This window comes from Triticum aestivum, chromosome 5A (genome assembly GCF_018294505.1).
Source record: "Triticum aestivum cultivar Chinese Spring chromosome 5A, IWGSC CS RefSeq v2.1, whole genome shotgun sequence".
NCBI lineage: Eukaryota > Viridiplantae > Streptophyta > Magnoliopsida > Poales > Poaceae > Triticum > Triticum aestivum.
In genome coordinates, this window is record NC_057806.1 from 342064841 (window position 1) to 342136756 (window position 71916).

General features: G+C 47.6%; 2 protein-coding genes and 1 long non-coding RNA gene across 3 annotated transcripts; 2 read left to right on the forward strand and 1 right to left on the reverse strand.

Moving 5' to 3' along the window:
* The first annotated feature begins 22561 nt into the window (after nt 1-22561).
* LOC123103284 (aspartate--tRNA ligase 2, cytoplasmic) lies at nt 22562-33053 on the forward strand. The gene is made up of 10 exons (XM_044524814.1): nt 22562-23186; nt 23409-23519; nt 23615-23728; nt 29322-29612; nt 29696-29806; nt 29892-29945; nt 30552-30631; nt 30704-30819; nt 32428-32542; nt 32693-33053. Exons 1-10 carry the CDS (start codon nt 22665-22667, stop codon nt 32817-32819), a joined length of 1641 nt encoding a protein of 546 aa, XP_044380749.1. The 5' UTR covers nt 22562-22664; the 3' UTR covers nt 32820-33053.
* A 1069-nt stretch (nt 33054-34122) lies between these two features.
* Nucleotides 34123-55390, forward strand: LOC123103283 (sodium/proton antiporter 1). The gene is made up of 10 exons (XM_044524812.1): nt 34123-34412; nt 47095-47268; nt 47422-47550; nt 48190-48366; nt 49359-49465; nt 51730-51850; nt 52774-52835; nt 52922-53224; nt 53977-54271; nt 54788-55390. Exons 1-10 carry the CDS (start codon nt 34161-34163, stop codon nt 54905-54907), a joined length of 1740 nt encoding a protein of 579 aa, XP_044380747.1. The 5' UTR covers nt 34123-34160; the 3' UTR covers nt 54908-55390.
* Nucleotides 55391-56981: 1591 nt separating this feature from the next.
* LOC123106896 (uncharacterized) lies at nt 56982-59462 on the reverse strand. Its single transcript, XR_006451538.1, has 3 exons — nt 59092-59462; nt 58910-59002; nt 56982-58823 (listed from the first exon to the last, which is right to left on the reverse strand). It is a non-coding gene; the product is annotated as an uncharacterized lncRNA (long non-coding RNA).
* Nucleotides 59463-71916: the final 12454 nt, after the last annotated feature.

Consider the following 71916-nt stretch of genomic DNA (forward strand, 5'->3'; position numbering starts at 1 on the left):
AAGGAGTTTCCCTCGAAAGAAGTGAGTGGGAGGAAAGTAGAACTTGATGAGGTAACTGTACCTGCTCCCTTATTGGAAAGTAGTACATCACAGAAATCGGTTTCTGTGACACCTACACCAACTAGTGAGGAAGTTAATGATGATGATCATGAAACGTCAGATCAAGTTGCTACTGATCTTCGTAGATCAACTAGAGTAAGATCCGCACCAGAGTGGTAGGGTAATCCTGTTCTGGAAGTCATGCTACTAGATCATGATGAACCTACGAACTATGAAGAAGCGATGGTGAGCCCAAATTCCGCAAAATGGCTTGAAGACATGAAATCTAAGATGGGATCCATGTATGAGAACAAAGTGTGGACTTTGGTTGACTTGCCCATTGATCGACAAGCAATTGAGAATAAATGGATCTTTAAGAAGAAGACTGACGCTGACGGTAATGTTACTGTCTACAAAGCTTGACTTGTTGCAAAGGTTTTCGACAAGTTCAAGGGATTGACGACGATGAGACCTTCTCACCTGTAGCGATGCTTAAGTCTGTCCGAATCATGTTAGCAATTGCCGCATTTTATGATTATGAAATATGGCAGATGGATGTCAAAACTGCATTCTTGAATGGATTTCTGGAAGAAGAGTTGTATATGATGCAACCGGAAGGTTTTGTCGATCCAAAGGGAGCTAACAAAGTGTGAAAGCTCCAGCGATCCATTTATGGACTGGTGCAAGCCTCTCGGAGTTGGAATAAACACTTTGATAGTGTGATCAAAGCATTTGGTTTTATACAGACTTTTGGAGAAGCCTGTATTTACAAGAAAGTGAGTGGGAGCTCTGTAGCATTTCTGATATTATATGTGGATGACATATTGCTTATTGGAAATGATATAGAATTTTTGGATAGCATAAAGGGATACTTGAATAAGAGTTTTTCAATGAAAGACCTCGGTGAAGCTGCTTACGTATTGGGTATCAAGATCTATAGAGATAGATCAAGACGCTTAATTGGACTTTCACAAAGCACATACATTGACAAAGTTTTGAAGAAGTTCAAAATGGATCAAGCAAAGAAAGGGTTCTTGCCTGTGTTACAAGGTATGAAGTTGAGTAAGACTCAATGCCCGACCACTACAGAAGATAGAGAGAAAATGAAAGATGTTCCCTATGCTTCAGCCATAGGCTCTATCATGTATGCAATGCTATGTACCAGACCTAATGTGTGCCTTGCTATAAGTCTAGCAGGGAGGTACCAAAGTAATCCAGGAGTGGATCACTGGACAGCGGTCAAGAACATCCTGAAGTACCTGAAAAGGACTAAGGATATGTTTCTCGTTTATGGAGGTGACAAAGAACTCATCGTAAATGGTTACGTTGATGCAAGCTTTGACACTGATCCGAACGATTCTAAATCACAAACCGGAACGTGTTTACATTGAACGGTGGAGCTGTCAGTTGGTGCAGTTCTAAACAAAGCGTCGTGGCGGGATCTACATGTGAAGCGGAGTACATATCTGCTTCGGAAGCGGCAAATGAAGGAGTCTAGATGAAGGAGTTCATATCTGATCTAGGTGTCATACTTAGTGCATCGGGTTCAATGAAAATCTTTTGTGACAATACTGGAACAATTGCCTTAGCAAAGGAATCCAGATTTCACAAGAGAACCAAGCACATCAAGAGACGCTTCAATTCCATCCGGGATCTAGTCCAGGTGGGAGACATAGAAATTTGCAAGATACATATGGATCTGAATGTTGCAGACCCGTTGGCTAAGCCTCTTCCACGAGCAAAACATGATCAGCACCAAGGCTCCATGGGTGGTAGAATCATTACTGTGTAATCCAGATTATTGACTCCAGTGCAAGTGGGAGACTGAAGGAAATATGCCCTAGAGGCAATAATAAAGTTATTATTCATTTCCTTACATCATGATAAATGTTTATTATTCATGCTAGAATTGTATTAACCGGAAACATAATACATGTGTGAATACATAGACAAACAGAGTGTCACTAGTATGCCTCTACTTGACTAGCACGTTGATCAAAGATGGTTAAGTTTCCTAGCCATTAACATGGGTTGTCATTTGATTAACGGGATCACATCATTAGGAGAATGATGTGATTGACATGACCCATTCCGTTAGCTTAGCACACGATCGTTTAGTATGTTGCTATTGCTTTCTTCATGACTTATACATGTTCCTATGACTATGGGATTATGCAACTCCCTTTTACCAGAGGAACACTTTGTGTGCTACCAAACGTCACAACGTAACTGGGTGACTATAAAGGTGCTCTATAGGTGTCTCTGAAGGTACTTATTGGGTTGGCGTATTTCAAGATTAGGATTTGTCACTCCGATTGTCGGAGAGGTATCTCTGGGCCCTCTCGGTAATGCACATCACTTAAGCCTTGCAAGCATTGCAACTAATGAGTTAGTTGCGGGATGATGTATTATGGAACGAGTAAAGAGACTTGCCGGTAATGAGATTGAACTAGGTATTGAGATACCGACGATCGAATCTCGGGCAAGTAACTTACCGATGACAAAGGGAACAACGTATGTTGTTATGCGGTCTGACCGATAAAGATCTTCATAGAATATGTAGGAGCCAATATGGGCATCCAGGTTCTGCTATTGGTTATTGACCGGAGACGTGTCTCGGTCATGTCTACATAGTTCTCGAACCCGTAGGGTCCGCACGCTTAACGTTACGATGACAGTTATATTATGAGTTTATATGTTTTGATGTACCGAGGGTTGTTCGGAGTCCCGGATGTGATCATGGACATGATGAGGAGTCTCAAAATGGCCGAGACATGAAGATTGATATATTGGAAGCCTATGTTTGGATATCGGAAGTGTTCCGGGTAAAATCGGGATTTTACCGGAGTACCGGGAGGTTACCGGACCCCCCCCCCCCGAGAATCAAATGGGCCTTAGTGGGCCTAGGTGGAAGAGAGGAGAGGAGGCAAGGGCTGGCCGCGCGCCCCTCCCCCCTAGTCCGAATAGGACAAGGAGAGGGGGCGGCGCCCCCCCTTCCTTCCTTCTCCTCCACTCCTTCCCCCTCAAGTCCTAATCCAACTAGGAAAGGGGGAGTCCTACTCCCAGTGGGAGTAGAACTCCTCCTGGCACGCCCTCTCCCTTGGCCGGCCACACCCCCCCTTGCTCCTTTATATATGGGGGCAGGGGGCACCCTAGAGACACAACAATTGATCAAGTTGATCTTTTAGTCGTGTGCGGTGCCCCCCTCCACCATAGTCCACCTCGATAATACTGTAACGGTGCTTAGGCGAAGCTCTGCGTCGGTAGAACATCAACATCGTCACCACGTCGTCGTGCTGACGAAACTCTCCCTCAACACTCGGCTGGATCGGAGTTCGAGGGACGCCATCGTGCTGAACGTGTGCTGAACTCGGAGGTGTCGTACGTTCGGTACTTGATCGGTCGGATCGTGAAGACGTACGACTACATCAACCGCGTTGTGCTAACGCTTCCGCTTTCGGTCTACGAGGGTACATGGACAACACTCTCCCCTCTCGTTGCTATGCATCACCATGATCTTGCGTGTGCGTAGGAAAATTTCGAAATTACTACGTTCCCCAACATGATCATCTCATACAATAAATATAGCATCATGTCTTGACCATATCACATCACAACATGCCCTCCAAAAACAAGTTAGACGTCCTCTACTTTGTTGTTGCAAGTTTTACGTGGCTGCTACGGGCTGAGCAAGAACCATTCTTACCTATGCATCAAAACCACAACGATAGTTCGTCAAGTTAGTGTTGTTTTAACCTTCTCAAGGACCGGGCGTAGCCACACTCGGTTCAACTAAAGTTGGAGAAACTGACACCCGCCAACCACCTATGTGCAAAGCACGTTGGTAGAACTAGTCTCGCGTAAGCGTACGCGTAATGTCGGTCCGGGCCGCTTCATCCAACAATACCGCCGAACCAAAGTATGACATGCTGGTAAGCAGTATGAATTATCACCCACAACTCACTTGTGTTCAACTCGTGCATATAACATCTATGCATAAAACCAGGCTCGGATACCACTGTTGGGGAATGTAGTAATTTCAAAAAAATTCTCCTACACACACAGGATTATGGTGATGCATAGCAACGAGAGGGGAGAGTGTTGTCCACGTACCCTCATAGACCGTTAAGCGGAAGTGTTATGACAACGCGGTTGATGTAGTCGTACGTCTTCAGGATCGACCGATCCTCAGTATCGAACGTACGACACCTCCGCGTTCAGCACACGTTCAGCTCGGTGACGTCCCATGAACTCACGATCCAGTAGAGCTCGGGGAAGAGTTTTGTCAGCACGACGGCGTGGTGACGATGTTGATGAAGTTACCGCAGCAGGGCTTCACCTAAACACCGCTACAGTATGACCGAGGTGGATTATGGTTGAGGGAGTCCTGGATTAGGGGGTGTTCGGGTAACCGGACTATACCTTCAGCCGGACTCCTGGACTATGAAGATACAAGATTGAAGACTTCATCCCGTGTCCGGATGGGACTTTCCTTGGCGTGGAAGGCAAGCTTGGCGACGTGGATATTCAAGATCTCCTACCATTGTAACCGACTCTGTGTAACCCTAACCCTATTCGGTGTCTATATAAATCGGAGGGTGGTAGTCTGTAGGCAATCAACTCCATACACAACAATCATACCATAGGCTAGCTTCTAGGGTTTAGCCTCCTTGATCTCGTGGTAGATCTACTCTTGTACTACCCATATCATCAATATTAATCAAGCAGGAGTAGGGTATTACCTCCATCGAGACGGCCCGAACCTGGGTAAAACAAAGTGTTCCTTGCCTCCTGTTACCATCCGGCCTAGACGCACAGTTCGGGACCCCCTACCCGAGATCCGCCGGTTTTGACACCGACATTGGTGCTTTCATTGAGAGTTCCTCTGTGCCGTCACAATCAGGAAGGATGCCTCCTCCCGTCTTTAAAGACGGCGCCGTTGCTAAGGGAGCCTTGGCTGTCGGCCAAACCCTCCGGCTAGGTGGTTTCCTCATGACCGCCTGTTCGGCTGTTGCACCGACGGTGACCTCTCGGGTCATCAAAAGCAACCTACACGTCAGCTCGGAGCTCGTCGAGCAGCTAGATCCAATGGAGCTCTCTTTCGTAAACGAGCTCTTGGATCGCATCGCCGCCCTGGGGGTCGCTGCGGATTACGACCAGGTTGGGCTTAAACCCGATCTAAGAGAAATTAAGTCTCCCCAAGTCACCCACCATGTTGTCGTCGTAGAGGCGCAGTGCGGCGACCCTTCATCTATTTTAAGGACTAGCTACGTCCGAATTCCCGACTCCTCCAAGCCGGATACCCGCGGAGAGGAGGATGTAACTCAAGACCTAAGCTTAAGATCAGGCAACGGGCTAGATTCGTTGGACAACATCCAAGAATCCGAACTTCAGAGTTCAGAAACTCTTCGGCCTCCAAATCTTGGATTGGGTGAGGTTTCAGATTCAACGACACCCGCCCACCCGAACATAAGCGATCTCTCCAAATCAGGCAGAGGCCCAAGGAAACAGTACATCATTACTGAGCCAGATTCCTCCTGGTTATGAACAGGATAAAGGATTGCCGCGAGGGAGACGCAATCTCAATTTTCTGTAGTAATTGCACGGACGAGGGAATCCTTAACGCCGTAAGTCGTCGTGATATTACACGCTTCGCTGACTTGGCATCCATAGTACAAAAATACTGTGCGATGGAAAGCGCCTCGAAAACTGAAATAAAATTTTGGGATAATCCGGCCTTGAATAGTAATCCCGTCCGAACTAAGAGGGTGCATCATCATAAGACACCCGGGATAAACACCAAAAAGCCAAAACCCTCTACAGGGCATGGAACCGTACTAGAAAGGTGGCTTGATGGACCCTGTAGAATTCACAGTACAGAGGACGCCACACCAACTCACAGCCTTAGAGCATGTTGAATACTCCGGCAGGTGGCCAAAATTGGCGAGGACCTCTTAATCTTGGAGGCCGCAGAAAGCCAGCCCGAGGACACCAGTACCGTTCTCACAGTCTTCGAGACTTTCGCATCAAACAATATGCGAAAAAGAACACTCCGCAGCCTCGCCGAAGTCTATCAAGTTGCAACAATAAATCCATGGAGCGACACTGCTATTACCTTCAATGCAAGTGATGAACCTAGATTCCGAACAGCCCGAGCACCAGCCGCATTGGTCCTCAGTCCCATAGTGGACGGCTTTCGCCTCACCAAGGTGCTCATGGATGGAGGCAGCGGACTGAACCTCATTTATGAGGAAACCCTTCAAAAAATGGAAATAAACTGGAACCGCATCGAGCGAAGCAGCACAACCTTTAGAGGAATAATCCCCAGTCGGGAAGCGCACTGCACAGGAAAAATCACACTAGATGTGGTGTTCGGCATGCCGGATAATTACAGGTCCGGAGAAGTCACGTTTCAGGTGGCCCCATTTAAGAGCGGACATCACGCTTTACTAGGGTGGGAAGCATTCACAATCTTCCAAGCAATACCCCATTACGGGTACATGAAGCTTAAGATGCCCGAGCCGAATGGAATTATCACTCTAGCTAGTGATCCGGACATAGCACTCTGCGCCGAAAACAAGACGGTCGCATTAGCCCTTGAGGCGCTATCCGAAGCCTTAGCGGCCGAGGAACTGACTGTGCTGCGCTCCACGGTTAACAGGGATGATGTGATACTCGATAAGAGATCCAAATCCACATCCTTCAAGCCAGCCGACGAAATAGTCAAATTCCAGGTCCATCCAACGGACCCCAACAAAACAGCTTCAATCGGGGCACGACTGAACCCTGATGCAGACGCCGCAGTGCGAGAGTTCCTACGAGAGAACTGGGACATCTTCGCCTGGCACCCTTCAGACATGCCAGGGATCCCACGCAGGCTGGCCGAACACAGCTTAAATATCCTAAAAGGATTTAAACCTGTCAAACAAGCCCTTCGGCGTTTTTTCGAACCTAAGAGACATGCTATGGGAGAGGAGCTAGCCAAGCTATTTGAGGACGGATTCATCAGAGACATAAAACATCCGGACTGGCTAGCAAACCTGGTGATGGTACCAAAGAAGGACAAATCCTGGCGCCTGTGTGTCGATTTTAAAGACCTTAACAAGGCTTGCCCAAAGGATCCCTTCCCCCTCCCCCGCATCGATCAAATTATCGATGCCACCGCAGGACACGATTTGTTGTGTTTCCTCGACGCATACTCCGGTTACCATCAAATCAAGATGGCAGAATCAGACCAAGCTGCAACAGCATTCATCACACCATACGGGCCATTCTGCTTCAACACAATGCCCTTCGGGCTAAAAAACGCTGGCGCAACATATCAGCGCATGATCCAGACATGTCTGGCAAACCAGATCGGCAAAATAGTGGAGGCGTATGTGGATGATGTGGTCATCAAATCAAGACATGTCGAATCCCTAGTAAACGACCTAAGGCTTACATTCGATAACCTCTGACAATATGACATCAAGCTCAACCCAGATAAATGCGTCTTCGGCGTTCCAGCCAGAAAGCTCTTGGGTTTCATTGTATCCGGTAGAGGAATTGAAGCAAACCCAGCCAAGATTCGAGCTTTGTCACAACTGGATGTCCCAAAGGACCTTAAACAAATACAAAAATTAACCGGGTGCGTGGCGGCTTTAAGCCGCTTCATCTCCCGCTTGGGAGAAAAGGCACTACCCCTTTATTGCCTCCTTCGGCGCACTGAACACTTCGAGTGGACGGATGCCGCCACGGTCGGACTTGATGAAATAAAAGCCATATTGGCAACAAACCCAGTCCTGGCCGCGCCAATCACCGGCGAACCAATGTTATTGTACATTGCAGTAACACACCAAGTTGTCAGCGCAGTGCTCGTTGTCGAGCGGGAAATGGACGGACACAAATCCCGCTTCAAAGGCCGGTCTACTACGTGTCCACTGTCCTCACTCCATGCAAATCACGGTACCCGCATTATCAAAAGATTGCATACGCGGTATTCATGGCATCCCGGAAGCTACGACACTAATTCAAGAGTGTTCCATAACAGTAGCCTCGGAAGTGCCACTAAACGATATTATCAACAACCGCGATGCAACGGGCCGGATTGCAAAATGGGCCATCGAGCTCCTCCCGTTCGACATAACCTATAAGCCACGGCGAGCTATTAAATCGCAAGTTTTGGCCGACTTCGTCGCAGAATGGACGGAGGCCGAGCTCCCTAAAGAGTACGGCACATATTCAAACTGGATTATGCATTTCGATGGCTCCAAAATGTTGGCCGGACTGGGGGCTGGCGTCGTCCTGACGTCCCCCACAGGAGACACAGTCCAATATGTGCTCCAGATCATGTACACGGATTCCAACAATGCAGCCGAATATGAGGCCCTCCTACATGGTCTCCGGATAGCAGTATCCATGGGTATCCAGCGCCTAGAGGTACGCGGGGATTCAAACCTCGCGATATCCCAAATAAATGGAGACTTCGACGCCAAGGACCCAAAAATGGCAGCTTACCGCAACGCCGTCCTAAAAATGTCAACTCGGTTCGAAGGGCTGGAGTTTCAGCATATAGCCCGAGAAAACAATCAAGCAGCGGACGTCCTGGCACGCATCGGAGCAAGATGCGATGCAGTCCCCCCTAACATATTTTTGGAAAGATTGTTCAAGCCATCCGTAGCATGGGAGGGGGAACCCGCAAATAACAGCCCGGACCCAGCCGCACCACTCGACGCCGAACAATCTGACACAATTGGAGGCTCTGCCAATGAAATTACACCTTCAGCCCACGTAATAATGGCGGTTATCGCCCCGTGGACAGAACCATTCCTAGCCTACCTTACTAGGCAGGAACTCCCAGAGGACCAAAACGAGGCCCGCTGCATAGTGCGGCGATCTAAAGCCTATAGAGTCCATGAGGGAGAGCTCTATAAGAAAAGCACTACCGGAGTCCTTCAAAGGTGCATCTCCGAAGAGGAAGGGCGGAACCTTCTGGCTGAAATTCATGCCGGACTCGGTGGTCACCACGCCGCTACTCGGTCCCTTGTTAGCAAGGCTTTCCATACAGGCTTTTATTGGCCGACGGCCCGGGCAGACGCTCAGGACCTAGTCCAACGATGCGCTGGTTGCCAATTTTTTGCCAACCAAAGCCATATGCCACCCACCGCACTCCAAACTATACCCATCACCTGGCCTTTTGCGGTCTGGGGGCTTGACATGGTCGGACCCCTTAAAGGTGGGACCGATAGGAAAAAATACTTACTGGTCATGGTGGATAAATTCACCAAATGGATAGAAGCCAAGCCTGTTAAAACGGCCGAATCCGGACCTGTGATAGACTTCATATCCGGGGTTGTACACCGTTATGGCGTCCCCCACAGCATCATAACCGATAACGCTACAAACTTTACCACCGACGAGGTAAAACTCTGGTGCAAAAACATGGGCATCAAGCTCGATTATGCTTCCGTCTATCACCCACAAACCAACCGCCAGGTTGAACGTGCAAATGGTCTTATCATGAGCGGCATCAAACCCAGACTGGTGCGGTCCCTCAAGGAATCTAACACGCACTAGGTAGAGGAGCTCGACTCCGTGCTATGGGGGCTACGGACCACGCCAAATCGCACCACCGGATACACACCATTTTTTATGGTGTACGGCGCAGAGGCAGTTCTGCCCTGCGACATAATTCATGACTCACCTAGAGTGCGCATGTATGAAGAAAGAGAAGCCGAGCATGATCGGCAGGACAACTTGGATGCCCTGGAGGAGGAGTGTGACGTGGCAAAAGCCCGTTCCGCATTTTATCAACAGCAGGCCCGAAGATATCAAAGCAGAGAAGTACGGGCCAAAAATTACAATGTTGGCGAACTAGTTCTACGCCTGCCGAATAAGAAAAAGGACAAACTCAAGCCCAAGTGGGAAGGTCCATTCATAATCGACCAAGTCCTGACTGGCGGGGCGTACCGCCTGCGAGATGCGTCGGATAACCGACTCGAGCCGAACCCGTGGAACGCCACCTGTCTCCAAAGATTCTTTGCCTAGCGCCGGACTCTGTGTTCGTCTCCTTCCTTTGTCCATTTTTTGCATTTTTCTGTCTTACATTTCTCTCCTTCCCCTCTTTTCTTTTATAGCCCTTAAAGGCTCATCTAGTGACACGCCACTCACGCTCATTAAACCTGGGGGGCTTCTTTAACAGAAGCTTATTTATACGGGCTTCACGCCCAACACATGCGTCAAACTTCCACATGTACCTTTTTCTTCACCATTATATGCATCGATATGACTTAAGTTTTGGCCAAGCTGGGTTGCTTGGCTCCTGTGCTTACCCCTACGTTCCCGATTGTTCGGCTAGGCGGTAAAGGGAGCACCTCTGTGATTGTTACTGCCGGGTCAGCCGGATGTGTACCTCAGACTGGGTGAAGCCGAAAGCTAGCGTTCTTAAGGGAATATTCGGTCGGTGAGATAAAAGATGATCTTTTTACTCATTTTATGCGCCCCCGGATGCTTTTTTCTGCGTCTTTTACGCAGTCCGGACATGCACTTTAGGGCATGCCTCCCAGCGAAAGGAACCCCTAACGGAACTATTCTCTCTGGAAGATGTTTCTTACTAACCATGTAATATAACATAACTAGTTGGGCACTTGTCTGATAAAGCACTAATGACCCCTACGCCTGGTCTCCACGCATACCAAGGTTCTTATATAACCGCTATGGTATTCGGACACACTCCGGACCGTCAGGTCCCGAGGTTGAAGCGAAAAGGTCAGCAACGACAAACGATCTACAATCCGGCTAGAAGGCATTACACATGTCAATTCAAAATTACATAGTCATTCTGACTAATTGTATTCCTCTTCTATACCATCTAACAGGCTGTCTAATTTACAGTCCTGCTGGGAATACTTCGCGGCTAACTCTACTTGGCCGTATACTAAGCTTATAGGGATCTCCTTCCCGTCAGGCCCCACTGGTCCGACCTCAGCCATGTGGTTTGGGTCAGACTTCATAAAACGGGTCTTCACCATGGCCCAGGCCTCCCTAGCGCCTTGTCGGCAGGCCGATATCTTCCACAACCGGAAGCGCCGCCGAGCTCCCTTCAGCTTCTCCGCAAGCTCTCCAAGGCCCTCGGGCATGGAGTGGGCAGGCCATAAGGCTTGGGCAACGCCTCTCATCGCCTGCCGAATTCGCTCGTGCAGTTGCATGAGTTCGGGAAGAAGGTCACCCATAGAACCGGGCATCTCCTCTGCAGGACGACCTGTGAGCATACCTACAGATATTACTCTGTTAGTCGACTTCATCGCCAAACTCTTTTTTCAAAGTTTGTTCAAGCACTTACTAAAAATGCCGCGTCGAAGCCGCTGATTCTCCTTCGTGGAGTCCGACAGCTGGCCACGAACATCTTTAAGTTCGACGTCCAGCTTGGTGTTGGCATCCTAAAGATCATTCTTCTCTCGCCTCACCTTTGTCAACATACTCTCACCGGCCTTTACCCGGCGTAAGAGTTGTTGCTTGTCCGGATCTAGTCCGGCGCCATCTGCAATATGACTTGTCAGATTTGCACCCACACCGCACAATACTAATCTTTCGAAGTGTATCTTACCTGAGGGGGTCTCTTTGGGCTCCCCTGCTGTGGCTAGTGCGGCCTCTAGTTGGGCCTTGCACTTTTCCATCTCCTGGGACAGTACGGTATTCTTCTCTGTAAGAAGCTGCATATTAAATGATCCTTAAATCAGTTGTTCTAACTGTTTCAAGTCTCGGGGGCTATTGGTATATATATATATATTTGACCAAAATTTTCTTACCCGTATGTCTTTTACATACTGCTCCGTGGCTCTGGCTAAACCATTTTGAGCGGCACGGAGGTATGCATCTCCCGAATTAAAGGCATCTAAAGCCTCTTGGGAGAAACAAGCGTCGCGTAGAACTGTCCGGCGACGCGTGTGGTTCATGGCACTCTCCACTTCAGAAGTTGTGGCAGACAGCCTGTCCGCATCCTCTGTCGGAGGAGCGTCCGCTGCGCGCCTTGTGCTCGCCTTCGCTTCCTGGCCAGACGTTGGAGCCTGGCTGGTGGAGGCGCGATTGGCAACCTCTCCGGATGTAGTCCGACGAGGTCTCTTCGTTCTGAAGATAGCACGAACATTAATATGCCCTGACAGAATAACACCAGGGAAACAGAGGGTGCGCTATACCTTTGCTTCGGCATCTTAGTCTGGACTACATTCCTTTTTGCCCCACGGGGCCCTGCGGCCCCTCGTTGGCTAGCCACCGCAGGTTCGGCCTCCTGCCTCGGAAATCTCCCCTGCAAAACACGGTTGTCGTCAGAGACACCGGAATACGTGAGAGTGGAATCTCTCTCAAGGGAATGAGACTCCGGTTTCTGTCACCTGGGAGGCCGGGATTAACCCTGGGTAATCAGCCGTGATGGCTACCAAGGTATTGTCCTTGCTTAGCTGATGGAAGACCCCGTCGATAAGCTCCACCGATATGTCCGGGTCCTCTTCGGAGTCCGGATCGAGGGACCGTTCTGGGTCCTCGGGCTGTGGAGGGCGGCTGTTTATATCCTTTACCTCCTGTCGCAGTTCCTGCAATGAAGTCGTTAGACTACATATCTAACCGTGGGAGTATAAAACAAACGGGCAAGCGCAATTATTCACTTACCCAACTTGGAGGATCGTACATAGTAAATCCGGCCTGCGGATTGACGCGGAGGAATTCCTCCTTTTCTCCCTTGTACAAAGAGGATAAGATCTTTCTAGGGCGGCAGCTGAGGCTGGCCCCTTACGACCGTAACGTGTGGCGTCATCCTCCCTGTTGAAATCCCACATGGGGTGGCCTCTATATTGAAGTGGCTGCACCCCCCGCATAATGCATGCGACCATGACTCCAATCATGGTTAGTCCGGAATGAGCCAACAGTCTTATCCGTCCCATCAGGTAAAGGGCGTCTCTGACGCTTTCTCTTTGAGAGCTCCGCGGACACCAGCTCAAGCGTTTCTTCAATGGAGCACTGTTGAACTCAGGGAGACCGACCCAGATAGGGTCCGATAGCAGGACGTCATCTATATAAAACCATTCCGAAGGCCAGTCCTCGGACGCCTTCTTTGGGGTTCCGGATAGGTATCCAGTCCCGGCGATGCGCCATACTTCGGCTCCGCCCACTTGGTATATGGACCCCTTTTGAGAACGGGGCACCAGGCAGAATAACCTCTTCCACAACGCGAAATGAGCCTCAACGCCTAAAAATAGCTCGCAAAGGGCGACGAAACCCGCAATATGCAATACGGAGGCGGGCGTGAGATTGTGCAGCTGGAGGCCGTAGAACTCCAGAAGCCCGCGGAGAAATGGATGAATTGGAAATCCCAGTCCCCTTATTAGATAGGGGACGAGGCACACCCGCTCTCCTTTAGAAGGATTGGGGGTGCTCTCCGCTTGTTTTCCGCCATTGTAGGTGGCGAGACCGGCTCAGATCGGGACCATGAATGCCTGAGGGAGAAATCCCTTGGCCTGAAGTGACGCTAACTTGCTGTGCGGGATGGTGCAACTCTCCCAGTCCCCGGGTTTGGGACCGGAGGGGCGAGGGGAGGAGCTGCGATGGCTGGCCATGTTGGAATGGACCTTTGCTGGAAGCGCTCTGATGATAACTCGCGGAGAGGAGAAGATGTGGTTTGGACCTAAATCCCCATCCCATTAAATAGGTGGCTCGTTTATACGGCTAGGGGCGTGGATGTAAAAACGCCATGGCTTTTCGCATTCGTTTGACACATGGAAGACGGTCATTATTGGGCGTGGAAGCCGAGGAACACTACATTACAAAAATCGGACATTATTCCTATAGGTACACAAGATTTGGAGAAGAACCCGCCTTGCAATGCCGAACAATCTGCGCGCCGGACTCGTCATCATTGAAGCCTGGTTCGGGGGCTACTGAGGGAGTCCTGGATTAGGGGGTGTTCGGGTAGCCGGACTATACCTTCAGCCGGACTCCTGGACTATGAAGATACAAGATTGAAGACTTCGTCCCGTGTCCGGATGGGACTTTCCTTGGCGTGGAAGGAAAGCTTGGCGACGCAGATATTCAAGATCTCCTACCATTGTAACCGACTCTCTGTAACCCTAACCCTATCCGGTGTCTATATAAACCGGAGGGTGGTAGTCCGTAGGCAATCAACTCCATACACAACAATCATACCATAGTCTAGCTTCTAGGGTTTAGCCTCCTTGATCTCGTGGTAGATCTACTCTTGTACTACCCATATCATCAATATTAATCAAGCAGGAGTAGGGTATTACCTCCATCGAGAGGGCCCGAACCTGGGTAAAACAAAGTGTTCCCTGCCTCCTGTTACCATCCGGCCTAGACGCACAGTTCGGGACCCCCTACCCGAGATCCGCCGGTTTTGACACCGACAATGGTGGAGGGGGGCACCGCACACGGCTGGGAGAGATCTTTGTGATCAACTTGTATCTAGAGGTGCCCCCTGCCCCTGTATATAAAGGAGCAAGGGGGAGGCCGACCGGCCCTTGTTGGCGCGCCTAGGAGGAGGAATCCTCCTCCTAGTAGGAGTAGGATTCCTCCCTTTCCTACTCCTACTAGGAAGGGGAAAGGCAGGGAGAGAAAAGATAAGGAAAGGGGGGCGCCGCCCACCTTCTCCTAGTCCAATTCATACAGGGGGAAGGGGGCGCGCTCCCTGCACTAGGCCGGCCCCTCTCTCTTTCCCTTATGGCCCAACAAGGCCCATTAGCCCCGGGGGGTTCCGGTAACCCCTCCGGTACTCCGGTAAAATCCTGATTTCACCCGGAACTATTCCAATGTCCAAATGTAGGCTTCCAATATATCAATATTTATGTATCGACCATTTTGAGACACCTCGTTGTGTCCGTGATCAAATCCGGGACGCCAAACTACCTTCGGTACATCAAAACATATAAACTCATAAAACCAATCGTCACAGAACTTTAAGCGTGCGGACCCTATGGGTTCGAGAACTATGTAGACATGACCGAGACACGTCTCCGGTCAATAACCAATAGCGGAACCTGGATGCTCATATTGGTTCCTACATATTCTACGGAGATCTTTATCGGTCAAACCGCACAACACTATACGTTGTTCTCTTTGTCATCGGTATGTTACTTGCCCGAGATTCGATCGTCGGTATCCCAATACCTAGTTCAATCTCGTTACCGGCAAGTCTCTTTACTCGTTCCATAATACATCAACCCATAACTAACTCATTAGTTATCATGCTTGCAAGTCTTATAGTGATGTGTATTACCGAGAGGCCCCAGAGATACCTCTCCGACAATCGGAGTGACAAATCCTAATCTTGATCTATGCCAACTCAACAAGTACCATCGGAGACACCTGTAGAGCACCTTTATAATCACCCAGTTACGTTGTGACGTTTGGTAGCACACAAAGTGTTCCTCCGGTATTCGGGAGTTGCATAATCTCATAGTCATAAGAACATGTATAAGTCATGAAGAAAGCAATAGCAGTAAACAAACGATCAAGTGCTAAGCTAACGAAATGGGTCAAGTCAATCACATCATTCTCCTAATGATGTGATCCCATTAATCAAATAACAACTCATGTCTATGGTTAGGAAACTTAACCATCTTTGATCAATGAGCTAGTCAAGTAGAGGCATACTAGTGACACTATGTTTGTCTATGTATTCACACATGTATTATGTTTCCGGTTAATGCAATTCTACAATGAGTAATAAACATTTATCATGAAATAAGGAAATAAATAATAACTTTATTATTGCCTCTAGGGAATATTTCCTTCATCATCCTCCCTTACGTCCACATCTACATGCCTCCTCCCATACGAACGGAGTGACACATCAAGACCTCGCCGCTAGAACATGGAAACCCCTCGACTTCTACCCACTGGATTCCAGGCAGACATGTTAGCGAGCCCTAACTTCCACCGAAATTTGTCCAACTACTTCTCTGTGAGCCGAGTCTCCGCCAAGAATAACACATCGTGATCCTCCACTCTCCCCAACTCGACGAGAGATCGAACTGTCGGGCCATTCCCAAGTCCCATGCAGTTCCAACTAATGATTTTCATTGTGTCCCGGACGATATCTCTTCAGTAGCATTGTTGACTTCCCCTTTCTCGCTAATGATTGCTGCCACTGCCTCCTCCATCAACCTTCCCTTCTTTGCGTCCTCCTCCATCCCTATATCTTGCTCCTCGTGGATCCTTTTCTGACCCACTATTTTCTCCGTACTTAGCCCTGACTCCCTCTTTTTATCCTCTCTCTTGAGCTTCCGGTGAAACTTCCCAATCTTCTTGGGATTTTGGTTTTCACCCGCCCCCTGATGTCTCCCACCTCTGTTACCACCTGCGACTGCACCACTTGGTCCTTCTTCCTTGAGTCTGCTGCAACCCCGAGGGGCGATTCATGTGACTTCTCCCCAGTATCCACCTTCTGCCCATGCAAGACCACTCTTTTCCATAGTCTGTCTTGTCCTTTGTAACTAGTTCCTGTGAAGCTGACGCATTCATATCCAACCTCCTCGGATTACCCCCACGCGCTGGTTTGTTGCTTAACTGTTTTACATGGCTCGTCATCTCCTCCTCACCTTCAACTCTGCCTCCTTTACCACCAGTCTCCCGACCACCATCCTTTCTCCAAGATAAGCTATCACTACCACTCCCACTTCCTCATCTTCCACTCGAACGGCTATACCCATAGTTCTGGTTCCCTCCCACACTACCACCTTTTGCCTTCCAGTTGCGGTCATCTTCATTGACAAACCTCCTTCTCCCAATATATGTTCTCAGCCAAGGACCAAACTGAGGGTTCTCTCCTTCGTTCATTCTGATGGAACATTCCTTCGCGACATGTCCAATAAAACAACATGTGTAGCAAAAGTTAGGAAGGTATTCGTACTCAAACCGACACCAGAGCCCCTCTTCCTACTCTTCCTCCTTCCCATCTATACTCATTTTCTTCTTTCTCTTCTGTGGTTCCTTGTCATTCTCATCATCTAGGGGGAATCCCCTCATAATTGGTTTACCTATGTTCATCCTGATCTTCACTCGCAGGAACTTTCCAATCACTTTCCCATCCATGCCAGCATCCACCTCAACAAACCGCCCAATGATGTTCCCTATCCCCTCCGCTGTATCCTCATTCGTCATACCAAGGGGAAGACTGAAGATTCTCACCCATAAAGGAATTTCATTGAAATCGTAGTCCTCGATCCTTTTGCTTGGATCATAGTCCTCCACCATAACAAGATCTTTGTCAAACATCCATAGCCCGTCCTCCAAAGGCTTCCGCTTCTCGGACTCCTGCTCGAAGGTGAACACAAACTTATTGTCCCCGGCCTCCTTGCAGTCGACCCCTTTTATTGGGCACTAGATCCGCCCCAAGGAGAGGCAGATCGCATCCAGATGAGCTAGCTTCTCGTACACCACCGTCCCAACCGCCTGGAGATCAGTTGCCTTCCCTACCAAATGGATCTTGACTCCTTTCCTCTCCTCCCCCGACAACTTCAGGCTCCTCAGCCCCGCTACTCCCTCCATCTTCCTCCTACAGACCAAGAGCCACCGTCGCACGTCGCCTAAGGTTTTGGTGTATTACGACCGTGCGCCCTAGGAAGCACACCGAAGGTTTTGGGGGGGATGGGTTTACGACAAGACCTGCGTGGGGGCGAGATGAGAGCGATCTGAAGAGCACATGGTGGTTACGATCGATCATGGACGAGAACGAGGGTGCGCAAAACGCCCAAACCCTAGTCGCCCCCGAGATCGTCGGAGTGGAACATGAACCATCACCAGGAGGGACAGACTCAATATGTGCCCATCTATACAAGGAAATTGATTCCATGGCAAAAGGTGCGGCGACCTAGAGCCCATCTTAAATAAGGGCCCAATATATCTATATACATAAACTATAAGAATATAGATTGCAGAACAAAAAAGTCAACACGGACAAGGGCATATGCCCCCTTCCTTAACGCATTTCACCTCATTGTATTTATTCAATATTTATTTATAATTGAGTACATTATAATCAATATTTGCAGCATATAATCACATATAGATGGTGTGTTGAGACTTTATTTGTCAAGTAAAATTATGTTTTTATGTTAATTCCTTTTTATTTTTCATGATATATGATATATATTGTTGAAACTATATATGTTACTAATGTTAAAGTTCATTGTTCTAAATAGCACCAGGGCCTCCATAATGCTAGGGCTGGCTCCGCCTCTTCTCTACTACTTGTATCCACGGTGGTCTAGCTATCTCAACATCTATAATCTTTTGCTGCTAACTATCTGTGTGCATCGACTTCTCCGGGTGCTCTCTCTGTACTCTGGTTTGTTAAAACTCTGAGGAAAATGTGGAACACTTACAGAAAGGCAGTGGCTGTCTGGAAGTCGCTGGCGGAGATCATGAACGCGCCCGCGGTGGCCGCGAGGAGGGCCTGCATGAGGCACGTCACGAGAGAACAACACGCCCCCTGCTTTGGATGCATTAGGAGCAGGCGGGTCACTAAATAAATATATTTGCAGCCGCCGCCGCATCCGGAGCAAGGTGCGGGCCTTGTCCCTGTGCTGCCTTCACCTCCATCGGAGCCGGTGTCGGGTGCACCACCGGATGGCTTGGTCACGGGAAGATGGCGTCGCCCTGCTCCATGCAACACACGCGACGACGACGGAGGGCCAGAAGCAGTGGGAGCGGAGGGGGCAAGCTGGTCGACGGAAGGAGCTGCCCCTGTATCAGCGAGGGAGCGGATGCGAGACTCAAATCACTCGAAATCCAGGGAGGGATGGCACACTCCCATTTTAGAATTCCTATTGATATTGAAGAAAACACCATGTGCGATATTAAAAGAGGTACCATGCTTGCCGAATTGATTGAACATACCTCTTTAGTTATATGGGACGAGGCGCTGATGACACATAGCAAATGTTTTGAGAGAGTTGATAGGTTGCTGCGAGACATCCTTGCTGCCTCCGACCCATCAGCAGCAGACAAACCGTTTGGTGGCTTGGTGTTTGTTCTTGGCGGCGACCTTAGCACTAGTAGAAAATGGAGCTTTAAAACCGGTTCGTAAGGGCCTTTAGTGCCGGTTCCATAACCGGCACTAATTGGTGGGCACTAAAGGCCCCCCCTTTAGTACTGGTTCGGCACGAACCGGCGCTAAAGTGCCACCACGTGGCGTGAGCTCGCGCCCTGGTATGGGGGACCTTTAGTACCGGTTGGTGTTACCAACCGGTACTAAAAGTTTTTTTTTTTTGAAAATTTTGGAAAAAAAATTTGATTATTTTTTTTCGATTTTTAATTTTTCTGAATTATTTGGTGATTTAGTCTCTAATCACCTCTCTTAACTGCTCAAGTGTGGATCACTCATTTCAAATCATCTAACTTCCCGACCGGTCACCCATCCCTCTCACTACTCCAGCCCAAGCACGCATAACTTTCGGGTTCTATTCTCCTTCGTTTCCAAGTCCGCACTTGTTGTTTTCCTGACAATAGTAAGATGTCAATCCTATTAACCCTCAGGAGTTTAGCTTGAGCATGAAGTCACACATTTCACTGTTTGAGTTTGAAACTATTATTCTAAAAAACAGTAATTATTTAGTAACACTAATATTTCTTGAATAAGTTTGACCATAGTTTGACCACAGTTTGACCATAGTTTGACCAGATTTGACCAAAATTCAAAAAATTGAAATAATTATTTAGTAACACTAATATTCTTGAATAATTATGTAGTAACATTAATACTTCTTGAATAAGTAGTTTGGCCAGATTTAACAATTTTTTTTAAAAAAACTTAAATTTGATCATATCTTTTTTTCCTTTTGAAATTTGAGGGTTCTAAAAAGTTGCAAATAGGCTGTAGGCTGTTTCCATCGGATGCGGATTTTCGTGCCGAATTTTTTGATATATTATACGTTTTTTTTCCGACATCGTATGCAAAAGTTATAGCCATTTTACATTTTCCCTACACTTTTTGCAAAACATGTCCAAATTTAAGTTTTCAAATTTTCCTAACGTGTAGATGTAGCAATATAACTACCTCTCGAAGAATTTTATTTGAAGAAGTTTTTATCATTTTCTTTTGATTTTTTTAAAACTGAAATGGCGATACACGCGGGGAGGGGGGGAGGGGGGGGTAGAGTCTGAAAATTGCCCTATAGTGCCGGTTTGTGTCTTCAACCGGGACTATAGGTTAAGACTCTGTAGTGCCGGTTGGTGACACAAACCGTCACTAAAGGTGCTCGTGGGGCCCTGGCCGGACGCCAGCCTGCCACCACCCCTTTAGTACCGGTTCGTGGCACGAACCGGTACTAAAGGTTCATTACGAACCGGCACTAATGCATAGCCATTCGAACCGGCACTATTGATCACATTAGTGCCGTTTTTTTACAAACCGGCACTAATGTGCTTCACGTTTGACCCTTTTTCTACTAGTGTAGGAAGATATTACCAGTTATTGAGGAAGGTACAAGACCACACATAGTGAATGCCACTGTCACAAAATCTCCCTTGTGGGTAAGATACTCACTTTGGCCCTGTTTGGATCTAGGGGTTAGAGTTAGTTTGGGTTAGTTTGGACTTAACTAACCCAAAAATATCCAAACAGGAGGGTTAGTTTGGGTTAGATGCATCTAACCCATTCAAAAAATCTAACCCACCTAAGAGGTGCTTATTTGGGTTAGTTCTTCTCAAGATCACTAAAAACACACATTTTTCTCTCGCTCTTCCCGCGGCAGATCCCTCCCCACTTCCTCGAAGCTTCTCGTCCTCTCCCTCCCTCCCTTTCGCACCGTCCGTGAAGGCGCCTCGCCGTATCCGCGCTCCATCTAACCCTGCCATCCAAACACCTCTTTGGCTAGAGTTAGTTTAGGGTTGGTTCAGGGTTAGAATCTAACTCTATCCTCTAACTGAGTTAGAGTATCCAAACAGGGTTTATCTACTAGTAATATGCAACTATCCTGTGGGGGGTTAGATGAAACTTCCCGTGCTGAACTGACAGATTTCAGCCAGTGGGTGCTTGATTTAGGAAATGGAGCTCTACCTGCAGGTTTTATCTATGTTGTGCCTACAAGTGTGCTGGTAACCTCATCACTTCAATAAGAGGTTACCAGATCACATGTGTTCTGTCTAACTAAACACCACACACTTTATCGATGTCTAGAGAAGACCTGTAACCGAACACCATGCGTGCATTTGTTCTCAACCAAGTCAGAGAGGACATAAGCAAACTACATGCAGAACATGGTTTTTAGCTTGCATTTGCTTAGCCAGCCGAGTTGAGAAAAAAAGAAGACCAAAAGGGCGAGAAACACCATTGAAATATCCAAACCTCATGGGATCGAATCCAACTTGTCCGGGACACAAGACTATGTCCCTACCACTAAACTACATTCAGCTATCTAGGCCCAATTAAATCACACATGGAAGAGGGAGTACATGCTATCAAACGCACCCGCTCTAGCAAAAAATCTTGTTAAACAATTGAAGGTCGCAAAGCCTGGACGGTTTTAGAGTATGGTTAATACTATAGCCAGCAATTAGGTATAAGTAGTTGGCATGTCATTTATAGCCAACATAATAGTTAGTTTAAATATGTACGTACTATTTTATTAATGACAGACCCATCTTACGATCTCACAAAGTGTCTTGGCGTCGTGCTATAGCTGGTTCTTATTCTACAACTCGGTTTTATTCTCTCTCCTTCAACTGAACAAAGTTATAGAAGTAGCATTCATTATAGTCTGCTTATATCATCTTATTATACCTGTTGAGGGCATGTACAATGCATAGCCTTAGGATGATGCCTCGCATGTCATGTAGGATCGGATATGAGTAAAATATGCTTGGATAGGAAAATGGAATCCTCTCCAGGAGGCGGGTGCTTGAAGAGAAAAAATATGGTCCGGAGTCAAAAGCTGAAAAAGTTAGAGTGAAAAGTAGAGATGCATGTGTACTAAAGTCTTTATTTTCTATTTCTTAATAAGACCCGCTAGTGATAGCTCGCATTGAAAAGAAAAAAATAAATGTAAATATTTCAAGCTACTTTTTGTCGTGGGGCATCTGTATCCATATGTCACCATTGTACATGCCCTGAATATACTGTCCCAATCCAGCTGCCGCACCAACAAAGAAAAAAGTCCAGCTGCCGCTGCAAATCCACGGGGGGCTTCGTTACACGGCGCGAGACGCCGTCGTCGTCGCGGTCAAAACCGTGGTGCTACCCTGGAAGACCAATGAACGGCGCGGTTAGCATGAAGCACGATTCCATGAGCAAGACAAGTGCATTGCTTCCCCGTCAAACTTGGGCACATCCCGCCCACAGCATATTACCCTCCACCGCAAAGCCAAACTGAATCTACAAATACCGGGCAAAAGGACACCTTCTACCATTTCCAGGCAAGAAGTGGCTTTGACCTGAATTCTTTGCGTTCCTTTCCGGGGCCGCCAAGCCAACACATCAGACGGGCTGGGCCGGTAGGCTTACACACCGACCTTTAAGTTAAGCCCAGTCCATCGAGGGCGTCCCGTCGTCAAGTTCACCCCCTCCACCACCATCCCCATCCCACCAGACCACGCTAAACCCTATTACCGCCTCCCCTCGCCGCCAGCCCGCCACCGCCGCGATGTCGTCGGAGCCCGCGCCTGCACCCGCCTCCGCCTCCACGGAGGAGCTCGAGGCCGACCTCTCTGCCGCGACCATCAGCAAGAAGCAGCTGAAGAAGGACGCGCGGAAGGCCGAGAAGGCCGGGAAGGCGTCGCAGCGCCAGCAGCAGCAGCAGCCGCATGCGGAGGAGGCCGACCCCTTCGCGGCCAACTACGGCGACGTCCCCGTCGAGGAGATCCAGTCCAAGGCCATCTCCGGCAGGTCCTGGACCGACATCGGCGACCTCGACGAGGCCGCCGCGGGCCGCTCCGTGCTCATCCGCGGCTCCGCGCAGACGCTGCGCCCCGTCAGCAAGAAGATGGCCTTCGTCGTGCTGCGCCAGAGCATGAGCACCGTGCAGTGCGTGCTCGTCGCCAGCGCCGACGCCGGCGTCAGCACGCAGATGGTGCGCTTCGCCACCTCCCTCAGCAAGGAGAGCATCGTCGACGTCGAGGGCGTCGTCACCCTCCCCAAGGAGCCCCTCAAGGCCACCACGCAGCAGGTCAGTCGTCTTATCTGGCCCAGTTTGCTTGTTTCTCGTCATCGGTAGCAACCATCATCCGCATAGTTAGATGGTTGTTTTGTAACCTTCCTTATTTGATTCGAATTGTTGTCGCCTAATTCGGAATATCAAGTGCACGCTCGTTACAATTTCGTTTTGTTTGTGTGTTATATATGGTGTGCCTAGCTGATGAATTGTTTGTCTGTTCCTTTGGACTGGCAGGTCGAGATCCAGGTTAGGAAGGTTTACTGCATCAATAGGGCGATCCCCACACTTCCGATCAACCTTGAGGACGCAGCCCGTAGTGAAGCAGAATTCGAGAAGGCTGAACAAGTACGTCCGTTGCAAATTCTTCCATTCGCCTTCTTCCTCTTTGCATGAGGCGCCCAGTTTTTGCTCTACGATTCTTATCCTTGCCATGGTTACAGAATGGAGAGAAGCTGGTACGTGTTCTCCAGGACACACGGTTGAACTATCGAGCTATCGATCTGCGGACACCTGCGAATCAAGCAATCTTCCGCATCCAATGCCATGTTGAGAATGTGAGTACTATTTGTCCTTGTTTGTACTGACCGACTGTTACATTTCATGCAGCAAGGCATACTGCCGTAACAAATAGCATGTTCTGTTATGTCTAGCACCACGTGCGTTGTTATTATTAAATAGAAGCAGGCCCTGTCGCCGTTCATTCTTTCATCTTAGTATCTCCATCTACCAGCAAAAGGCACCTTGCACAAAACTATATTTAACATGCAGCATTAGATATTGTTCATCAAAACTATGCTTATGTTCGTGACATTCATGTGGCATCTCATGCAGATAGATTTTATTATGTACTCCCTCCGTTCCTAAATATAAGTCTTTTTAGAGATTTCAATATGGACTACATATGGATGTATATAGACGGTAGTTTAGGGTGTAGATTCACTCATTTTGCTTTGTTAGTAGTCCATATTGGAATCTCTAAAAGGACTTCTATATTTAGGAACGGAGGAAGTATTTCTGTAGCATGTAATGTTTATTGTCAAGGACCTCGGTGCCCAAGACAGCAGGACCTCGACTACGTAGCTCGTAGTCTCGGTAGATAGGAGCGCTAGGGTTTTTGCCTAACTGCTCAATGGTGCGGGAGATGAGATTAGGAGCAGAGGGAGAGATAGGAGATAATGATTTATTGCTTGCGTCAAAGGGTGCAGATTACAGGATATATAAAGGCCTTATGGGCTTCTAACAAACTAGGAAACTAACTACTCCTGGACTCTAGGAACCAACGTAGGATCAGGACTCCTTGCCCCGATCATGCCTGGCCAGCTGTGGCCGTCGGCTGCTACTCCTGGGCGCGTGACCCGCGCCTGTACGCAGCGCCCCACATGACATCTCTCCCCCCCTCGACGAACAGCTCGTCCTCGAGCTGAAAAGTGGGGTAGCGCTCGACGAAACTGTCAAGATCCTCCCATGTTGCCGACGAAGCAGCCTCGCCCTTCCAATGGACAAGGAGCTGGCGAACGCTGCGTGCGAGGCGTGAACGAGTCACGCGTTCTGGTTCCGGAACAGCCGCACTGTTGTGGATTGGAGGCAAACCCGGCGGTGCAGTTGGAGGCGTGCCGAAGAACTTCTTGAGGAGGCCCACGTGGAACACATCATGGAGGCGCGAGCGCACGGGTAGCTCAAGGCGGTAGGCGACGTCGTTGACGACCTCGGAAATGCGGTACGACCCGTAGAAGCGTGGCTTGAGCTTGCCCCTGGTCGGCAAGTTGAGAGAAGATGCGGCGTGCTGGTGAAGACGAAGCCACACCCAATCGCCCACTACATGCCTGACGTCGCGATGGCGTCTGTCGTAGTAGGACTTGTAGACCGCCTGCGCCTGCTGTAGTCGATAGCGGACATCAGCGAGTAGCTCGTCTCGCTCCGCCATGCTCTTTGCCACGGCCGCCACCCGCGTCTCGCCTGGCTCGTAAGAGCGAATAGTGGGAGGGTCGCGTCCATACACGAGCTTGAACGGAGTTTCTTGGGTCGCCGTCTGGTAGGCGGTGTTGTAGATGTACTCGGCCCAGGGAAGCCACCGTAGCCACTGTCGCGGACGATCCCCTGTGAGGCAACGCAGGTACATAACAATGATCTTGTTAGCAGCCTCCGTTTGGCCATCCGACTGAGGATGAAATGCTGACGTCATGTGCAGCTTCGTCCCGGTGAGGCGCATGAGCTCCCGCCAAAATGCCGAGGTGAAGACGGGGTCGCTGTCCGAAACCATGGACTGCGGAATGCCATGGAGGCGCACGATCTCGGCGAAGAACACCTGTGCCACCGACTCTGCCGTGTACGGGTGGGCCATCGCCACGAAGTGGCAGTACTTGCTGAAGCGATCCACCACGGTGAGTATGACAGACTTCCCGCCCACGCGAGGGAGCGCTTCCACGAAGTCGATGCCGACGTCAGTCCACACGCCCGTGGGCACTGGCAGCGGCAGCAGCAGACCGGCGGGGTGCAAGTGCTCGGACTTGTACCTCTGGCAAGTACCGCAGGTGCGGACGTACTCTTGCACCGTCTTGCGAAGGTTAGGTGCGTGGAAGTCGCGGCGGAGACAATGCAGGGCGCGCAGGACGCCTTCGTGCCCGTCGTCGTGCACTGCGGTGAGGAGCTCCTGGAGTAGCGGGGACGACGGCGGAATGTAGAGGCGGCCGTTAAAAGTGACGAGGCCGTCAGAGAGCGACCACGGCTGCTTCCGCGTACCCGCCGTGATATCCTCACGTAGTGCGACGAGCGCCGGGTCGGTTGACGTAGCTTGCCGGAGGCGATCAATGAAGTCGAAGCGAGGACCCGATATCGCCATGACCGACGTCTCCTCCGTGTCGCGGCGGGAAAGGGCGTCCGCCACCGTGTTTGTACTACCGGCCTTGTACTCCATGGTGAAGTCGAACCCCAGTAGTTTGCCGACCCAATGATGCTGCGGAATGGTTGCCAAACGCTGGTCAAGTAGGAATTTAAGACTAGTGATCAGTTTTTACCACAAATTGGCGCCCCCAGAGGTATGGTCTCCAATGACGAATAGCGAGCACCAGGCCGATGAGTTCCCGTTCATATGCTGCCAGGGAACGGTGACGTGGCGTGACCGGCCGGCTAAAGAAAGCCACCGGGTGCTGGTCCTGAAGAAGGACGGCCCCGAAGCCGTATGTAGAGGCGTCACACTCGACGATGAACGGCCGCGTGAAGTCCGGCAACGTGAGGACGGGAGCCGTGGTGACCGCCGTCTTGAGGGCGGTAAAAGCTGCTGCCGCCTCCGGCGACCAGGAGAAACCATCCTTGCGAAGGAGGGCTGTCAGTGGCGCGGCAACCACGCCAAACTCCTTGACAAACTTGCGGTAGTACCCCGCAAGGCCGAGGAACCCTCGGACCGCGCGCGTCGAGCGTGGCTGCGGCCAATCGGCCACGACCTGCACCTTTTCCGGATCCATGGCCACTCCTGCAGCGGAGATGGTGTGACCCAGGTAGGAGATCGACTCGACGGCGAACGCGCATTTGGATCGCTTGACGAAGAGCCGGTGTTGGTGCAGGACGGTGAAGACGGTGCGCACATGTCGGAGATGGTCCGCCCACATCTCGCTGAAAATGAGGATGTCGTCAAAGAAGACGAGAACGAAGCGGCGCAGGTACGGCCGCAGCAGATCGTTCATGAGTGCCTGGAACATCGCCGGCGTGTTGCAGAGGCCGAACGGCATCACCAGGAACTCGTAGAGGCCGTCGTGGGTACGGAAGGCGGTCTTTGGGATGTCCTCCGCACGCATCCGCACCTGGTGGTAGCCGGAGTGCAAGTCAAGCTTGGTGAAGAAACGAGCGCGCCGGAGCTCGTCGAGGAGTTCGTCCACCACCGGGATCGGAAACGCATCCTTGACGGTGATGGCGTTCAGGGCGCGGTAGTCGATGCAGAAGCGCCAGGACCCGTCGGGCTTGCGGACCAGCAATACCGGCGATGAGAATGCGGAACAACTCGCTCGGATGATGCCCTGGGCGAGCATGGCGGCGCACTGACGCTCCAGCTTGTCCTTGTGCGCGGCCGGGTAGCGATACGGGCGGACGGCCACCGGGGCGGAACCGGGCAGCAGGGTGATGCCGTGGTCGCGGCTGCGGGGTGGTGGCACGCCAGAGGGTTCGGTGAAGATGCCGTCGAACTCGGTGATGATGGCGTCGAGGAAATCGCGGCCATTGCATGATTTCAGGGCTGGCCCGTCCGGTCCTGCAATGCCGCGCCAGCAGACCCGATGGCCCCTCCGCCAGAACGTCATGGAGAGGGCGCGGAAATCCCACAGGATCGGTCCAAGCATCGCCAGCCACTGCGTGCCTAGGACGACGTCGTAGCCCGCGAGCGGCAAGGCGAGGAAATCCTCCGAGAACGCCTCTTGGTCAATGCGGAAGGACACGGCGCGGTATGCGCCCTGGCACGGAACGCGCTCGCCGTTGGCCACCGTGACACGCATCTTCTCGGTGGTGGGGGATGGCAGTGTAGCCCGAGTGGCCGCCTCATCGGCGATGAAGTTGTGGGTGGAGCTTGAGTCGATCAGGGCGAGGAGGGAGACACCCCCGAGGGTGATATGCATCTGCATGGTCTCGCTCGTGCGCACGCCGGAGATCGCGTGGAGCGAGATCCGAGGGTCGGCCGGCGAGGCATCAGCGGTGGCGGAGGCCGTGTCGTCGTCGTCGTCGTCCGGCGCCAGGTCGAGGAGAAAGATGCGCTGGCACACGCGGTTGTAGCCCCTGCCAAACTTCTCATTACAATTGAAGCATAGGCCCAGGCGACGGCGTTCCTCCATCTTTGCCTGTGACAGGTGTTTGATTTGGTGCCCGTCCGGCAGACTGGGGGCCTGCTGGGGTGCGGCTGGTGGAGCCGGTGCGGGGGGCGCGAGGCGTGGTACGGGCGCCGGCAGGATGCCCTTCTGCTGAAAACGCACCGGTGGCGCGGAGGCGAGCGCGCACTGGTCGCGCAGCTCCAATTTGCGGGCGAGGCTCATGGCGACGGCAAGGGACTGCGGGTTGTGGATTTCCACGTCGAGGCTGAGGGGTGGCTGGAGTCCCGCAGTGAAGATCTGAACCTTTTGTGTCTCTGATAAGATGCCTGCCCGGGGGAGGAGCGCCTCAAACCGCTCCTGGAAGTCGACGACGGACATTGTGCGCTTGCACGCCATTAGTTCGCCCAGCGGGTTAGCGCGCAGAGGTGGCCCGAAGCGGAGATTGAGCAGCTCGGTGAAGCGGCGCCACGGAGGCGTGCCCTCGCCGCGCTGAACCTGCATATACCATAGTTGGGCAGTACCCTCGAGATTGTATGACGCCATCCACACTTTCTCCTCCTCGGCGATCCGTTGTTGATGGAAGAAGGACTCGCATATGTTGATGAATGCGAGAGGATCTGACTTGCCGTCGAACTTGGGGAAGTCCATCTTCTGAAACCGGGGCGGTCGATCATTGTGGTGCTGCCCATCGTGGGCGCCGTCAGCGCTCGACGAGGAGGCGGACTTGTCCTTCTGGAGTGCGTCGACGGACGTCTGCAGGGACGCCACCGTTGCAGTCAAGGCCTCGATCATCTTGGCCAGATCAGCGGTGGTTGGTTCTGCCATGCCGGAAGTGACCGAGGCGGCGGCGGATGGTGGCGATGGAGGTGTGCTTGGCGCGGACGCAGGGGTGGCGGCGGGCTGTGGATGGAGCGTGGACGAGGAAGAGGATCGCCTGGAACCTGATACCAAGTTGTCAAGGACCTCGGTGCCCAAGACAGCAGGACCTCGACTACGTAGCTCGTAGTCTCGGTAGATAGGAGCGCTAGGGTTTTTGCCTAACTGCTCAATGGTGCGGGAGATGAGATTAGGAGCAGAGGGAGAGATAGGAGATAATGATTTATTGCTTGCGTCAAAGGGTGCAGATTACAGGATATATAAAGGCCTTATGGGCTTCTAACAAACTAGGAAACTAACTACTCCTGGACTCTAGGAACCAACGTAGGATCAGGACTCCTTGCCCCGATCATGCCTGGCCAGCTGTGGCCGTCAGCTGCTGCTCCTGGGCGCGTGACCCGCGCCTGTACGCAGCGCCCCACATGACATTTATCTTCTTCTTTTGGTTCATACATGTAACTATTGCTGGATACCCATGCAGAAATTCAGAGAATTTTTGTTCTTGGAGAATTTTATCGGGATTCACAGTCCAAAGTTGATTGGTGGATCAAGTGAAGGTGGTGCATCTGTATTCAAGCTGGAGTACAATGGCCAGCCTGCTTGTTTAGCACAATCTCCCCAATTATACAAGCAGATGAGCATCTGTGGTGGCTTTGGCCGCGTGTTTGAGGTTGGTCCCGTCTTTAGAGCAGAAAAGTCAAACACTCACAGGCATCTGTGTGAGTTTATTGGGTTGGATGCTGAGATGGAGATCAAGGAGCACTACTTTGAGGTAAGGAAGATTTGGAGGAAATAAGTCTTTATTTAGTTCATTTGTTGAAGTGATGGTGACCAGGTACTGGTTTTTGTACACAGGTTTGTGATATCATAGATGGCTTATTTGTAGCAATATTCAAACACTTGAATGAAAATTGTCAGAAGGAACTTGAGACAATAAATAGGCAGTATCCATTTGAACCTCTGAAGGTAAAACATTACTCCTTATTGTCTTGTGTTGTTATACGTATGCTTTTGCTTAAGTTACTGTCTCAACTTCTTCTACTTTATACAGTACCTAGAGAAAACCTTGAAGCTGACGTACGAGGAAGGTATTAAAATGCTGAAGGTACTAGCTTGTACTCTTTGTCTATTTCATCATTATGGTGACGTTCACTTGCATACAGTATGCTCTTTTGTGTTCTCACAGTGTGATTGATGTTAGAAATTTAATAGCCCCATATATTACTGGTGTTTTGATTGAGCTGTCCTAATTGAGATTCCTGTGAAACAAGAAACATACTGTTAATAGTTGTTTGGAGTGGTTATATGATCTTCAAATTACGAATAATACTAAATACTGCAGTGGCGCAGCGCATATGAATTGGTGTTGTTATATTTTGCATGTTTTCTACCAATTTGAAGTGTGTATCGACATTTTGTTTTGAACAAATGCTATCTACCAACCCGTACTTCCAGCTTGACCGTTACCATGTTTTCTTGTTAGCTGAAAAACTGGTAGAAACTGGCAGTCTTTTCTGACATCACCAGCAGAATTGTTCCCCCATAGCTGAAAATAATAATTAGAGTACATCATGAGTGGATGTGCTTGACATTTTGAAACAAGGGATTAATTTTCTTTGGAAATCAGGCCCGGTGAAAAGCTGGCGGTTACTGTGAACTCACTTATGAGTTCAGTTGGACAAGATTTATGGATGACTTGTCTGTATGGCAGGAAGCCGGAACTGAAATCGAGCCTATGGGTGACCTTAACACTGAAGCTGAGAAGAAACTTGGTCGGCTTGTTAAGGAGAAGTACGTAGATCTACTGCTCGTATGTAACTGTATCACTTAATTTCAATAAGCTAACTTATCTGTTATTTGTAGGTATGGCACAGAATTTTTCATCCTCTATCGATATCCTTTGGCTGTGCGCCCTTTCTACACCATGCCTTGCTACGATGATCCAGCTTACAGCAACTCTTTTGATGTTTTCATTCGAGGTGAGTATTAATTAATCATTACAACACTACCAAAGAAGTTGTTTGGCTTGTGATTCCAGTTGCATGGGTATAGCTTTCGTGTTATTTTTATACATTTGAAGACCTATTTTTTCTTTGATTTCTAGTTGGTGCAAAATTGCAAAATATTTGTTATTTCTATTTACGTATCTTCATTTTTCCTAGATACTACCTATGAAGTGTTTTCATGTTCCTAATCAGCGAGGAATTAAAGTTGCTTCCCATGTCCGTATGTTACCGTTTCCTTTGTTTGCAACTAGCCACTTATACTTGAGGAAACAATTACGGCAAGTTGCTTATACCACCTCTCCTTTTAGTAAAATTAAATCATCTGGGTATGTTAAGTACTCATTTCAAACAAAAAGTACTGATAAATATACAAAAAAGGAGCATTAATTAAGTTTACCTTTTTCAACTGTTGAGTTTCTTGCGGCATCATTTTTCCTAATTGGGTAGGAAAAATTACTAGTATACTGGTACCCCAGTTCCTGAACATGTGCTTTCTGGAATTTCGCAGAAAACCCAATACACATATAGGAATGACCAATCACCCACATTCATTTGGTTACTTGTTCTTGTTGGGATGATGTGTGCCACTCTAGTCAACATCTATAATATTCAGTTGGGATGATGTGTGCCACTCTAGTCCGTAACTACATTCTGATAAATGAGAATTAACCAAACAGGATACAAGTTTAAGAGAATAATGTTTCAAAGTTATATCAAAATCGTGGAATCAGATGCATTTGGAATGGAAGTTGAAAGCTATAATGGATGCTATATGGCAGAACTATTGAACTAGATGGGTAGAGCAGGGCCACTATTCTGCCTGACACTGTTTCTTATACATATTCTTTGATATCTAGACCCATAGAATGATAGGAGTGATGTTCTATTGTGGAAAAAAAGCTTCTGTGGGTTGACAAAATAAAAACAGTAGAATGTAGTGATTATTCCAACAGGTTGTGGTTATAGGGAGATGTTGCATGACAGTATAATGGCACAGAAAGTATCTATATTAGGTCAGTTCTTCTGCCTCAGGTAAATAGTTCATACAATATAGGCTATATTAGGTCAGTTCTTCTGCCTCATGATTAGGGTTTTGAAAGAATATCTATATAGACATAGCCTGGATAAGAGAACCTTTGGATGAGAAAAGACTAACCATCATTCTTGCTTGAGCAATACGTGCTCATCTCCTCTATTTATGTATGTGTCCAAGGTAACAAAGGTTCCTAGTTAACATGAGTTGGACTCTCCACTGATTCCTGACAAGTTTGTAGTCTAGAACATACAAACTTAAACAAACTGGTATATTGAAGCAAAGTTCTCCACTACTTCCACTGATAGCTAACATCGTCCCAGCCTAGGTTTTGTGCTGGCTTGTTTCCTAGGTCCATCAATAATTCAAGAAAAAAAGACATACTGGTATAATGAAGCAAAAATCTCCCATCTGTACGACTAAAGACATTAAACAAACACATTCTCTTTGGGGATTTTGCATATGAAACTGCCTGCTATGTTCAGTATATTAGCATGAATGCTTGTTAGTTTTAATTCTGATTCTGACCAATTTTATTTGTATGACAGGTGAGGAAATTATTTCTGGAGCGCAAAGAATACATACGCCTGAACTTCTGAGGAAACGTGCAATCGAGTGTGGAATTGACGCTAGTACTATCGCATCATACATTGAATCATTCAGGTTTGTTCTTGTCTCATGTATGGCGGCAATGTTGTAATATTGCAGTATTTACCAGTACATAGTTGTTTCCAACAATCCATCTCAATGCTTCAGTAATACATATATTTTCTTCACTTCGGTACTCAATTCCTCCCATGCTGACAATCACAGCTATGGTGCACCTCCTCATGGCGGTTTTGGGGTCGGCTTGGAGAGAGTGGTTATGCTGTTCTGCGCCCTCAACAACATCAGGAAGACATCTCTTTTCCCTCGTGATCCACAGAGGCTCGCGCCATAAGTTTCTTTCCTGGGTCGACAGCTTGCACCCATGGTTGTCATCATCTTCACCAATCTGCTAGTCAAGTACTGGAACAACCTATGATGATGGGTGCAGTGCTGTTCATTACGTTTGAGTTTATGGCGTGGCTAATGTGTAGCACCGTCAGTGTGTTGGAGCTTCTGTTAATACTCACAAAGCTACTTATGTTGATAACCAATCTCGAACAAAATGAAAATTAATCTGCTTTTCCAAGTGGGTCTGCTAGCTGTGTTTTTGCGCTTGCTGATACTGCCGTCATTTTCGTTATTTGTCTCTGTCAAACCTAGGGATGCAGGCGGATGTGTCCGCATCCATCCGAAGCCAAAAATGCAATAATCATTACTCTTTTAAACTGCTAAAACGTTTTACAATTGTTTACATAGGGAGTATTACTTCAATTATCGTGCTAGGCTCATCATGTGGTGCATGCCTAGTCTAACTGCAATGTGTCCTTTCACGTGGATCCAGTTTTTTACGACAGCAAGAATTAGTGTGGCGTCAAGATAGTATTGAGACGAATCTTTGATAGCAGGGGTTATCTTGAAGTGCGGAGTGGCGTCAAGAGTCTTGAGACAAATCTTTGATAGCAGGGGGGTATTTTGAGTGACATTTCTCCCGGTTGAAGGTTCGATGCACATTGTATATATCTGCGGTTAACATGCGCCAAACAAGAGCAGATACATTCAACATAAGGAACATAAAAAATAATAAAAATTATACCCAAATCTGTAGACCACCTAATGAAGATTATAAGTATTGACGCGAGTCGAAGGCGCACCGTCGTCATAGCCCCTCCTTGTTATTTTAAACAATCGAAAAGTCATCATACTAAGACCTTACAGAACAGCGCACCAAAACAACAACCGCTGCCGAAACAACAACCGCTGCCGATGAAGAGAATCTTAGATCAAAAATATCCAATCTAAAGACATACGAACGATAAACGAAAATCAGATCCACCAAAGACAAAATTGCCAAAGACACATCCTTGCACGCCTTATGCATGCAGCACCAGGACGAGGGTAGACGGAGACAACCTTATTTCATTTTTAGAGAGAAGCCACAGTCTTGCCTCTGCGAAGAACACAAACCTAACAAAACAAAAAGATATCTAAAAATTCACCAGCCGAGCTGGCTCATTATCTTAACAAACTCCAACAAATCGAGCCGGGACCAGCCAAAGGACGTACAGTATCAGTTTGTCTTGTCCGTATACAGATTCCTTCAATCCGTTCTCCGTCTGAACTGCCGGACCCACACGCACTGGTTTCTCATCCATCCATTCTATTCGACGGCCACTCCGCAAAACCCCCACTGGCAATGGCGCTCTCCTCCTACTTGCTCGCCGGCAGCCGAGCAGCCTCCCCTTCCCTCCCCTCCCTCCCCTCACTCCGCCGCCGCGGCTGCCACCGTCCGCCGCCCCTTGCCACAACCCCGCCCCTTGCCACAACCCCGCCCCCACTCCCTTCCACCCAGCGATGGCGCCGCTCGCTCCGCTTCTGCGCCTCCTCCCCCTCCTCGTCGCCCCCGCCGCCCGTGCCGCCCGAGGACGAGGAGCCCGTGGACTACGAGGTAGTGCGATATGGTATCGACTTACATTTTAACAGATTATTTTCCATGCTAGCGCGGTTCCAAGTTCTCTCACAGAATGTGCAAGCTGCCCGCCACAAGCCTCAAGAGTCAAGCATTCGACTCACATATGCTTTATTTGAATATAAATTGCTACGCAATGTAGGGTTATTCATTATTGCCTGCCCGTGAAAAAAATGTAGGATTACTGCCAAAATAAATAGAGCAACAAAAAACCGAAGAACCTGCCTTTAGGTCAACTGTTGATCTGAGCTCCGATTGCTCAGCCTCTAATATGAAGACATATTGTAAGGGTCGGGATCGATCTACGACTAGCAGCTAGGGTTCATGGTGGAATGGAGAATTTCGGTAGCGTGTATTTCCTCCCAACCTCCCTCACAGCTACAAGTTCATTACAATCGGCCGCAGCCGCCGTCCAGTCCAAAGCCAACCCATTCGAACGTTATACAGTGCTATTTAACTACCGAACCCATTCAGGGCCACCGTTCCACCTGGGCTTCATCTTGACTCGAGTGGGCCGCGCCGCAGGCCTGCTCGAGGCCTGGTTCTCTGCCGTTACTTCCTCGCTTGTCGGATGGTGAACAGTATCGGGCTCTGTTGCCGCTTGGTGGTGATCTTCAGTATCCTGCACCCGTGCGTCGCTGACAATCCTCCCTCCTTGAGAGCTGGCTTGTCCCCAAGCCGGAGCACGGGGGAATTGTTGTTTGAGAAACTCCAAATCTTCCCACGTAGCATCAGCTGGCGAAGAATCAGACCACTGAACCAGTCCTCGGACGATATTCCGGCGACCGACCTGACACACCTTACGCTGCAACACCTGGACCGGAATTTGAAGTGCAGCTTGGGGTGTAGGCAAGGACTGATTGACAACAGCATCGCGGGGTAGGAACTTCTTCAGCTGTGAAACATGAAACACAGGATGCAGGCGGCTGGTTGCAGGCAGACCCAGCTTATATGCTCTGTCCCCTATCCTCTCCAACACTTGGAATGGCCCATAAAACTTAAAAGCAAGTTTATGGTTCGCCCTGGAATACAATGACAATTGAGCATATGGCTGCATTTTCAGGAACACCTGATCTCCCACAGCAAACGTTCTGTCAGACCTGTGTTTGTCGGCTTGGCTTTTCATACGATGTTGTGCTCGCAGCAGATGCTGTCTTGCTGTCTCTGTAATCGCCTGGCAAGATTGCAACCACTCTTGCATTTCCACTGGTGCAATTGTATCAGACTCACTAACACCAAAATATCTTGGAGTATACCCATACAGGATCTCAAAAGGAGACTTTCCCAAAGCAGAATGCCAATTGGAATTATACCAAAACTCACACAAGGACAACCACTTACTCCATTTATGAGATTGAGCACTAATGAAACACCTGAGATAACACTCCACTTGCTGGTTAACCCTTTCAGTCTGACCATCAGTCTCAGGATGATTTGCTGTGCTCATATTCAGCTGAGTCCCAGTTCTAGCAATCAACATTTTCCAAAATTGGCTAGTGAATATTGGATCTCTGTCAGAGATAATGTACTTTGGCATCCCATGTAACTTATAAACATTGTCCAAGAACACCTCTGCAACTTTCTGAGCATTAAAAGGATGTCTCAAGGGAATGAAATGACCATACTTGGAAAATTTATCAATTACCACCAAAATGCAGTTGAACTGAGAAGATTGAGGAAGACCACTAATGAAATCCATAGAAATAGTATGCCAAGCTTGATGTGGTACTGGTAATGGAGATAGCAGCCCAGGATAAGGAACCCTCTCTGGTTTAGCTTTCTGACAGAGCAAACAGGACTGCACCTGAGCCAGAATGAACTTTTTCATACCAAACCAAGAAAACAAGGCATGAATTCTTTTGTATGTAACTGGAAACCCTGAATGGCCCCCCAAAGGACTATCATGGAAAGCAGCAAAAATTTTCTGATGCAAAGCAGGAACAGGACCCACCCATATGCTCTGTTTATATTTAAGTAATCCATTGACCAAATTGTAGGGGGGTTTAGATGCTGGTTGAATAGCTAATTGCTGCATTATAGCTATAGCTTTCTCATCCTTCTGATAACTATCCATGATCTCAAGCAACCAAGCAGGTTGATTACTGGACACTAAGAAAAGTTGGGACTGGTCTGGAGGTCTTCTGGACAATGCATCAGCTGCAGTATTATCTGAACCTTGCTTGTACTGAATTTGATAGTTTAAACCCAACAGTTTAGTAAGACACTTCTGTTGCCACACTGTATGTAATCTCTGATCTTGCAGGTGAGCCAGACTTCTCTGATCTGTCTTGATAGTAAAATGTTGCACTTGTAGATAAGGCCTCCACTTATCCACTGTTAGACCTTTGAACCTGAGCATTGATAGTTGTGGATGACACTAGGAGAGTTGGGACAATTTTCGTTGGTTTATTTCTCACACAATGCCATGCCAACCTGAGGGGTTGGGGATACATACTTATAGGCTGCTAGCCAGCCAAGCATATGCTGAGATGCTACTAAGATGCCAGTCTAAGATGCTGGTCTAAGATGCTATCCTAACTGCCAGTCCTTGATGGTCAGGAACTCTATCCTAACTGCCACAAGGACCATGTGCTGCAGCCCCACAAAGACCCTAGTACACAGACTTATCCAACATTCTCCCCCTAAGTCTTGTACGTCGTCTTGTGGGAGTGTTGAATCATCCCGATCCTGGAGCAAAGCTCGAGGAACTTGACCCTCCCAAGAGGCTTGGTGAGCAGGTCTGCGAGCTGATCCTTGGTGTTGATGTAGCTCGCCTCGATGCTCCCTTCTTCCACACAGCTGCGGATGAAGTGATACCTCAGTCGGATGTGCTTGCTCCGTTCATGGAACACGGGGTTCTTTGCCAGGGCCAGGGCGGACTTGCTGTCCACCAGGAGTTGCACCGTTCTGGTGTCTTGAACGAGAAGATCACCAAGCAGTCGAGCGAGCCAAAGCGCCTGAGTGCAGGCGGTGGAGGCCGCTCTGTACTCAGCCTCACAGCTGGACAGGGCCACCACCTGCTACTTGACTGATTGCCAGCTCACGAGACACTTGCCGAGGAAGAGGAGGATCCCGCTCGTGCTCTTGCTGGTGTCGATGTCGCCGGCGTGGTCGCTGTCGCTGTACCCGACGAAGTGTGCTGCCCCCGGACACCTAGGGTAGTGGAGGCCGTGGTTGAGGGTCCCTGCTATGTAGCGGATGATCCTCTTCACTGCCTGCTGGTGTTCCGACGTCGGTCGCTCCATGAACCGACTGACATAGCCGACAGAGAATGCTAGGTCCGGCCGTGTGTGGGTGAGGTAGCGAAGGCTCCCCACAAGGCGTCGGTACTGCGTAGCATCCACTTCCTCCGTCGTGCTGTCGCGGCTCAGTTTCAGCCTCTCCTCCATCGGAGTGAGAGCTGGATGGCAGCCGGTGAGCCCAGCTAGCTCAACGATGCGCTTAGCATAGGCGGACTATCGAAGCGCGATCCCGGAGTGATCCTGGTGCACCTCAATCCCTAGATAGAAGGAGAGGAGCCCCAGATCACTCATCTGGAAGGTGGCCTTCATGTCTTCCTTGAATGCCGCTACCTCTGCATCTTTGGTGCCGGTGATCACCAAGTCGTCAACATAGACGCCCACCAGCAGGGCATTTCCTCCACTGCCCCGTCGGTAGACAGCGGCTTCATGCGGGCTTTGCTCGAAGCCCATCTTCTTTAGCGTGGAGTCCAGCTTGGCGTTCCACGCCCTAGGTGCCTGCCGTAGGCCATAGAGGGCCTTGCGCAGGCGGAGTACCTTGCCCTCCTGGCCGGGAATCGCAAAACCCGGTGGCTGATGCACGTAGACTTCCTCCTTCAAGTCACCGTTGAGGAATGCCGACTTGACATCCATGTGATGGACACGCCAGCCCTCCTGGGCAGCCAGCGCAAGGAGAAGTCGCACGGACTCCATCCGTGCCACGGGAGCGAAGGCGTCGTCGAAGTCGACTCCTTCCTGCTGCAAGAAGCCTCGGGCCACCAGGCGAGCCTTGTGCTTGATGATGGCGCCGGCTCCATCCCTCTTCAGCTTGAACACCCACTTAAGGGTGATTGCGTGATGACCACGGGGGAGGTCAGCGAGCTCCCAGGTGCGGTTTTGCTCGACCGCATCCATCTCCAACTGCATCGCGGCGTGCCGTGCCGCATCTCTCTCAGCCTCTGCAAAGGACCGTGGTTCGCCGTCCTCACACGCGAGTTGTAGCTGCGCCTCCAGGTCACGTGGCATCAGTCCCGGCACCGGCTGGTCGCCGAGTAGATCATCCATCGTGCGATACCGCAGCTATTCGCCTCCATACCACGCGTCGACCCGCTCCTCGTTGTGAGTGAGCGAGGAAGCGAACTTCATCGGGTTGTGCTCTGCGTGAGCTGGTGCTGATGAAGACGAACCCGGAGTGGTGACTGCCGGGGCTGGAGTATGCGGCGTCGCCAGTTGTGGTGTCGTCGGCGTAGCGGGCACCGGAGTCGATGTAGTTTTGGGGGCCGGGGTAGACGTGCCCGGCGGAGAGGAGCTGCTTGCTCCCCCGGCTTCCTTGAAGTGAGCGTACTCGACAATGAAGTCGTCATACATCGGCGTCGTGCCGTCGTCCACCGCCTTGTCCCATTGCCACCCTCGCCCTTCATTGAACACAATGTCTCGCGCCATGCGCACACGCTGTGTCTTTGGGTCGAGGATGCGGTAGGCCTTTGAGCCCTCCGCATAGCCGATGAAGACTCCCGGAGTGCTCCTGTCGTCGAGCTTGCCGATGTGGCCAAGCTCCTTAGCGAACGCAAGACAGCCAAAGACCCGCAAATGGGAAACCGCCGGCTTCCGCCCATGCCAGGCCTCATACGGTGTCCTGCCGTCGAGTGCCTTAGTAGGCGAGCGGTTGAGGATGTAGACGGCCGTCAGCACCGCCTCTCCCCAGAAAATAGCCGGCATCCCTCGCTGCTTGAGGAGAGCCCGAGCCATCCCCACAACCGTCTGGTTGCGCCGCTCGACGACTCCGTTTTGCTGCGGGCTGTACGGCGCGGAGTAGTGGCACTGGATGCCCTCATCGGCGCAGTACGACGCGAATTCAGTCGCCGTGAATTCGCCGCCGTTGTCAGTGCGCAACACGCGCAATTTGCGGCCGCTCTCCGCCTCTACACCAGCCTGCGCGCGCCTGATGGCGTCCGCCGCTTCGCCCTTGCTGTCGAGAATCATCACCCACATGTAGCGAGAGAGATCGTCGACGAGCAGCAGGAAGTAGCGTCGACCTCCTGGTGTGGCTGGCGTCACCGGGCCGCACAAGTCTCCGTGCACGAGCTCTAGCTTCTCCTTGGCCCGAAAACTCGCTTGTTGGGGAAAGGGGAGTCGTCTCTGCTTCGTCAGTACGCAGATGTCGCAGAACTGCTCCACATGGTTGAGGCATGGCAGGCCTCGTACCATCTCCTTGGCACTTAGACGCTTCAGGGCCTCAAAGTGAAGATGCCCAAAGCGCTCATGCCATTGCCACGCCTCGTCGTCCCGACGGACAGCGAGACAGGCCGGTTGTGCCACCTGCACATCAAGGACGTAGAGTCGATTTCCACCTCTGGGTACCTTGGCGAGAAGGCGACGCTGGCGATCCCAGATGCTTAGGACCCCATGCTCAATCAGCACGCGTGAGCCGTTCTCATCCAGCTGTCCCAAGCTAATGATGGAGTTCCTTAGCGCGGGGATGTAGTAGACACCGGTGAGCAGCCGGTGCTCTCCCGTCTTGGTGGTGAAGATGACGGAGCCGACGCCCTTAATTTCCACAGCGGAGGCATCCCCAAACTTGACGGAGCCTCGCGCATCGGAATCGAGCTCGGCGAAGAATTCCCTTCGACCGGTCATGTGGTGGGTGGCGCCGGTGTCGAGGCACCACCCCGTAGTCTTGTCCTTCCCGGAGGCATCGCCGAGAAGAGCGCGTGCCTTTGGCTCGTCGAGGTGGATGAGAGCTTTTGCGACTGGTGTCGCTGAAGATAGCTCAATGCTTGCATGCGCCATGAACAGAGCCGTCTCCTCCTCCTTCGCCTGTGCGACGTGAGCCTGGCCTTGTCGTGGTTGCCGACACTCATTGGCCCAATGGCCAAACCGGCCACAGTTGTGGCAGCTGTTGTCTTGTGCCAGCTTGGGCTTGCCAGCGGCGCCGTCCTTGGCGCCTCCGTGGGCGTCCCCTTCGGCACGTCCTTGTGCCCTGCCCGGGGGGCCTCTTCGCGTCTTACGCTGCTTGCCACGCTTGCGGCCGCCCGTCGTGGAAGAAGGCTCCCCCTTCTTCCTGTCACCAAGGCTGGCATCCCACGGCTCCCGAGTTAGGAGCAGCTTCCCGCCGGTGGTGATGGGCCCCGAGGAAGGCTGTGGCTCGTTAGTGTCGACGACCTTGAGGCGACCTATCGCCTCCTCGATTGTCATCGTGGAGAGGTCCAGCACGGACTCGATCGACCGAGCCATCTGCTTGTACTTCTCGGGGATGCACCGAAAGAGCTTCTCGACAGCTCTCTCCTCGGTGTAGGTGGCATCACCAAACTTCACCAACTTCTGCAGCAGAGTGTTGAGACGGAGAGCAAAGTCATCAACGTCCTCACCTGGCTTGAAAGCCAGGCTCTCCCACTCCTTACATAGTGCCTGCAGAGTGGACTTGCGAGCACGGTCGCTGCCGATGCGTGCCGCGGCGATGGCGTCCCAAGCTTCCTTGGCAGTCCGCTTGCTGGAAAGCAAGAACTGCATCTCGGGCGGGACTGTGGCGATGAGGGCGTCCAGCGCCCGTCGGTCCTCTTGGTGGTCAACGTTGCTGTCCTGGACTGCCTCCCACATGCGCCGCACCCGGAGCCTGACCTTCATGATCCCGGCCCACTCGACGTAGTTGGTTTTAGTGAGGGTAGGCCACCCAACACTGGGACCAACATCCCTGACCACAGTCCGGACCTCGTAGAGGCCGCGGTCCTAGTCGTTGCAGCCGCCGTCGCGGTGCGCACCTCCACCTGGAGCGCGGGCGTGCTCGGCTGCCCACTGCGCCGTCCGCTCTTGCGCCACTTTGGCGCGGTCTGCGTCAGCGCCGTCGTCCGCAGGTGTGGAGCTGTTGGAGCCGCCGGAGCCGCCGCGGAGTGCTTTGGCATCCGCCGTAGCCTCACGTGCTGCGTCCGCTGCTGCTGCTGCTTCTAACTCCGCCCTGGCTGCTTCTACCTCCGCTGTAGCTAGCCTCGACACCCTTGCTGCCGCAGCAACTGCTGCTACAGCTGCTCGCTCACGCTCCTCTGCCACGGCGCGCTCGGCCTCCTGCTGGCGCCGCATGCTCGAGGTAGCCGTGTGCTGAGAGCGACCTGCAGACATGGCTCGCTGCAGGGGGGCTGTTGCGTGAAGAGGAGGCTGTTGAAGACGAACTGTTGCTCGACAGTCCGGAGGGAGGAAAGTAACCAGAGGCAGACGGAGCAATTGCTGCTACCGACTTGGGCTGCTCACAGGAAATGCTCAGGGTACAAGATAACGAGTCTCTGATACCACTTGTTAGACCTTTGAACCCGAGCATTGATAGTTGTGGATGACACTAGGAGAGTTGGGACAATTTTCGTTGGTTTATTTCTCACACAATGCCATGCCAACCTGAGGGGTTGGGGATACATACTTATAGGCTGCTAGCCAGCCAAGCATATGCTGAGATGCTACTAAGATGCCAGTCTAAGATGCTAGTCTAAGATGCTATCCTAACTGCCAGTCCTTGATGGTCAGGAACTCTATCCTAACTGCCACAAGGACCATGTGCTGCAGCCCCACAAAGACCCTAGTACAGACTTATCCAACATCCACTGCTAACAAGATAACTAGATATTCTTTTTCATAGACTGAGAGAGCTCTATTCTTGGGCCCCAATGTTTTGCTGACAAATGCTAGTGGGTGCCCTTGTTGCATGAGCACTGCACCAATACCATATTCACAGGCATCAGTCTCAATCATGAAGGGTTTAGTAAAATCTGGTAAAGCTAGGATAGGAGCAGAGACTAGTGCTTGTTTTAATGTCACAAAAGCTTCATCTGTAATACTGGTCCACACAAAAGGAACAGTCTTCTTAAGTAGGTCAGTCAGTGGCCTTGCAATTATTCCATAATGCTTAATAAACTTCCTGTAGTAGCCACTTAACCCAAGAAATCCTCTCACCTCCTTCACATTTTGGGGAGTAGGCCATTGTTGAACAGCCACTATCTTATCAGGATCAGTAGAAACTCCCTCTGCTGAGATAACATGTCCTAGATAGGCTATCTTAGGTTGAGCGAAATCACATTTAGACATTTTTACCTTCCACTGTTCTCTATGCAGAATAGATAACACTTCATCCAAATGTTCCCAATGCTCCCTTAAGGTCTTACTGAAGACCAAAATATCATCAAAGAACACTAAAGCACACTTCCTCAAAACAGGGGAAAGATCATAATTCATTGTCCCTTTGAAATGTCCCTGGTGCTCCTGACAACCCCATGCCCATCACATTAAATTCATAATGTCCATTATGAGTCTGAAATGCTGTTTTATACTCTTCTCCTGGTGCTAGTCTAATTTGGTAATACCCAGCTTTCAAATCCAGCTTGGAAAACCAACAAGCACCTGCCAGCTCATCCAAAAGTTCATCTATAACAGGGACTGGGTACTTGCTTTTTAATGTAATAGCATTAAGGTGTCTGTAATCAATCACCATTCGCCAAGTGCCCTCCTCTTTTTTTTTAACCAGCAATACAGGAGAAGAAAACTCACTATTGCTATGCCTGATCATTCCTGAGGCCAACAGTTCTTTGATCTGCTTTTCCAATTCATCCTTTAAATGAGGAGCAATCCTATAAGGCCTCACCGACACTGGTCTTGCTCCAGGAATCAATGGAATAGTATGATCTTTGAGTCTTCTGGGTGGCAATGTGGTAGGAGTTTCAAATACTACAGCATGTTTATCCAACAACACTTGCAATTCTGGATGTTTCACTTTCTCTTCTACAGGTCTGATTAATGAAATAGAAAACACTGTAACAGCAACATCCTCAGGTAATAATCCTTGCAAAGTGACCACTGTACCCTGGTAGGAAAAGGACATCCACTTCTGCACCCAATCCACTTGCATAGGACTGTGCTGAGCAAGCCAATCCAACCCAATAATCCCATCATAACTAGCCAAGGGCAACAACCTGAAAGTAGTAGCAAATTCTGCTTGACCACAGCTCCAAGAACAAGCTTTGAGAACAGAATCACACTGCAATGTGCCTCCACCAGCCACAGCTACTGACACAGGAGGTTGTGACTGAACATTAAGCAATCGATGCTGCAAGTTACTATCAATAAAAGAGTGGGTACTGCCTGAATCCACTAGGAAAATTAGTTCCATACCCTGTATCTCAACCAGAAGTTGCAGTGTTGGTGCATTAGATTGTTTTCCAACAGCAGCAGCAGATAAGTGCATACTACAAACAGACATTCTATCCTGATCATGATCACTGCCAACAGATGACCTTGCCTCTTCTGACTGAATATGGTTTATAAGCTCCTGCACAATGTGCAACTGAACTGATGACTTGCAGACATGATCCTTAGACCATTTCTCCCCGCAAACGAAACAGAGACCTTTAGACTTGCGAAAATTCCTCAATGCAGACCATCGATCTTCAGTCTGAACCGGTTTCTGAACTTCCATGCTACGTTTGTCGTCAAAGCTGCGACTTTTAGAAGGTGGTAGTGGCAACGGCATAGGCCCCGATCGAGCAGACGAAACATGATTAAGAGGAGTAATCCCTTCCCCCAACTCCTCATGCAACAACGCTAGATCATACGCTGCGTCCAGGTCCCGTGGTTTCTGCAAAGCGACAGCAACACGAACACCAGGCTTGAGTCCATCGAGGAATCGTGTAGTGTAATGCAGCGAATTGGGCGCCTCCTCATACGCAGACAACTGATCATATAAGTCAGCAAAACGCTCCACATAATCAGCTACAGACGAAGTCTGAGATATCCTGAATAACTGACGCAAGAGCGTCTGATGTTGATTTCTCCCAAATCGGTTCTGCAAACTCTGACAAAATTCAGACCAAGTCGCTTGCGGTTGACGACGTTGCATCGATTCCAACCAACGAGCAGCAGCACCCTCAAACTGAGATGTGGCCAGAGAAATCCATCGATGAGTCGGTGTACCCCACAGCCTTAATTGATCTTCACATCGAGTTTGCCACAAACACAGATTGGCTCCATCGAATCGTGGTAGTTCCAGACGAGCACCAAAGGCAAACGAATCAGCAGTATCAAAGGAATTCGACTCACGGCCCAGTGAAGGATGGAACGGGAAATTCGACTCTCGCGCACCTCTGACCGGAGGAGGGACATAAGTATTATGCACCTTCCCCCGATGATCGTTGTCGAAGCCGAGGGAATCAGTCGGGCCACCACCGCGACCATTCCCAGCACCACGCGATGGAGACGGATCTTCCTGCGGAGGAGAACTCCCTTTCAACTGGTCGCCGCGGATCTGCTCCATCTCCATCAACAGCTCGTCGCGGACCCCGCCCACACGCGAAGAGAGCAAGCCGTCGAGGGTCGAGGTATTCGTCGAGATCAGCTTCTCCATGGCCTTGAGGAGATCCGCACCTTGGTCGCGGAAGCGCTTGTCGAGGTCGACCGCGAGATCCGCCCGAAGGAGCTCGTAGACGCCGCGCCCGTCCTCCGACAACTTCTCCATCGTCGCCGCCCGCCGCCGATCTCGCCACCGCGTCTCGTGATGGTGTTGAGGAAGCGCCAGGACCACCGAATCTGATACCAAGTGTAAGGGTCGGGATCGATCTACGACTAGCAGCTAGGGTTCATGGTGGAATAGAGAATTTCGGTAGCGTGTATTTCCTCCCAACCTCCCTCACAGCTACAAGTTCATTACAATCGGCCGCAGCCGCCGTCTAGTCCAAAGCCAACCCATTCGAACGTTATACAGTGCTATTTAACTACCGAACCCATTCAGGGCCACCGTTCCACCTGGGCTTCATCTTGACTCGAGTGGGCCGCGCCGCAGGCCCGCTCGAGGCCTGGTTCTCTGCCGTTACTTCCTCGCTTGTCGGATGGTGAACAGTATCGGGCTCTGTTGCCGCTTGGTGGTGATCTTCAGTATCCTGCACCCGTGTGTTGCTGACACATATGTAGTTTGGAAAAAATAAAGACATATGTAGAAGTATTTTTTTTTCTTTCACTTTGGTCCCCATTTCCTGTCATCTTCAATTTTATGAAATGGTAGCTTGACAGTAGTCATTTTACTCTGGTTCTGCCGCAACTACTAGCAAGTTTGGAGTATTATACTTCTCTGAGGGAGAAGGAGTATCATATGGTTTTGCAGATCTTCCTTTATTCCGAAATTGACCCCAGAATATTTATAGACCCACATCACCACTAGTCCACTAGAATTATAGCCATTAGATCGAACTTAACTAAAATAGTAACACTTTGTTCTAAAATGCTTAAGTTTCTTTGATTAGTTACCTTTAAGTTAAACTGATGGAATTCTATAAGATCATCCCTAATGCTCCACATATAGAAACTCACATTTGTATGACACCTTTCAGAGACTAGAGAAATAGTTTGGGAATGATTTCTTTAGTGTTGTTACTGAAAGTAATACTCATCTGAAAAATCCGCACAAGAGCTCCGATTATATAATACATGTATGCTACAATTTGATTTGCCTATTATTCTCGATTGTCAATGCAAGTTGTAGAGAACATGTTCATGGATAGCAAAAGGATGTTTATTTTTTACCTGAATTTATCTGTGCTATGAAGGTTTCATATGTTTTCATTAAACAACTAGCACAGTGGCCCTCACAAATGCGAGGGCATTGACGTCCAAATCATTTTCCACTTTTCCATGTCTATTTGATGTGCTTGTATATAATATTCATGGCTAAAAACACGTAACCTCATATGGATATATGTTTGGGTGCTTACTTTTTATAAAGATGTTCGGGTGCTAATGAAGTTAATAAAAAGAAAGTTTACCCTTATTGAGAGGTAAGACAATAAAACAACATCCTCCCATTTACTTCCCCGATTCTGAAATACATAATGTTTTAGACATGCAACATCCATGGTCTCAAAAGATGCACCTTTGACCATTACCATTTTAGATATGAATAAATTGGTAACAAATTAGAAAAACAAATCCATAGAGTAGGAAGAAGCTTGTAAAATAGCCTCCGGTGGGGATATGTAATGTCAAAGGTGGGTAATTTTCCTTTACTTAAATCAAACAGCTATAGATTATCGGTCTATGGGCAAGATGTTTCTGATTTTTGTGAGAATTTCTAGCATATTTCCCTATTTTTGATCTGTATTGTTCTTTTAATGCAACTATCAGATATCACATGCATGGAGCATAGAGAGTTAATTTTAATTTTATTTTATTGAGAGAACACTGATATAGTAACAGAAGATTTGCAAATTCATTTAATGCTCCTCCCTCAGAAAAGGAAGATTTGCAAATCCATATGATGCTCAAGAACTCCTGTGACATTGTTGGTTTGTTGTATGCCATAAGAGTTCTTGAGTACTGATATAGTGATTTTACCTCTACGTGTGCATTGGTGGTTTGTTGTTTCTACTGCCTACTATATTCTATGCAGTTTCTAAGACCTTTCTGTTTCACCAAAATTTCAGCTGTCGGAGAGTAGTGGAAATTGTGACCCTTTATGCTCCGTTGATGAAGTTAGCTCACAGTATTTTGAAGCTAACTACAAGCCAAAGAATGATCTTGTTAAAGCTTTAACTATCCTTGCAACGGCTTTGGCTGGGGCAGCTGCAATAAACCATTCCTGGGTCGCTGCTAACCAGGTTCATACACTCCTAGTTTTTGACCAAATTACAATTGCCAGTTTAACCATTTCATGTCTTTATCCTAGCATGCATATTACATGTCTCCTTATGTCAGTAGTTGTGGATGTCTGGGTGATAATTCTTGGGAACTTGGTTAAATTCCTTTTGCAGGACATTGCAATGGTGCTAGTATTTGCTCTTGGGTACGCAGGTATCATTTTTGAGGAATCACTGGCATTTAACAAAAGTGGAGTTGGATTACTGATGGCTGTTTGTCTATGGGTTATCAGAAGTATCGGGGTAAGCTAAAAGCTGCGAATTCACCTTTGGAACTTCAACAACTCTTTTGAGATTTCAAGTTATCAGTTGTCTCTCTTGAAATTTAAGATTCAACTCAGTTGGGCCATCGTGATGTTGACATATGCATACGTCCTTACAAAATTTGAACAGAGTGCAACTTATTCAATGTCAACAAGTTTTCATTTTTGGTTTATCTTGCTAATAGATGTTTTTTTTTTCAAAACTAACCTCATACTTCTTCATGTTCTTTAAAACTGTAATCAATGCCAAGGATATTTACGATATTCTTCATGTTTAGTTGTTACTTATGACTTACAAGCAATGTTTAGTTTTTCATATGTATCAACTTGTTTTTTTTTTTTGAGGGGATGTATTAACTTGTTTAAGATACATGTTTTGGAATATAAGCCTGTTTGTTTGCATCCTGAGATGCAAAGTTGGACTTTGCCACACATATGATAAGATGCCTTGTCGTTGCTAGTGACTCTAGTTTGGAAGCACCATAGTTTTAATACAAGGATGCTTTTCATTTTTATTACAATGATGTAATCTTCATGTTATGAATATATTTAAGCATCAATTAGATGATATTCATTAGTTGATCTTTATCATTCCTTTTCTGTTCTTCATATGATTAAGGCTCCCTCGACCGATGTAGCTGTTCAAGAGTTGAGTCGGAGTACTGCTGAAGTTAGTGAAATAGTGTTTTTCTTGCTTGGTGCAATGACCATTGTGGAGATTGTTGATTCACATCAAGGTTTTAAGCTGGTGACTGACAATATATCTACTAGAAATCCTAAAACACTTCTCTGGGTGGTGAGTCTTTCTTACCTTTATATTTTCTCATTGAACTTCATATTATGTTGGATAGGTCTTTTACTCTGTAGTTCTCGTTGTGCTACTACCACAAAGGCACAAACCAACAAACATAAATGAGTTGCCAGTGATAAACCATTGAGGCGCATTTTTTGAGTTCATAATACAGCCTTTTTGTCCATACCGGATAGATTTTTAGAACTTGTATGATCAAATTATATTTATGACTTACCTTGATAGAGAAAAAACACCCTTTGCAGTGCATGTTATTCCACTTCAATGGTATCTGACGTTCACCTTGAACTGAACAATTCTCCAACCCATGGTAATTAAATCCTGAGGAAACCTTTGGTAGTAATGCTATATTTACACACTGGCCCTTGGCCCCCAGGAAATACAAGTTGCTTATTTCCTAACTGTAGGCTTAGTGTTTTCTGTAAAGAAGTGCCCCTTCTCTTGGCCTTTTTTCTAGACCACACAGAATGACTGCATTCATGTTTATCAAGGTAGAAAGCTTTTACAATTTCAACCATGATTTCAAGTTGGTGAAACCAAATAAATGTTGTATTTTTGGAGTTAGGTTATAATCTGGTTTGGCAAAGAGAATCTGGACTTTTAAGTAGCTACTTTTGCACAGCAGCATAAAGTAGGTTCAACATACCACAATACAACAACCACACCTAAGGCGAAGAAATTATGATTTTCTGGAAGAAGAAATCGTTCTGACTCCTAGATGGTTTGATGTTCATTCTTCTTTTCTCCCTAGACATTACGTAGCTTCTTGTATCATAAATATAAATAAATATAGTAGACTTAGACTCCTTCCTTACTACTTCTGTGAAGAAAAGAAATAATCCGGTTTCGGCTTCATCTCTTTTTTGGCCTGTCTTTGGTGTTGTTGCTCAACCATGTAACATTAAATTAATAACCTTTTATTTGAGAGCCATAAATATCACACTTTGTTTTTATGTATACATTGTTTCTTATTTCAGATTGGCTTTGTAACCTTCTTTTTGAGTTCTGTCTTGGACAACTTGACTTCGACTATTGTGATGGTGTCCTTGCTCCGGAAACTAGTACCTCCATCAGAGTACAGAAAGTATGACCTCTATTATTATCTCAGCAATTACGTTTGTACATAATCTGGCAATTGCTTTGCTCGTATGTTACCATATTTACTGTGAATGATCAAATCCTTGTATTCTCATTATTTTCATTTTTTTGTATTCTCTGTACACAGTAGTAAAAAACTGATTTAAAGTTGTCCTCCTGTCGTATTTTTACCACCTTTCATTATAACCCGTAGGTCCAGTGCCATGCTTTGCTTCACTCTAGTTAAGCAACTATAACTTTTCGTGCTACAAGTTTGCTTTACTTCCATAGGCCCATAGTTTGACCAATGACTGGCATATCTCATAGGCTAATTTACCTGCAAACATTCACTTAAGCTGTGACGCTCAAGATATTTGTAGAAATGCTCTCTTATTCTCGAGATGATTTTAAGTCGCGAGACGTGTGGTCTGATACTCTGATTGTAGTTGGGAGGTTGGTCCAATGAAATTTGATTTATCAAAAACTTTCCTGTATCCTTTCTTTTCAAGAAACTGAGGGGGAAGCTCCGACGGTATAAATTGTAACCTAAATTCGTGTCTGTGAGACCTTGAACCCAAGTGGTGGGATTATATAATAATTGCAACTTGGAGATATTTTGCTGATGCGTCTCAATAGTTTGTTTTATACCGATCTTTGTGCCTTACTGTACATAGCACCGAGGGGCTAATAGGAAAAGTCCGTAGTGCCAACCACCCTTCTGCCACAAAAAAGTGTTTTGGCATCAAATCAACATGAGAAGCTCCCAAGAAATTTATACAGGTTGTTCGAAGTGATGTGCAACAATTTGAAATTTTAAGGTTGAACTAGAATAATATTTTCTTTTATTATAAATTAAAAGACAAAGGGAAAGGAAATTTATTAGTTGTACAAAACACATTACTGCAAAGGAAAAGGAAATTTATTAGTTGTACGAACTACAACTTCCAATTTTTATCTCTGGAAGCTTGGCATGTGAATCCATTTGCTACCTTCCCAGTTTGCTTGGGGAATAATTCCTGTGTTGATTTGAGGCCAACTTTGTGAGTATTTTTCAAAACTAGTATCGTGTTAGAGATGGACGCACATCGTAAATTGGACCTCACTTACCTCCGCAGGATGATGCGGAATTGACCGGTGGTAGTTGGTCGAAGCTCCAGTGGGTAGCCACTCCCTTCTCAGGGAACCGTACGTGAGACTTCCGCATCATACGGCTCCGTCCCGAGCTTCCGTCGTCGGCCCTTGTCATTAGACCACTATGCTTGTCTTTTCCGCCTTTACTCTCGAATCTTTTGCTTCTCGGGTGGTGGCGAACAATGCTGCTTGCGTAGCGGGAGATGCTGCCCGTCGTTTAGGCCTGCTTCCTGCCCGAAAGAAGGCTAGCCGGACTAGTGGTAGGGGACCCGACCGTAAAAAACCCTACCCTATTCTCGAACCCTCTGCCGAGCTCTACCCTGCCCGCATTTATTTGGAAGGGGGCCAAAGAAATGTCTCCACCTGCTGCCAACAGTCTTTCTTCGGAATTCTACTGAACGGGTCGATCCTCCCCTCCGTTTGTTTTAGCAACTTATCCTAAGGTCTCTTCGCCAAGAACTCTCCGGCAACGACAGAGGAACTAACCTGCCTGCAGTGGCGGGGCGGCTTTTTTTTTAGTAAGACCTGGACGATTATCCCTACCCTCGGTAGCTTACGAGTTTACGTCCATCCCTGGTCGGGTACAGTTTCCTTTATTTTTATCCCTTGTAGCCGTTACCCGAATTCGCGCAAGTGTGTCCACACCCCCCCTGACTTGACGAGGAATTCATTCTCGCGAACAAACACACCCCCTACACACACCTAGGAGCACCCCTTCCTGCATATCCATACAAGACCTGAGTAGGCGGGTCGAGGTCCTACGAGGTACCCACTACTCGGAGTACCCTCCCACCAAAAAAAGATGTGTGGTTCGGTGGTTCGACCAGAAATGCTATGCTTACGCACAAGACTACCCCTCTTCCCGAAAGCTTCGCGGGGACCTTTACTACTTTACGACGACGGGGGACCGCCCGTAGGGGGTTTACTGCACAAGGCCCCTGCAGAGGAAAAGCTTGATCCCAGCGAATAGAAGATGCTCAGCTCCGCACAACATAGGGATTGGCACGCTTTCGGAAAGAACATAGAATAGTAGAGGATCCAGCATGCAGGACACGGCGATCATTAGAAATTCACGAATTAGAAATGCTGTATAATAAATGGTGCATATTATGTATAGTAAACATTGCCTTATTGGGACAGGTTGCTAGGTGCTGTTGTTGTAATTGCGGCTAATGCTGGGGGTGCATGGACACCAATTGGTGATGTGACAACCACTATGTTGTGGATTCACGGTCAGATTACGACTTTAAAAATAATGCAGGTCAGATTTCCACATTTATTCTTGTATTTTGTGGTTTGCTTATGAAGATCCTTCATTTTAGAGTTCTCCAAAATATTCATTATGCAGATCTTTCCTTAATGTTAGAGCTCTCTAAACTGTTCATTAAGTTTTTATTTCATGCTATAATTTTCTACCCTATATTATTACTGAATGGTCTTGATCAAAACTTTAGAACTTAATGTGACCTTTTCAGATATCCTACATTATGTATGTCTTTACTGGGGAATCTTCTCAAAGTTGATTAACTAAAACTGCGTTGAAGGAGAACATCTAAATATGTTTCTTAAAAGATATTACAACTACCTCTGTTCCGAATTATAAGATGTTTTGGATATTTCAATATGGACTACATATGGACTGAAATGAGTGAACAAACACACTAAAACGCGTATATGTACATCCGGTTCAGACAAAAGTTAGAACATCTTATAATTTGTAACGGAGAGAGTAGAAGATAAGGAGAAACATGCTCCCCCCCCCCCTCTCTCTCTAGAAAAGGCTATATTTCTATAATTTTTTATTTTATCATGTCCTCAATGAGGGTGACCCTACAGTGTTCTAAAATTTTAGTCGATAGCACAGTTGCTTTTAGGGATAATATATAGTGCAAAATTAGGTGAATTGCTTTAATCAATATAAATTGAAATGAAGATGGCCCTGAATCAAAATGCAAGGCTTTGGCGTTTTCTCGAAGAAAAAATAATCTAAATGTTATATCAAGTATTGTGATTTGCCCATCACAAAAATGGAAGCCATTTTACAAAATTAACTCCATAATCTAGATTGCGAGCAATCCATCATTTTGTGAATTTTTGTGTGTTTACCTTCTTTTTTGCATGCTTGAACAAAGGGCTACATATTTCGACTGTGGAAAATGAACTGCTTGGCTTATGATTTGGCAGGGCTTGTTTGTCCCTTCCGTAGTTTCATTGATGGTCCCACTGGCCCTGATGTCCCTCACCAGGTTATTAACAAAGGACTACTTCTAATACATGATATTAAACAAAATTCATGTGCCTTACGGAATAATTTCTTGTATATTGCATGCAGTGAAGCAAATGGATCGTCTCAGGAATCTTCAAGTTTGCTGTCATCAGAGCAAATGGCTCCTCGAGGACAACTTGTATTTGCTGTTGGACTTGGAGCCCTAGTGTTTGTTCCAGTGTTTAAATCTCTCACTGGATTGCCACCTTTCATGGGGATGCTCCTTGGTCTTGGCATTCTCTGGATTCTGACAGATGCGATACATTATGGAGAATCTGGAAGGCAGAGATTGAAAGTTCCACAAGCGCTTTCACGGATTGATACACAAGGAATTCTATTCTTCTTAGGTATACTGTTGTCGGTTGGCAGGTAACCCCACCCCCTTCCACTCTGTACAATTATTTGGGGCTTTGCCTTTTGGAGCTCACCTTTAGAAAATTTGTGGAATCTTAATGCAATTTAATTAATATCAGGTGATGCCAGTGGCAACTTAAAAGTATTAAGAGGCATTTTAGTTATTCTTCACCCCCTCTATTTTTACATCAATGCACCGTAATTTTACGCTATGTAATTTTTGTCTTATTTCAGACGTAAAAAGAGAACGTAAGAAAATACATAATCGCAATTTAAGATTTGATATACCTAAAGATGTGGAATGTAAATTTTCACTAGAAGACTGATTAGCAGAACTAGCAAAACATATTGGTTCAAAAGTTGTCATATGACTTAGCAGTGTGAATATCTCCCGAGGGTCAAAAGAACCACAAGCCCTAAGAGAGAAAGCGCCTCCCGCGCCCAAGCTTGAAGTGCTCCTCAGATGGCTCGTTGAGTGGAGCCTCCAGCACTTGATCCTTCCTGAAATGGAGTTGTTCCACATCCACATACCCATCCTTGTCACACTAGGAAAGCCCTTATGCAACTGGGAAGTACATAAGTAATTTATAACATCTAACAACTTTAACTCAAATTGTTTCTATGCTTGGAAATTTAGTTACCCTGTTATGGTGTGTGCTCTACTTATTACTGTCTATTCCATTCCAACTTAGATGGTCGTAATTTTCTGATAGTTTTTTTGAGTAATCAATTTTCTGATAGTTGGATTTGTTCTTCCTTTGCACTAGCTTGGAAGCAGCAGGGATTTTGAGGCAGTTGGCGAACTATCTTGATGCCAATATTCCAAACGCTGACCTCATTGCAAGTATCATTGGTGTAGCATCAGCAATTATAGACAATGTTCCACTTGTTGCTGCAACCATGGGGATGTATGACCTGACTTCATTTCCTCAAGATTCAGATTTCTGGCAGCTTGTTGCGTTCTGTGCTGGTACGGGTGGTTCGATGCTTATCATCGGCTCTGCAGCAGGAGTGGCTTTTATGGGAATGGAAAAGGTGGATTTCTTTTGGTACCTTCGCAAGGTAAACTTCTTTCTCATCCCGCTCTTAATAAGGAGATATGGAACAGCATAATAGCAATTAACAGCACAATCTGTTACAAATGAAACCTCATTATATCATGTTAGCAGGTGTATTAAGTACACTTTCTGATATACGCTGGCAAACTTCTGAATACAGCCCATATCTCTGATACTTTTCTTTGAGTAGTTTTTGGTAGAGTTGAGAGCAGAACTCCTATTTCTGACTGCAGCTTAGCTTGGAGGTTTAGCTCTGGTATTGCATTTTAAGAAGAAAAAAACGTTTCCGGTTCTTGAAGTGTGTTGTTGTTCGTTGAATTGAGTGAAAATGTGCTTGTTTCAGTTCCTTAGAGATCTATAGGTAATAAACCAAAGTTCAGTCTGCTTGTTCACAACATACTTGAGCAAACAATGACTGCCCTTTTCCATTGTCCTGGATGTGTGTCCACATTGCAATTGTCTATGCATCCTTGAGCTAAAATTGGTTGTTGACACGCACGATACTTGTTTGCGCTTGCAGGTGAGTGGTTTCGCCCTTGCAGGTTATGTAGCTGGCATCATCACTTACCTAGCTGGTCAGAACATCCATCTATCTCTTCCCACTTCACTGGCGGAGATCCCGTTTATCACGGGTTCGTAAAAGGCTGGCCACGGTGGTCCTGTACTGTAAGAAGATGTTACAGTAGACCGAGAAGAACACGCGAGCACACTGGCAGCAGAGAAACGGTTTTTACAACCTGGTCACTTGGCTCATAATACATACGGGTTGAAATAAGCGAGTCGTAAAACCACGCCCTGATTGAGCTCCTTGGCCCCTTTGAGATTTTGTGTAGTGGTACTGAAAGGCTTGGTGCGGTGTTGATGCGAGTCAAATGTGGTAGGCTAGAGCAGAATGGTTATGTAAATTAAGCTGGTAGTGATCTATGTCCCTGTCAACAGGGGACAAAAACATGTACTCTGAATTCCTATGATGAGTTTTGAGCTGTCTGCATGTTGTAATGATCGGCTTTTGTGGTGATGTTATTGGAAAGAATGAAGTGAAGTGATGTGTATTTGTTTGAAAAATAAAAATTCTGTAAAAGAATTGTCTGGAGATACAATAGGGATGATCCTGAAAACTTAATACCCGGTGCGGCTGTGTGGCACTGTCAGCACTTGCCCAATGGTCTTCAGTTTTCTGAATTGGTGATCCCGGTTGAATCCCTGGTCGTATGTATCTGTGGTGTATATTTCCACTTGAAACGAACATTTGTAAACCCCTTTCATGATTGATGAAGAGGTGGTTTATATAGTTCTGTTCTTCCCTTTGAGTCAAGTCAAATGTTGTAAATCAGGTACTCCATCTATAAAGCTGTACTAAAGCAACGACAATTATCATGGATTGGAGGCAACAATTAATATGGATTGGAGGGGAGTACTTCAATCTTGCGTGCGTTTGTGTGTGGGGTGTGAGGAGCATAATACTCCTACATAATACTGCCAGGAGGAAAAATTAGGATCTGATGTATCTGTAAAGGCCGGGTGTAATGCTTAAATCTTTTAAGTAATAAAGAGTTCCTTTTCAAAAAAATATGACCAAAACACAAGCAGAGATGTACTCTTCTTGGGACCGACCATCCTATAGCATCGCATATAGTAGTCCTATCCTCTGTGCTGCCATATATCAACAACGTACGTACTCCTATGTATGTATGGATGTACATGTATACAGGCCAGGCGACAGGCCAAGGAAGGAAATCCAAGTGCCTGCAACATAGGCAGCAGTGTCAACTCACATGCGCAACAGGAATGCATGCAGAGGCAGGCAGGACGAAGACACCGCCAGATACCGCTCGGCTCTCGCATGTGATGCTGGAGCAGAGCATATGCAGCTTTACACTGCCCCGCGGTGGCCGCTCTTCGTTGCATCTTTGCCCTTGCGAGATGTGATTTTTGTTTTGTTTTACTCTACCACTTGCGACTGTTGCGAGGGAGATGTGATCTCTATAATGTAGGAGTAGCAGTATCTTATAGTTTGATGATTAGAAACGCGTGGAAGTGGAAGCACCAAACGGTAACAACAAATTTCGTTCTTTTATCAAGGACAAGGAGGACAGAGCTAAGAGCTAGCGCATATACGTACATGGCCACGCATGCATGCATGTGCGCCCGTCCTACGTGCTCCGGGTAGAGCCAAAGAGACAAAGATTCCTGTGGCCCTACGCTGTGTGGGGTAGTATGTGCGTTGTACGTGTGCCCTTTTCTCTCGGTAACTCGTGACTCACTTGTCCCTCTCACCGCAGACCCCCGTCCCGAGCGACACGGATCATCTATCTGCACACATTTTTACCAAAGGCAGGCTTTGGTAATCTAGTACGTACTTCTCAGCTGGACTGCTGCTACACTGTCTCAGACTCGGTCCATTGCAGCCAAAAACCGTCTCGTCTAATACTACTACTCCCTTTACCACAAGTAATATGGATCGGAGGGATTAGCAAGCTGCTATTAGCTTGTTGACGACGAGCTCCAGTGAGCCCTATTAGGGCCCTTTCCATACAGCCGGCAATATATATAGACCAAAGCATTGAGGTTTTCAGGAGATAGAGAGAGACGGAGGTCATTGGACTGGAGTATTCCGCTTCTTTTGGGGCAGAAGATCAGAGGGTCGGTGCGGATTATATATACGTAGGTAGTAGAGGGTCCTCAGACCTCAGCCACCCCAAAGCAATAGGCAGCGGCTGCAGAAGTAGCAGGGCGGTGCGTAGCAGGTAAGTATTTCTCGTCGGCTCCTGCCGGATGGTTCAATACGTAAAAGCACCCCAGGTATCCTAACTTGCATGGAATGTGATGTTTTAGTCTCAAACTTGCAAAATGCACCTTCATCATACCCCAACTTGCACTCGATGTAATGATTTAGTCTCCGACCTATCATAGCGTGACAAGTGGCAGCCAGGTGGCTGGTTCGGTCATCGCCCGCACTTTTACAAAAAACACCCTACAGTTTTTCATAATCAACCCACGCTACAGGAGAGCACTTGCATTAATTCTGCCTGAAATCCACTTCGCGTCCGTTTCGAGGATATAGTTGTTGTTCATTCAATTAACATTAGCACGACCATTCAATTAACTGAAACTGCACTGCAGATAGCATTAGCATTAGCATTAGCATTAACTTCGATAATAAGGGTTTGTTTTCAGTCAAATCCGCATATAAGATTCACGTTGTAGTGCTTAAAAGGGAGGCGAGCAAGCAGGCTGGCCAAAGTTCAGATAAGAAGGACTAGTTTTCATCGTTGTTCTCTTCTTTATGGAAGATTAGATGCCCGCCAAAAGTGCACCATTTTCTGTGGAGGTTTGCACACAACAGCCACCCAACTTATATGAATATAAAATAGGAGTGGTGTTGATCTGGACACTAGATGCGCAGTCTGCGGGAAATACTTTGAGGATGGAGGCCATTTATTCTTCAAATGCAAACTAGCAAAACAACGCTGGAGAGCCCTGCTACTTGATGATGTCTGATCCGAGCTAGTCCAATTCACCAATCCAAAACAAGTTCTCCAGACATTTTTTGATCTGCCGGAAGAAAAGAAATTACTGACACTTGCTTGCCTCTGGCAGTGGTGGTCTGAACGGAATGGGGGAAATCATGGAAGGAAAGGAATGGAGGTTGATGCGTTTCAGTTTGCTGTGAGACGCCATGTCAGGGATTGGATGGAATTCTTCGCGTCGAAAAAAGTAGCTCACACATCGACGCAAACTAGATGGGAGACCCCTCCACAAGATTGTGTTAAGATCAATGTAGACGCCTCATTTAACGCAAGTTTGGGCCATCGAGGGTGGGGTATGATTTGCATAGATTCGGAATCAGACATTAAGTTCCTGGCAGCAGGATCTGCTGATGACGTTTCTGATGCTCTACATGCTGAAACCATATCCCTCTCACATGTTGTTCAGCTAGCTGACCAACTGGGCGTGGGGCGGGTAATTTTTGAGACTGACAGTCTCAACTTGCAACAAGCAGTGACCTCCAACTCTTATGACTTTGCTCCACTGGGACAAATGTTTCGAGATATCAAGGCCAAACTCAATTCACAATTCATTAGCACAAGTGTAGTCCATGTCTCGCGTGACTGTAACATGCCATCACATGTACTGGCAGCAAGGGGCGCAGGATTAGCTAATGCTGAAATGCGTTTGTGGTTGGACAATATTCCTGCTGATGTAACCCGTTATGTAACCAGCATCTCAGCCGTGTCATAAATGGAATAAGAGTGTTCCATGTCAAAAAAGAAGAGAAACAAACCAGTGTTTGATCAATATGCAGGCAGTTATGTAGTTAATTTGTTACCAAACGTAATGCACTACAGAACCGAAAATGAACACATAGATAGTATAAACTACATAAGAATTGGTCAGTGTACTAGACAGAGGACTCGGTAACTATAATCTGCAATACTTTATCTACCTTATTAATGGCTCCTTTGTCACCACCTTTCTCCAAGGCAATGATATCTGGTGTATCCAGTGTGATGGTTATTTGTTTCATCCCTTGTCTGAGTAGACTGCAGGCATATCTATGAAAAAGAGCATCTGATTTTAAGTTCATAAAATTGGCCAAATATCGCTATAAGCATCAAAACATCTAGGAGAGATGCTATACCCGATGTTGAGGGCGGTCTCCGTCTTGTCGCCCGTCAGCACCCATATCTTGATGCCGGCCTTAGCAAGTTTGTGCAGTCAGTGAGTCAGGTACCTAGAAAAAGGGAAATTAGCATGCGCAAACCAAAGAGAAGTCTTGAACTGTTCCATTTTACAGCATGAAAGAAGATAAGATTTACTCACCCCCTTTTGCAGCTTGTCCTCAACGGCGGCGGCTCCAAACAGAATCAAATCCCTCTCTATCAAATCTGTCGCTTCGTCAATCAGCTCATCCCGATCAGCGCTGACAGAATTCTTAGCTGCTGTGAAGTTCCTTTCGAATTTAGTGTATTCGATCTCCTCAAGTTGACGGTATGCAAGAACTAGTGTCCTCAGGCCAGCATCAGCGTAATCATTTATGTGCTTCTGTGTCGCTTCACCATACGTACTCTGAGAGTTTGACAGCCTCTCGTACATTATACTGCACATCATACGTACTCTCAAAGTCCCAGTCTTATCCGTGAGAATCGTGTATACTTGGCCCAGCTCCTCGTTCATTGAATGGTCGTGCTAATGTTAATTGAATGGACAACAACTATATCCTCGGACGTGCAGTGGATTTCAGGGAGAATTAATTCAGGTGCTCTCCTGTAGCTTGGGTTGATTAGGTAAAACGGCAGGGTGTTTTTTGCAAAAGTGCAGACGATGACTGTCCAGCCACCTGGCTGTCACTTGTCACTCTGTGATAGGCCGGGGACTAAATCATCACATCCAATGCAAGTTAGGGTATGGTGGAGTTGCATTGTGCAAGTTTGGGACTAAAACATCACATCCCATGCAAGTTAGGGTACTTCGGGTGCTTTTACCTCGATTCTTTTACCCATGGGCAATTGAGCTATAACATGCATCCGCCTGCTTATTCTACCAGCTCCGAAACAACCTATGTAGCCACGCCAAGCCAAGCTCCACCGTTGCCTCGCGTAGTCACATGCCCTGCTCCTCCGCTCACCGCCTGCCGTCTGGCGCCCATGTGTATGCCTACAATATTCAGACCGAGCTTGGTGATTTGCCTGCCATATCTTTATTTTTTTTTGAACGCTGGCAGTAGCACTGCCAAATTCATTGTTCAGAAGAAGAGTAACAAGAACACCTCCAAAGGAGAAAAGCACCGCAAAAGGGCTAGTGCAGAAAGAAAAGAAAGAAAACAGAAACCCGCCAGCACCACCACAAACCCAAGATCTGCAAGCAACCGTGCACACCATCGGAATCCATCATCGAGGCTTCCAAGATGACGCCTCCAAGAAGGAAGTGGTATCGAGAAGATCACCGTCATCCGATCTTGCTCCACCAGATCTTAGGTTTTCACCCGGAGGCCTCAGCCATGAGGCAGGAAGAGCAACGAGCTCCACGGAGGCACCTCCAAGGAAGAAGACGACATCCATAGATGCCGTTACCGTCGGCATTGACGAGGTCATCCGGAGCCAAGCCTTCCACCAACCATCCAGGATCCGAGACCAACCCAGCACCACCGGGCAGAACAAGGCCAAACACACACTACCAGACACGGGATAGTCGCCGCCGCACACAGAATCTAGGCAAGGACACGCCAACCTGACCGGTCCGCACCGCCGCTCGCAGGACCTGGGCGAACCAAATCGACACCGGCCATCCTCCGGCTTTGTGCGCAGATCTGGGCAAGAATTCGCACCGCATCGCACAGGAAAGACCGAAGTAGAACCATAGCTGACCGCCCCGCACCGCCGCGCGCCGAAACAAAGTGAAAATCAGGCCAAAACTTAACGTGCTCGCACCGCCGTGCACAAAGACCGGACCTCCGTGCTGGATCTGGTTTGCCTGAGCCTCCTCAAGCACCAACAGGCTGGACAACGCCCCTGCTCCAGGAGCTGGACGTGCACACACTTGCAAGGGGGAACCCACCAGCATCCACCGGCACTAACCGCTCCCGCCTCCCCTATCCAGGCGCCACCGGCCAGCGAGATCTGGGCCCAGGACTGCCCAAACTTAGATCGGGCTCAGAGCTCCTCATCGCCGTGTTGCCCAACCTCCTCACGCACCGGCGCCGCCACCTAGAAGATCCGTGCTGGGGGCACCGACCGCGCTCATCCCGCGCCCGCTCCACCGGCCGCCAGCCCGTCAGGCCCAGATCTGGCCCGACAACCGCAGCGAGCCTCCCACCATGCACCACCCAGGGCCACAGCGTCGCCCAGGATATCTCGCGAGCGCGAGCCCCTGCACCATCTTGGCCCCATCCCGCGCCGTCCATGGCAGCAGGCGCGCCATCCGGCAGCCGTCGCGCCAAGCATGCAGGCAAAAAAAGAAAAAGGGCCCCGCCGCCACCTTCACAGGAGCCGGCCCGGACTTCGCCGGCCGCTCCTCCGGCGGCGGCGAGCCGAGGGGAGGGAGGAGAGAGGGGCGAGTTGCCTCGATCTAGGGTTTTCCCCGTGTCGCCAGGGAGGGCGACGCGAGGGACGAGAGGATGAATAATGTCGTCTGCCATATCTTTATGGTCGAGCCATTTTAGGGCATCTCAGACACGGATCATCAAAACACACACATTTGTTTACATCAGATGGTCCGGACATTTTTGGCGTCCAAGTTGTCATCAATTTGGGTAGACTGGTCTGATCGTCGTACCTGGCCCCAAATCGGGGGGTGGGGGGCTCATGGAGGTTGGACATCCGCCACATTAGACTCCGACAGCCCAAACCGACCTCAAAACCTCTCTCTAGCTTATTCACAAATGGTGTGGTCGGCCACCCGTCAACCCACACTTAAGACGGCCATGACAGGTCGCCCACATTCACACGGGGGCGCCGCTCGAGAAGACTATTGGTTGCCCACATTCAAACGTTTGCCGTTCCGCCTACCCTAGATATATAAAGCCGAACGACCACACCCAAAAACCCTACCGTTCCGCCTACCCTGGATATATAAAGACGAACGACCACATTCAAACATTTCCCATTCCGTCTACCCACACTCAAGCTGGCTATGACAGGTCGCCCACGTTCACACAGGGGCACCGCTCGAGAAGACTATTGGTTGCCCGCATTCAAACGTTTGCCATTCCGACTACCCTAGATATATAAAGCTGAACAGCCACACCCCAAAACCCTATTGTTCTGCCTACCCTGGATATATAAAGTCGAACGGCCACATTCAAACATTTGCTGTTCCGCCACCCTAAATATATAAAGCCAAACGACCACACCCCAAAACCCTACCGTTCCGCCTACCCTAGATATATAAAGCCGAACGGCCACATTCAAACTTTTCCTATTTCGTCTACCCACAATCAAGACGGCTATGACATATTTCATCAATTGGGCATCATAGTTCGTCACCATTGGTAATAAAGCGCAACCAAAAAGCAGATTACATACACTATGCATCAAAGGTCGCAACCAGTGCAAATAAATGCGTCAGCAAAATAATTTACAGAACCGATGGCGCTTCAACACAATTCAAGAAATGTTAGCCCTACCCGGGAGATGTTGCACAAGCTGATGAGACTACCCTTGTTTGACACTCATATCCTCCAACTCTAGCTACTTAGCAATACTATATGTACTGGAGTTCTATGTTATCTTTTTTAGAGATTGGACTTCGACTTGGAGCTGAGTTGAACCATGTATTTCCGCTTGAAGTTGAGACTAAAGAAGTCGAACTAATTTAGACGACGATTTCAACGAGCTTGTGCCACTGCTATTGGCGAGTATCTTGAACACTACATTAAGACATATTTGGGGTTGTCTCGCTATCTTCAAGATGTTTTACCTTCTTCACTACAATATATGTTAGAGGGACAAGCAATCGATTTGTCTCACTATGTTCATTACAGTTCTCTCTGTCATCAGAGATACCACTCTAAAAGAGAAAACAAGTAGAAAAGTTAAATGTTTTGCGTGTATAAGCATCAATGGTAAGTGTGCTATCAATTTATGCCATTTTATATTGGCAAATAAAGAGATACGATTTAAAATAGCATTAACAAAATATGACATTGTTTATAATTAAGACAAAGATGGTTATGACATTGTGCAGGTGTGGCTAAGTTTGTTAGCCATTGCATTGTTCCGCAATTTTCTTTTGATGTGCGCATTCTTATATTCATTATGACATGTTCAATATCTGAGATGCATGAAAACAAAAGTAGTAGTGAGATTATCCTTGTAATGCATATGGCATTTTAATCTAATAGGTGCTCCCTATAAACCCCTATGTGATATCTCTGGAATTATGATGAGAGATGTCATGCGTGATGCAATTTGATGCGTACATTAATATAATTTGGTCGTACTAATAAAAATAAGCTTCCTGTTGAGAGATCCAGTAGTAATGATAGTTGGCAGATGATAGCTTCAAAATATACTATATACAAAGTTGTAAGTGCATCTAGTGCCATCCCTAGTTGGTTTTGGAGTATTGACGACAAACCTACTTGAGGGACTAATGTGTTTGTGAGAATTGCAGGATAACACAGGTAGAAGTCCCTCATTGATTCGATTTTCCTACCAGAGATGACCCCTAAAAATGTATGAAGACATTGAAGTCAAAGGTGGTATGTGAAGACATTCACATTGAAGACTATGACAAGAGAAGACATCGCGTGAAGACTATGGAGCGCGAAGACTTAGCAGTTTCGTCGTTCTGTGTTTTTCTTTGTTGAGTCATAGGAACCACCGTACTGTTAAGTGGGGTCCAAGAGAATCAGTCAGAATGACTTAAGTGATGCTTAACCAAAATCCTATGTCTTCGAGTGAAGACTATGAGAGCAAATCTTGTCCAGAGTTGGATAAGTCAGCTTTGCTTGTAGCCCAAGTAAAGTTGCCGTGTGTGTTTGAAATCTGACCGTTGGAACACGTGTCAGTTCCTTAGTGACCCAGTGTCATTTCGGACAAATCAGGTCGGGTTGCCTAGTGGCTATAAATAGCCCACCCCCTACAACCATAAACTGTTGGCTGCTCAGAGTTAGAGTACGGCTTTTGTCGTTTGAGAGCAACCCACCTCGAAGCCTTTGAGAGAGAATTCCTTGCGAGGATAAAGCCCTAAACACCCAGAGCCAAAGAGTGTTAGGCATCACTTAAGTCTTCCTGCCTGTGTGATCTGAAGACTTATTACACTTGAGGACTATGAATCCTCCAGCCGGTTAGGCGTCGCGTTCTGAGCATCCAAGAGTCATTGTGGATCACCGATGAACGAAGTCTGTGAAGGTTTGGAAGTCTACCTTGAAGACTTACCAGAGTGATTGGGCGAGGACTGGGTGTCCTTAGCTCAAGGGGAATAAGGTGAAGACGAGGTCTTCTGAGTTGAATCTCAGCCTCCCTAACCAGACGTACAGTTGTCACAACAACTGGAACTGGTCCAACAAATCATTGTCTTTGACGAGTCACTGGTTTCATCCTTCCCTTCCCTTTATTTACTGTTGGTCCTTGTGAAGTCATTGTATGATTGCATTATCTTCTATCTTCACTGATTGACTGCTTGTTCTGATTGTCTTCACAATATCTTCCTACCTGATCCTTACTGCCTAGCTGCTATTAGTCATTGCGCTTTCACTTCATTGAATACTTGACTATGGTTTGCCTAGTGTAGTCTACCTTCCGCTGCATGGTAATAGGTTTACTTCTATCGGTTGTCTTCGAAACTTCCATGTTTTGAAGACTTTCATAAAAATCGCCTATTCACCCCCCTCTAGTCGATCACTAGCACTTTCAATTGGTATCAGAGCAAGATACTCCCTTATTCTGTGTGATTCGGTTTAACCACCTGGAGTTTTAGCTATGTCGACTGCAGGGATAATTAAGGTCTCCGCTACTTGCCCCGTCTTCGATGGAACTGAATATCCCTACTGGAAGAATAAGATGCGCATGCATCTTGAAGCCATTGATGTCGACCTATGGTATGTCGTCAAGAATGGCGTTCCCAAGGCTGGTGAAGGTGTCACCGCTACTGATGTCAAGAAGTTCGTTCAACTGGACTCCACTACCAAGAACATCATTTGTGGTCATCTGACCAAAGGACAGTATGGCCGCGTGAGTGCTTTGGAAACATCTAAGCTAGTCTGGGACTGGCTCTCCAAGGTCAATGAAGGCGTCTCAACCTAGAGAGATCAGAGAATCAGTGTCCTTCGCAACCTCTTCAACCGCTTCAAGAGAAATGACAATGAGAACGTCCAGCTCACGTTTGATCGACTCACTGACATCACTAATGAGCTTCAAGCTCTCGGCGCCACTGAGATCACCAAGCATGAAGTCGTCAAGACACTCCTGAGATCACTTGACAGCTCGTTTGACACCCTAGCCCTGATGATTCAAGAACGTCCTGATTTCAAGACACTCGATCCGTCTGACATACTTGAGAGGCTCAACACACATGAGTTTCAGCTTTCGGAGAAAAGAGACATCTATGGTCCCAACTATGGGCGAACTCGTGCCTTGAAGGCAAAAGCTGTCTCCTCATCTGAAGAAGAATCTGACAGCAGTTCTGATGATCCCGAAGACATTGGAAAGGAGCTTGCTATGCTTGTGAAGAAGTTCCAAAAATTCACCAAGAAGAAAGGCTTCAGAAAGTCTTCACGATCAAGCTCAAGAAATGATGAAGCTTCTGCTCATGACTACAAGAAGATAACATGCCACAAGTGCAAGAAACCTGGCCACTACATCTCTGAGTGTCTGCAGTGGGACAATGAGAACAACAAGAAGAAGAAGAGCAAGGAATATAACTCTGACGACAAGAAGAAGAATAAATACTCAAAGTCTTTTTCCAAGTCTTCCTCAAAGTCTTCATCACACAAGAAGAGCTCATCTAGCAAGGCACGTGCATTTGTTGGCAAGGAAATGGATTCAGAGGAGGAGTCTGCTTCTGAGGGGGCGGAGGTGGAGTCTGAGGAGGAGTCCGATTCTGGCGTTGCGAGTCTGGCTACAACATATGTTGCCAAGTCCATCTTCAACACTGAAGACAATGACTTCATCACCGACACCGATGCAAATGACAAGGACTACTCTGCTCCTACCTACTGCTTCATGGCATGCGGTGCCAAGGTAAACACACGCACTGCTCACTATCAAACTCCTAGTGAAGATGACTCTGATTGTGGTTCCAAACCCAGCTACAAAACACTTGCTAAAATTACAACTGAACAACAGAAAGCTATGGAACATATTCAAAAACTGTTAGACAAAAGCGATGATCTGTTAGACGCTGAAATGACTCGATCTCAGTCCTTAATTGAAGACATAAAAAATCTTCATGTTAAGTATGAGGAACTTGAAAGTTGTCATGAAACACTCTCAACAACTCATGAAAAGCTTTCCTATGATTATCTTCAAAGGAAGTAAGATCTTGAGAAATTGAGAGTGGCTCATGAAGATCTTCAAAAGGAAAACAAGACACTTCACGCCGAACAGATCAGTTCCGCTCAGGAAGGATTTGAACCACCATGTCTTAAATGCATTGAGCGTGACAACGCTACTTTTGTTGCTGAGTGTTCTACTGCTGCTACTGTTGCAATATCTTCAACTGCTGATGTGGTAACTAACCCCTCTGCTGAGGATACCACTGCTATTGCTGATGAGAATGCTAGGTTGAAGACATTGCTTGAAACAGGGATGTACAAAAGTCCCAAAGGGCATCAGACACTATGTGATGTCCTCAAAAGGCAGATCCTGAACCAAAACCCTAGGAAAGAGGGTGTTGGATTCGAAAGGAAAATGAATGCTGATGGCTCTTACTGGAAACCTGAGCAGTACCCCAAAACCACATGGGTTGCTACAAAGGAACCTCTAGCAGATCCATCCACCCTATCTGGCTTCACTTGTGCTAATCCCATTGTTATTGATGAATCCTTTGATGCAAACTATAAATTGTTTAAGAATCAGAATGGTGAAGTGTTTGCCGGGTATATTGGTACTAACTGCAGGAATGGACCGCCTACGACGAAGATCTGGGTGCCGAAAAGGTGTTTGGAGAATCTTCCTGTGAATTTCATCATGACACCACAGGTGAAGAAGACAAACCCCAGACCACAGGCTTCATACGGTCCAAAGGCTTCATACAGACAAAGGACTCACCTGAGTCGCACTAACGCAAATGTTTTGCAGGGAAACCATACTCAGGCCTGTGAATATGAGTGCGTTTCATCAAACCGCCATGTTCATAAGACCAAGAACTATTCTGCTTATTCTTATGAGTACTATTGTCCACCTGCAAGACTTTTTGCTAGGGCTCCAAAGCCAAAGTTCTCAGATGCTGCACTTAGACTCATTGCTTCGAAGCCACCCTTGAAGATGTGGGTGGCTAAGAAAGCTTAACTCTCTTTTGCAGGGAAAGGTCTCCAGCCGAAAACTAAAATCGTCTGACGCTATTGCTGGGGACCTTAAACATCTTGTAGGGCGCAAGATCAAATGCCCAAATGGTCTTATTATGTACTTTGTTCCTGAATCGCTTGCTACTCGCCCTATCAGTCCAAATCTCGATCTAAGCTTTCATAATCCACTGGTTCGTCAAATGTTTTTGCTTCACAATTCTCTTCGTGAAGCCTATCCCCCTAACTGCACTGTAGGGTACGACACCAGCTGCTTCAGAATGGATTATTGATAGTGGGTGTACCAATCACATGACTGGCAAGCGAAGCCTTCTTATGGACTCAACACTACGTCCATCTGACAAAAGTCACATCACATTTGCTGACACTGGTAAAAGCAAGGTATTGGGTCTAGGTAGAGTTGCAATCTCAAAGGATCAACACATGGATAAAGTCATGCTTGTTGAATCCCTTGGTTTCAACTTAATGTCTGTTTCAATGCTTTGCGATTTAAACATGATTGTGATGTTTGGAAAATATCGTTGCCTTGTACTAATGGAATCTGACAAGTCTCTAGTGTTTGAAGGGTATCGGAAAGATGATTTGTACATGGTAGATTTCTCAGCAGGACCACAACTTGCCGTATGTCTTCTAGCAAAAGCTTCTGAATGCTGGCTCTGGCATCGGAGGCTAGGACATGCTGGCATGAGGAACCTCCACACCCTTGCAAGGAAGAAGCATGTCATAGGCATCGAGGGCGTCAAGTTCAAGAAGGATCACTTATGCGGTGCCTGTGAAGCAGGAAAGATGACGAGGGCCAAGCATCCCTCGAAGACAATCATGACAACGACTCAACCCTTCGAACTGCTCCACATGGATCTTTTCGGTCCCACTCATTACTCAACTCTTACTACTACTGCTTGTCTCTATGGCTTTGTCATTGTTGATGATTATTCAAGATATACTTGGGTGCATATAATCCTCTACAAGACTGAAGTGCAGGATGTCTTCAGACGCTTCGCCAATCGAGCCATGAACAACTATGGCGTCAAGATCAAGCACATCAGAAGTGACAATGGCACTGAATTCAAGAACACTGGTCTAGACACTTATCTTGATACTTTGGGCATTACACATGAATTCTCAGCTCCGTACACACCACAGCAGAATGGCGTCGTGGAACGCAAGAACAGAACACTTATTGAGATGGCCCGGACGATGCTTGATGAATACAAGACTCCAAGAAAGTTCTGGCCTGAAGCCATTGATACTGCATGCCATATCATCAACCGTGTTTATCTTCACAAGCTTCTGAACAAGACATCCTATGAGCTCCTTACTGGCAAGAAGCCAAATGTCAGTTACTTCAGAGTATTTGGTGCCAGGTGCTGGATCAAGGATCCACATCACACTTCAAAATTTGCACCAAAAGCACATGAAGGTTTTATGCTTGGATATGGAAAGGATTCGCACTCCTACAGAGTCTTCAACCTCTTTCATTATAAAGTGGTTGAAACAGTGGATGTGCGGTTCGATGAGACTAACGGCTCACAAAGAGAGCACCTGCCAAATGTGCTAGATGAAGTTCCATCCAGTGAATCAATCAAACTTATGGGAACTGGAGAAATCATACCTTCTGAAGCTCAGCCTGAAGAGGAACTTATCATCTCCGCACCTGATCAACCTGAAGACAATGATCAACTGAAGACAATGCTCAGCCTGAAGACAATCCTTCTAACGATGACAATGATCAGCAAGAGCAAAATCTTCGTCCTGTACATCCTCGTGTTGCAAATGAAGTACAGATTGAGAGAATAATTGATAGCATCAATGCACCAGGTCCACTCACTCGTTCAAGGGCAACACAGCTAGCAAATTTCTGTGGGCACTTCGCATTCGTCTCAATATCTGAACCCAAGAAAGTTGAAGAAGCCTTCATGGAACCTGAATGGATTCAAGCTATGCAAGAAGAGCTTCAACAGTTTGAGCTGAATAATGTATGGGAACTGGTTAAGCGTCCTGATCCTCGCAAGCACAATATAATAGGCACCAAATGGATATATCGCAACAAGCAAGATGAGCATGGTCAAGTTGTCAGAAACAAAGCTCGTCTCGTTGCTCAAGGGTACACTCAAGTTGAAGGGATTGACTTCGATGAAACATTTGCTCCTGTGGCTAGACTTGAAGCCATACGCATACTGCTGGCCTATGCAAATCATCATAACATTCTTCTGTATCAAATGGATGTGAAGAGCGCTTTTCTCAATGGCAAGATTGAAGAAGAAGTGTATGTTGCACAACCGCCTGGCTTTGAAGATCCAAAACATCCTGACATGGTGTACAAGCTCAACAAGGCACTGTATGGCCTCAAACAAGCCCCTCGGGCTTGGTATGACACACTCAAATACTTCCTGAAGAGCAAAGGCTTCAAACCTGGTTCCCTCGACCCCACTCTCTTCACGAAGACATATGATGGTGAACTGTTTGTGTGCCAAATATATGTGGATGACATTATCTTCGGCTGCACCAATCAAAAATACACTGAAGAGTTTGGATATATGATGCAAGAGCAATATCAGATGTCCATGATGGGTGAGCTGAAGTTCTTCCTTGGTCTTCAAATACGTCAGCAACGCAACGACATCTTCATATCTCAAGAGAAGTACCTCAAAGATTGCCTGAAGAAATTTGGGATGCAAGACTGCAAAGGCTTCACGACTCCAATGCCAGCCAAACATCATCTGGGTCCCGACGACAATGGTAAAGAGTTCGATCAAAAGGTATACCGCTCCATGATTGGTTCTTTACTTTATCTATGTGCATCTAGGCCAGATATTATGCTTAGTGTTTGCATGTGTGCTCGATTCCAAGCGGCACCAAAGGAATCGCATCACTTAGCTGTGAAGCGAATTCTTCGATATTTGGCTCACACCCCAACATTAGGATTATGGTATCCAAAGGGCTCAGAGTTTGATCTGGTTGGATTCTCGGATGCTGATTATGCTGGTGACAAGGTGGATCGCAAGTCTACATCAGGCACATGTCATTTTCTGGGACGATCACTTGTATGTTGGTCTTCAAAGAAGCAGAACTGTGTATCTCTCTCCACTGCTGAATCTGAATACATTGCTGCTGGATCTTGCTGCGCTCAGCTTCTATGGATGAAGCAAACACTCAAAGATTATGGCATTCATCTGAAGCAAGTGCCACTCTACTGCGACAACGAAAGCGCCATCAAGATTGCCAACAACCCAGTTCAGCACTCGAAGACAAAGCACATTGAAATTCGTCATCACTTTCTCAGAGATCATGTTGTGAAGGAAGATATTGATATCATACACGTCAACACTGAAGAGCAATTGGCAGATATCTTCACCAAGCCCTTGGATGAGAAGAGGTTTTGCAAGTTACGGTGTGAGCTAAATATCTTGGAATCCTCAAATGTCCTGTGATCAGGCACACATCCTAACACTTATGCATATTGATGACTTAGATGTGCAACACACGAAGTAAAGTATATCTTCAATCAATGAAGACTTACATTCTAAGTGTGAATACATTAATGTGGAATTTGACTTCGGAGCGCCACGATAATTGTGCGCCGTGTCTGGGTCTAATACTTCCTATACGGTGGGTAATGCCACCACCAAATTTTTCTGTTTGAAGTGTTTCACTCATGGCGTTACGTTTGGTATGTCTTCACATTTGGTTTGGCTTCAATCTCAACCTGTCTTCATGATTATCTTCACTATGTTGATTGATTGTCTATATATATATATATATACTAGTGTTCTGTCCTCTACAGCATTCACTTATAGCTATGTCTTCTTGTTGAATCTTTTGAACTAAGTGAATGTGATCGGACCCTAACCTCTCTATGCTTTCTATCTCAAACTCTATCTCTCCAAATCATATGCATTCTATTGAAACTGTCGAATATCCTCTCTGCGTCCTTGTCAGCAGAAGATACAGAGATAAACATTAAGTCTGTTTTCAATGTTAATTCCTTCACCTGAAACCCGGAGAAGTGGGAACGACCACCCGACAATCCAGGTGTGCGTGGGAACGTGGGACAACTCCAAGTATGTTGCATGTTTGCCACGTGTTCCTCAGATGTGAACCGCCAGGGGCACCTGCGTAATTGCGCTGTGCCGCACACTTCCTTATAAATACATGTCCCCTGCGGTCAAGAAAACCTTCTTCCACCTCTCCACCTCGTCAAACCCTAGCGCCCCCCCCCCCCGCTAGCTCTCGACGACACCGGCGACGAAGCGCTTAGCTGCCGCGACTTCTCCGACGCCGTCCTCACGCCGGCCGCGGACATCGTCTTCTCCGCTGCCGCCGTAGGTGTTCTCCGTCGCCAAGATAGGGCACGGTGGATTGAACTGCTCGGTCTCCTACTCTTCCCATCTAGCAGTTCTTCGCGTGGTAAATATAACTCTACTTTTACCATCCTTTTGATCCTCAAAGATTCATCCTGTTTGCCAAAATAAGTTTCTGCCTATACAATGTTGGATCTATCCTGTCTGCATCTCATACTGCCTAGAATATTCACTTAAGCTTCATATCTAGTTAGATTCCTCACTTGTACTTATTCGCGGATTCGTACAAATCTGGAACCAACTCTCAACATATAAGTGAATGTCTTCGCACGATGAGGTCAATGTCTCCTAAACTGATTTATCTTCAAAATCTTCTGAGAA

What these genes read in the sequence shown, in the direction of transcription:
- LOC123103284 (XM_044524814.1), top strand. Translation starts at nt 22,665, where the DNA reads ATGTCGTCGGAGCCCGCGCCTGCACCCGCCTCCGCCTCCACGGAGGAG. An exon ending in TTTTGATGTTTTCATTCGAG is followed by an intron (nt 30,820 to 32,427) that starts GTGAGTATTAAT and finishes TTTGTATGACAG; the next exon opens with GTGAGGAAATTATTTCTGGA. An exon ending in TCATACATTGAATCATTCAG is followed by an intron (nt 32,543 to 32,692) that starts GTTTGTTCTTGT and finishes TGACAATCACAG; the next exon opens with CTATGGTGCACCTCCTCATG.
- LOC123103283 (XM_044524812.1), top strand. Translation starts at nt 34,161, where the DNA reads ATGGCGCTCTCCTCCTACTTGCTCGCCGGCAGCCGAGCAGCCTCCCCT. An exon ending in CTAAAACACTTCTCTGGGTG is followed by an intron (nt 48,367 to 49,358) that starts GTGAGTCTTTCT and finishes TTCTTATTTCAG; the next exon opens with ATTGGCTTTGTAACCTTCTT. An exon ending in GCCCTGATGTCCCTCACCAG is followed by an intron (nt 52,836 to 52,921) that starts GTTATTAACAAA and finishes TATTGCATGCAG; the next exon opens with TGAAGCAAATGGATCGTCTC.